Genomic DNA, 69,359 nt, shown 5'->3' with positions numbered 1-69,359 from the left:
CCTGTTCAGGCCACATCTGGAATATCGTGTTCTGTTCTGGGTATCACAATATAGGAAGGATGGTTATAAATGAGAGAGTGCCCTGAGAAGAGTAGCCAGGATGACTACAGATGGAGATCATGCCATATCAAGCTATCCTCAAGTATCGGAAGGGCTGTAACAACAAAGATAGCAAAAGATGAGCTAGTCTCTCTGTTTATAAAGACACCAGGGATCTATAGGCAAGGGAATAAGTCTCACTATCCATACAGGAAAAACTAAGTGGATGAAAAATGCCTATCATCCAGAATATGATGTGCGGCTGAATGGACAACCCGCAGAGCTTATCCTCATTATACATATCTTGGACAGACACTGTAAATAAATAATGAACTGAGCCAAGAATTGAAGTATTGGAGATCAGGCTAGATTGCCTTTAGAAAACTCTAAAGCTATTTAAATTACCCTAAACAAAGATCCATATTTTCCACATTGTAATAGTCTGGCTGCAAGTCATGAAGCACTTCAATCTCTGAAGAACTGAATTTAAGGATCTACCAAAGGGTAATGGAGAAGTGCAAGGTGGGCATGAGCAGGCTACAACACAATCCAAAAAGGAAATTGTGGAGAAGTCACACAACAAGTGTGTGGGGGGAATGACAAGAAATGGCCTGGTCATGTGATGAAACCAACATCAGCTAACTGATGGATGCCCAGATATTCCACTGGGATCTTTGCGAAGTCAAGAGGAATTGAGGAAGGCCGCCAACACAGGAGTGGACATCTTTGCAGGGAATTTAGTTAGATCATAGATGCATATGAGCATTATAGTATTTGAGCAAGGGAAAAGTCCTGGTCTGGTAACTCACTTGCTAGAAGTGTGAGCTCTTCAAAAAAATAGATTAATAAATAACAACCTTCTAAGCGCAGTGCAGACCAGGATAGGGGACCCCATGACTTCCCAGAATGCAATTTGGTTAGGGATTTGTGTAGGATTCTGTGTAATAGCAGTTTCTTTTTTCCCTTCCCCACCCCCAGCAGTGGCTGAAATGCAGTTGGCCCAAACTCAGCAAAGCTGTTCCACTCTTCCTAGTTGACTCTCCTGCATTGTAAAAGCCCCATTGTCAATCAGCTCCTTGACACATGACTCATATCAAAACATGCCTACAAGCCCAGATGACAGCCGCTCACGCACTCATTGGGAGCGAAGCCCCCAGTGTCGTTGAAGACAATGGTGCCAGAACCAAACATCATGTTCTGACTTTTACAAGTGGATTTTTTTTAAATCATTAAGCTTCGCTTGCTACTTTGCAATTAAAAAAGATTAGCAAATAGGAACAACCCTTTGTGGTTGTTGTACACCTGTACTTGAGGACTTCAAGGGTGTGTCCCTGTGACACTATCTCCACAAGCACAGGTCACAAGCCTTTTGTGGCTCTGCCACTTACTAGTTATGTGGCCTCTGGCAAGTGTCCTGACCTGTCTGGGTGTCAGTTTCCTCACACATCAAAGGAGATGGCTGGATTGGATGATCTCTATGGTCCTTTCCAGCTCAAAATCCAATGATCTGAGATGTTAAAACAGGTATAGAAAAAGCAGTGGGGAGTGTCTGGTGGGGAGCAGATGGGGGGCCAGGGTGGGGAGTCTGCAGACCACATAGTTTGGGATATTTAAGGTAAGGAAGACAGAAGGTCATGATTGCTCTCATCAGCTAGCCAAAAAGACTGTCATGTGGAAGGATGTAGATGTAAACATTCCAGGTGACACCAGAGGGCAGAGCTGAGTAGGAGTAATGCATGGAAGTTGGTTTCTGTCATTTAAAATTTTCTTTCAAGGCCCATTTATAAGCCACAAAAGGAAACCCATTTTGTTATTTTCCATTCACATCTTGATTTTGACTCAAAATAGGAGATGGTCTTTGAGAGTGCCCCTCCCATCAATATGGTGCTTTGCCCCTCTGCATTTACAGTAATGAGATGGACCCCACCCCATCAGTCATGAGGTCTGTACTGACACCAATCCAGCTTGGTAAGACACATCAGAGCTTGGGGTAACTTCCACATTGGGAGGAGTGCTTCTTACACTTTACCCCCTACCCAGGGACACACGTCTGCTTTCTGTTTCTCACACATGGCACTCTATCTCCCATCTGGGGGCTTTTGCACTGACTGTCCATGTCTGGAATGCCCTCTCTCTTCACTTTGGCCTCCTAGCTTCCCTGGATTCCTTCACCCAGTTCTAATCCCACCAGTTTATATTAATTTTATATTGATGTTGTATACATTTATATATGTATTTGTCTCCCCCATTAGGACGTTCATTGAGAGGGCCTGTTTCATTCTTTGTACATGTATTCTCAGAGCCTAGCAGAGTGCCTGGCACATAGTAGGCACTTAATAAAAACTTGATGAATTGAGGAACTTTTCCAAAATCCTCAGTGGCTTCCTGTTGCCTCTAGCATGAAATGGAAATTGCTCAGCCTGGCACAATCTGGCTGCCACCTAGTTTTCTGGAAATATTTCACATAATTTCCTTTTAAAGACTTTATTTTCCCACTACTTGCTGTTCCCTAAACTAGGTATTCAGCCTCTAGACTCACTCAGCCTTTGCCCAGGCTGTCCGCATAAGTCTGGAATGCACGCCTCTCTTCCCCCCAACCTCTTGGAATCGTTAACTTTCTACAAAGCTCCACTCAAGTAATATTTTTTCTCCAAAGTTCTCCCTGTTCTTTTTCTCTTCTCAAATTATCTTGTTTTTCATTATCTGTGTACATAGAGTATCTCCCAGGATGTAAGTTCCTTGAACTTAGGGGTTTTACCATTCTAGCCCTGGTACTCCCACAGTGCCCTCCATATACTGGGCACTAAACAGAATTGTAGGGTCATAGATATAAAGCTAGCAAAGACCTTTTCAGTCACGTCATCCAACTCTCCCATTTTACAGATGAGGAAACAGGTCTGAAGAGGGAAGGGAAGTTGCCCAAGGTCACAAAAGGAATAATAAGCAACAGAGCCAGGATCCAAACCCAGGTCCTCTGACTCCAAATCTATCCCCCTTTCTGTGGTACCATTCTCCCTTCAAAAAAATGCTTGTTGAACTGAAGTGACACCAAGGTTAGAAATGGTTCGTTAAGGTTAAGTCCCGTTGTCAGGGATATCATAGAAGAGATTGTTGTTGGGTCAAAAATCCTACTTTGGTAATCATGGGATTCAGACCTGAAAGAGGCCTTAGAAAGGATGTAGCCAGCCCTTCATTTTAGGGATAACATGACCTTGGCCCAGAGAAGGGAACTGATTTGCCCATGGTCACACAGCTAGTAAGAAGCAAAGACAAGATTCCAGTCTAAGTCCTCTAACTCCATTTGTCATACTCTTTCCACCACACTACTCTCCCTTTCTCCTGCCTGGTCTCTCTTGAAAATACTGCACGCTCATTTTGTGCCCTTTATCACCCTGGTCACCTCCCGAAGAGTACCAGGAGCAAATATGAGCAGAGACAAAACCCTCCAGAGAGGGGGTTCTCTGTGTATTTATTACTATGTGCCAGGAATTGTACGAGATACCAAGGACACAAGTACAAAGAATAAAACAATCCCTATTCTTTCTAATGGAGGAGACAACACACACATACAAAAATATATGCAACATAAATATTAAGTGAATACACATACAGAAATGTGTGCCTAGTATATGTATGTCTAGTAGCTAGCATGTGTGTGTGTGTGTGTGTGTGTGTGTGTGTGTGTGTGGTTTAGAAGGGAAGGAAGGCACTAGTAGTTGGGGGATCAGGAAAGGCTTCATGCAGAAGATACGTCTGAGTAGCCTCCAAAAGGAAGATGAGGCTGAGCTAAGCAAGGAATGCGCCCCAGGCCTGAGGGATAGCCAGTGCAAAGACAGACATGGGAGATGAATGTTGTGAGTGAAGAAGAGAAAAAGTCCGGTTTGGTGGGATTACAGAGTGAGAGAGGGAGACTAATGTCCCATGAGTCTGGAAGGGAAGGTTGGGGGCAAGTTGTAAAGAGCTTTAAAAGCTAAATGGAGATTAGATTTTATCCTACGGGCAATGTGAAGCCACTGGAGTTGAATGAATAAAGGAGTCATGTGGAAAGATCTGAATGGAAGGAAAATTCTGAGATGGACTGAAGTGGTGAGAGACTTGAGGGAGGAAAATCTATAAGGAAGCTCTTGTAATCCTCTAGGTGGGGAATGGTAGGACCTAAACTAAGGTGTGATCTATTCAGGTGGAACGAAAGGGTCTGATGCGAGTGATATTCTAAAGGTAGAAATGGCACGATTTGGCAACTGGAGGTGTGGATGAGAGAGACAGAGGAGTCAAAGATAATACCAAGATTACAGATCTTGGACAATGGAAAGATAGTGGTGCCTTTGACAGAAACAGAGAAGTTTGGAAGAGGGAAGAGTTTGGGGGGGGGGCGGAATAACGAGTCTAGATTTATGCAGGTTGACTTTAATGTATCTCCAGGACACACAGTTTGAATTATCCAATAGAGATTTGGTGATGTGAGACCAAAGCTTAGAGGGGAGAGTGGGGTTGGATGTGTAAATCTGGGAGTCATCCACATAAAGGTGATAGTTAAACCATGGGAGCCAAATAGAAGCTAATGTCTCCATGAAGCAACAAGAAATAATAAAATGAAGTCAAAAGGCTAAAAAAATTAGAAGAAAATGTAAGATATGTCATAACAAAAACAACTGACCTAGAAAACAGAACAAAGAGAGAAAACTTAAGAATCATTAGACTATCTAAACACCATGACTAAGAGTCTGGAATACCATATTTCAAGAAATATTAAAAGAAAACTGTCCAGATCTCTTAGAAACAGAGGACAAAGTGGAAATAGAAAGGATCTACTGGTTACCTCTTGGAAGAACCCCAAAATGAAAACTCCCAGGAACATCATAGCCAAAAATTCAGTTTCTAGATCAAAGAAAAATTACTGCAAGCAGTCAAAAAGAAAGCCAAAATTCATGTACTAAGGAGCCACAGTCAGGATCACACATGATTTAGCAGCCAACACTATAAAGAAGCAGAAAACTTAGAATATGGTTCTCTAGAAGGCAAAGGATATAGGCTTATAGCCAAGAATAACTTACCAAAAAAAATTGAATATATTGCAACAGCAGAAAATAACTGATCTTTAACAAAATAGATAACATCCAAATATTCCTGATGAAAAGACCAGAGCTGTAAGAGAACTCTGAAATTTAAACACAAGATTTAAGAGAAACATAAAATGGTAAACATGAATAAGCAACAACAATAATTGAGTAAACAAAGAAAAACATTCTAACGTAGGGAGATGATTCTTGTGTCACCTCAGGGCCCTATCGTCACCAGGAGTCACAGATGTAGTTTAATTAAATAAGGCTTGAGAATGGTTCTGTTATGTCTTGATGATCTTAAGAAAAGGATGGAGAGATGAAGAGGAATACACTAGGTCAGGGGGAGAGAAACATCAGGAAAAATTATCTCACATTGTTAGGGTGCACAAATAGACATCTGTACAAACAAGGAAGAGTGGGTGGGGGGAGCAGCTAACACTTCAACCTCACTTTCATCTGAACTAGTTAAAGGAATAATACACATATGCAGGGTTGAGTACACAAATACATTTCATTCAACAGGGAAATAGAAGGGAAAGGGATGAAGGGGAACCAGAGGAAGGGTAGAATGAGGGAGGTATTATTGCCAAGAGAAACAAACTCTAAGGATGTACAAATGTATTTATAGATCTTTTTGAGGTGGCAAAGAATGGGAATCTGAGGGAGTGCCCCTAAATTGGGGAACAATTGAACAAGTTATGGTATATAAATGTGATGAAATATTATTTAACTGTAAGAGATGATGGAAAGGGTTACAGAGAAACCTGGGAAAACTTGTATGAACTGATTTAGAGTGCAGTGAACAGAACCAGGAGAACAATTTATACAATGACAGCAAATAAGATAAAAGCAAACAACTTTGAAAAAATTAGGAATTCTCATCAGTGTAATGACCAACCATGACTCAAGAGGACTAAGGATGAAACACGCTACTCCCCTCCTAATAAAAAAAGGAAACAATTTTTTTTGGACTTGGCCAATGTAGAAATTTGTTTCAATCAATTATATATGTTCATAATGGAGTTTGTATTTCTTTAGTTCTCAACAGGGTGTGGATGAGGAGAAGGCAGATTTTTTTCTGATTGAAAAAACTTTTTTAAATATTTTTAAAAGAAAGCAATAGAGAAAATGTTAATATGGAGATTAAACTTTTTTTAAAAAAAGACGACTTTGAAAATTTTAGAAAACTGGTCAATGTAAGGATAAACCACAAGTCGAAAAGAATGAACACGAAACGTAACATTCACCTCCTGACAGAGAAGTAATGAACTTACAATTCAGAAAGAAATGCATTTTTGAACATAGCTAATGTGAAGATTTATTTCACCAGACTATGTAGATATGTATTGAAAGATCTGTTTTTTAATTTTTTTCATTTTCTCAATTGAAAGGGGAGAGAGAGGAGAGAGGCCAGTGCAAAGGACAGATTAATTTTTTTAATTTGTTATTTGAAAAATAAACATAAACTTTTTTATTTTAAACAGAGAGAAAAGAGAATCCTCCTTTTCCAGAAGGACAGGGAAGTCAACAGTGTCAAATGCAACAGATAGGTCGAGGAAGGTTTTGGACTTGGAACTGGAACTCTAAGAGAATGCAGCTAAACTATGAACTTCATCCCTGCCCCTCCCCAGAGCCTGAGGTGGTGCAAGGAAGGGCCTGTCACTAACTGCAGATAGATTTGTATGTTTGTGATTATATCTTGAAGTAAATACTTCTGTGTAAAAGCTAGTAATGACAACAATCGCGATAATAATAAAGAATACAAGGAAATAAGAATGAAAAAGAAAATCAAATAGAAGTGATAATGGAGGCCTGAAACATCATAGACTAAACCTCTGCCTACAACTGAATCGTGTTTTTTGTGAGACTAAACTGCAGAATGGTAGGGCCCATCAAAGGGGAGAGGGGAAAAAATATAGAGAAGAATACATGATATAGTACCCTAATCAAGTTGAAAGTTAACAATGAGAGGGGCGGAGCCAAGATGGCAGCTGGAAAGCAGGGACTTGCATGAGCTCCCGGCCAAGTCCCTCCAAAAACCTATAAAAAATGGCTCTGAACAAATTCTAGAACTGCAGAACTCACTAAGTAGCAGAGCGAAGCAGGGCTCCAGCCCAGGACAGCCTGGATGGTCGCTGGGTAAGGTCTATCATGCACAGACCTGGGAATGGAGGGGAGCGGAGCCCAGCGTGGGCGGCGGCAGGACCAACCAGACCAGGAGCCAGGCAGAACAGACCCTAGCCACCTGAATCAGTGAGCTGTGGCAGTTACCAGACTTCTCAACCCACAAACACCAAAGACTACAGAGAAGGTTAGTGGGAAAAGCTGCAGGGAGTGAAAGGAGTTCGAGGTTCAGCCATAGCCCTGGGGGCAGCAGAGGTGGTGCAGCTACAGAACTACAGCTGCAGTTGCTTCCAGCCCCAGGCCCACCTGGTGGGAGGAATTAAGTGGCAGATCAGAGCAGGAGTGCAGAGCCAGCTTAAGATCTGAGTCCCGTCTGGGTTGGCGGTTCTTGGGGAAGGAGGAGTGCTGGTGTGGCAGAGCTGGCTGTATAGAAATAGCTCTGAAAATAACAGCACATCCCATCAAGCTTGGAACAAAGTACTCTTTACTCTACAAGCACTCATACCCCAACAAAAAACTCAAGGGTCAAGTAAGTTGGCTGGGAACATGAACAGGCCGCGAAAATGGACTCAGATTCAGTCTCAGACGTTGGAATCTTTCTCTGGTGACAAAGAAGACCAAAATATACAGCCAGAAGAAGTCAACAAAGTCAAAGAGCCTACAACAAAAGCCTCCAAGAAAAACATGAACTGGTCTCAGGCCATGGAAGAGCTCAAAAGGGATTTGGAAAAGCAAGTTAGAGAAGTAGAGGAAAAATTGGGAAGAGAAATGAGAAGGATGTGAGAAAACCATGAAAAGCAAGTCAATGACTTGCTAAAGGAGAACCAAAAAAAATACTGAAAAATACACTGAAGAAAACAACACCTTAAAAAATAGACTAACTCAAATGGCAAAAGAGCTCCAAAAAGCCAATGAGGAGAAGAATGCCTTGAAAGGCAGCATTAGCCAAATGGAAAAGGAGGTCCAAAAGACCACCGAAGAAAATACTACCTTAAAAATTATATTGGAGCAAGTGGAAGCTAGTAACTTTATGAGAAATCAAGATATTATCAAACAGAACCAAAGGAATGAAAAAAAATGGAAGACAATGTGAAATATCTCATTGGAAAAACCACTGACCTGGAGAATAGGTCCAGGAGAGATAATTTAAAAATTATTGGACTACCTGAAAGCCGTGATCAAAAAAAAGAGCCTAGATATCATCTTTCAAGAAATTATCAAGGAGAACTGCCCTGATATTCTAGAACTAGAGGGTAAAATAGAAATTGAAAGAATCCACCAATCACTTCTTGAAAAGATCCCAAAAAGAAAACTCCTAGGAATATTGTTGCCAAATTCCAGAGCTCCCGGGTCAAGGAGAAAATACTGCAAGCAGCCAGAAAGAAACAATTTGAGTATTGTGGATACACAATCAGAATAACACAAGATCTAGCAGCTTCTACATTAAGGGATGGAAGGGCTTGGAATATGATATTCCGGAGGTCAAAGGAGCTAGGACTAAAACCAAGAATCACCTACCCAGCAAAACTGAGTATCATGCTCCAAGGCAAAATACGGATTTTCAATAAAACAGAGGACTTTCAAGCTTTCTCAGTGAAAAGACCAGAGCTGAATAGAAAATTTGACTTTCAAACACAAGAATCAAGAGAAGCATGAAAAGGTAAAGAAGAAAAAGAAATCACAAGGGACTTACTAAAGTTGAACTGTTTTGTTTACATTTCTACATGGAAAGATGATGTATATGATTCATGAGACCTCAGTATTAGAGTAGCTGAAGGGAGTATGCATATATATGTATGTGTATATATATATGTGTGTGTGTGTGTGTGTGTGTGTGTGTGTGTATGTATGTATATATGTATGTGTGTATATATATTATATATAGACAGAGGGCACAGGGTGAGTTGAATATGAAGGGATATCTGAAAAAATAAAATCAAATTAAGGGATGAGAGAGGAATATATTTAGAGAGGGAGAAAGGGAGAGATAGAATGGGGTAAATTATCTTGCATAAAAGTGGCAAGAAAAAGCAGTTCTGTCGGAAGGGAAGAGGGGGCAGGTGAGGGGGAATGAGTGAATCTTGCTCTCATCAGACTTGACCTGAGGAGGGAATACCATACACATTCAATTGGGTATCTTACCCCACAGGAAAGAAGGAGGAAGAAGATAAAAAGGGGGGATGATAGAAGGGAGGGCAGATAGGGGGAGGAGGTAACCAAAAACAAACACTTTTGAAAAGGGACAGGGTCAAGGGAGAAAATTCAATAAAGGGGGATAGGTTAGGAAGGAGCAAAATATAGTTACTCTTTCACAACGTGACTATTGTAGAAGGGTTTTACATAACGATACGCATGTGGCCTATGTTGAATTGCTTGCCTTTTTAGGGAGGGTGGGTGGGGAGGGAAGAGGGGAGAGAATTTGGAAATCAAAGTTTTAAAAACAGATGTTCAAAAACAAAAAAAAAGTTTTTGCATGCAACTAGGAAATAAGATACACAGGCAATGGGGCATAGAAATTTATCTTGCCCTAAAAGAAAGGAAGGGAAAAGGAGATGGGAGGGGAGTGGGGTGACAGAAGGGAGGGCTAACTGGGGAATGGGGCAACCAGAATATACTCCATCTTGGAGTGGGCAGGAGGGTAGAAATGGGGAGAAAATTCATAATTCAAACTCTTGTGAAAATCAATGATGAAAACTAAATATATTAAATAAATTAAATAAATAAATTTAAAAAAAGAAAGAGTTAACAATGAAGGGAAAATAACTCCTATAATCTTTGGAAAAGGAGAATGGGAGAGGTGGCAAAAGGAAGGATGGAAATGGGGAAAGAAAAGGAGAATTCTTAATTCATTGGTGGGAGAGAGTCCCTCTGAAGAATGCTCTTATGCGGGGAGAAAGATTCTATAATGAGAGATGAAGACCTTACAGTGGGTCTAATCTGCAATAGCAAGACTACTGTCTCTGAGAAAGTTCTGCCTCCATGGACATCCGGTCTCAGGAGAAGGGGAATCAGAGTTCCTAGGAACAAGTGATACCCAGAAGAATGGAAGAACATGGACCCAGAGAGGACATTTCATGACAAATGGGAGGAAAATGATTATGGGGAGGACAAAAGGTAGTAATGAACTTCATAATCAAGACATTGGAAAATTCATACCATGTGCAGTACTTCTATCTCCTGAAGGAATTGGCATTTCTAAGATTGAGGCATGACAGAAAAAAAGAGGAAGGAGGCTCCGAGATCTAAAAGACAATAACACTGAAACCATTTAGAAGAGGAAATTCAAAATAGGGGCCTTAGAAGTTTTGATTCCATGAGAAAGACAGAAACTAAAGAAGGAATAAAAAAGCATAAGGGCCATGAATTAAGTAATAAAATTCTACAAGATACAGAAAGGGAAGAGAAATAAAGAAGACAATGAGGGAAAGAAATCCTTTTTGGAAAAAGGCACAGAAAGTGAAATTTAAAACTATCAAACAAAACCAATTGAAGGGGAGAGGAAGGGGGATTTTACTTTAATAATAATAATAGCTAATATTTATTTAGCTCTTTCTATGTGCCACTTACACTGTGCCAAGCATTTTATAATTATTATTTCATTTGATCCTTACAACATCCCTGGGAGGTAGGTGTTATCATTATCCCCATTTTACAGTTGAGGAAACTGAGGCAAACAGAGGTTTAGTAACTCACCCAGGGTCACACAGCTAATAAGCATCTGAAACCACACTTGAACTCAAGTCTTCCTGACTCCAGGCCCAGCTCTGTATTCACTGTGCCACTTTACTAAGGTGAGGAGAAAAAAGAGGGGAAAAATCAGGTAACCAGATAAAAGGAATTAATAAATAAATTTAGCAAAACTCTAAAACTAGGGCAAGCGATAACAAAAGGTGGAGAGGAGAAGAAAACCAATGGAAATAGAGTTGCCTTAAAGTAGATTAAACAAAAATAACTTAAGAGACAAAGATAGTAATCTTTAAAGAGGGAGAGGGCAAAAAAATCCTAATTTGAAAAAAAATATACTATTAAAAGACAAATGCAGGAACATGTAAGCCTAACTCTCATAACTTTGAATATGAATGGATTAAACAATCCAATAAAATGAAAAAGAATGACAGATTGAAAAAGAAAATAAAATCCCTACAATACATTGTTTACAAGAAACACACCTAAAAATAAATGAAAAAGAATGACAGATTGAAAAAGAAAATAAAATCCCTACAATACATTGTTTACAAGAAACACACCTAAAAATAAATATACACAGAATGAAAATGAGGGGTAGAAAAAATTTACCATACATCAGATGAATCTTAAAAATCAGAAGTTGCAACCATGCTATAAAACAAAGTAAAAACAAAAATTCACAGTATAAAAAGAGATAAACAAGGAAACTACATTATGCTAAAAGAATCCTTAAACCCCTATCAATATTAAACTTACAGAGGGAGCCAAGATGGGAGAGCACAGGCTGGGACCCAGAATTCCTCTCCAAACAACTTTTTTTTAAAATGCCTCATATCAAATTTTGGAGCAGTAGAGCCAACAAAAAAGGTCAGAGAGAGAACTGATGAATTCTGAATGCAAATTGTAGTATAATTTTCTCATATTTTTGCTTTTTTTGAAATATGGAAATATGTTTTATATGCTTTCACATGTATAACTGATATCATATCGTTTGCCTTCTCACTGGGTGGGGGAGGGGTGGAAGGGGGGCAGAGAATCTGGAACTCAAATTTTTTGTTGTTGTTTTTAGAGGGGGGAAGGCAGGGCAATTGGGGTTAAGTGATCTGCCCAAGGTCACACAGCTAGTAAGTGTGCCAAGTGTCTGGCATTGGATTTGAACTCAGGTCCTTCTGACTCCAGGGTCAGTGCTCTACTCACTGCACCACCTAGCTGCCCTGAAATTCAAAATTTTAAAAGAGAATGTTATAAATAAATAGATTTTTGAAAAAGAAAAAATATTAAACTTACATACTCCAAATACTTTAGCATCTGAATTCATAAAGAGATCACTGGTAATTTTGGAAAGAGCAGTTTAGGTTAAGTGATTAGGTCAAAAGCCAGATTAAAAAGAGTTGAGGAGAGATGAGAGCAAAAGAAGGAGAGGCAGCAAGTGTAGGCAACTTTTTGAAGGAGTCTGAGAAGGGGAGGACAGATATAAGATGATAGCTTGAGGGCATGGTAGGGTCTAGTGAAGGTTTTTTAAGGATGGGGAGAATCAGCATGTTTGAAAGCAGTAGGGAGAGACTGAAGACTCAAGAGAGAGAGAGGATGATTGAAAATACTATCTGCTGGAGAAGTTGGGAGAATCAAGGGCACACATAGTGGGGTTGGCCTTCACAAAGAAAAAGGTGCGTCATTATCAGAGACTGACGGAAAGGAGGAGAGACTGGGAAATGATGTGCTAGTTCGGTTCCAAGTCACCACCACAATAAAGCTAATTAGCAATAAAGTGAGTCACACGAATTTTGTTTCCCAGTGCATGAAAAACTTATATTTACACTATACTGTAGTCTATTAAGTATACAATAGTATTATGTCTAAAAGATGCGTATACCTAAATTTAAAAATATTTTATAGCTAAAAAATGTTAACCATCATCTGAGCCTTTTTAGCAAGTCGTAATCTTTTTGCTGGTGGAGGGTCTTGCCTCTAGGCTGATGGCTGCTGAAGGTTGGGTGACTGTGGCAGTTTCTTAAAATAAGATGATAATGAAGTTTGGGGCGTTGATTTACTCTTTCTTTCGCTTGAACACTTAGAGGCCACTTTAGGGTTATTTATTGGCCTAATTTCAATATTGTTTGGTCTTGGGGAATAGGGAGGCCCAGTGAAAGGGAAAGGTGGGTCGGTGGAACAGTCAGAACACACACAACATTTATTGATTCGGTTTGCTGGCTCATATGGGCATGGTCTGTGGCACCCCAAAACAACTGCAATAGCAGCACCCAAGATCACTGATCGCAGAGCACCCTAACAGATATAATCATAAAGAAAAAGTGTGGAACATTGTGAGAATTACCAAAATGTGACACAGAGACAACATGAGCACACGCGTTGGAAAAATGACGCCAAGAGACTGGCTCAACACTGAGTGGCAGCAAACCTTCAATTTGTTTAAAAAAATGGTAATGCCTACAAAGTGCAATAAAACAAAGCAGCATAAAACGAGGTATGCCTGTAAAGGAGTTTTGAGATACAGCAAGTGGGAGAAGGACTTCAGGCCAAATGGCCTCAATTTTTTCAGTAGAGTAAAAGGCATGTTCCTCAGCTAAGAGGGGGTCCAAAAGGGAAAAGGAGGGAAAAGAAGGGTTGAATCACTTCTGCAGAAAGTGAGATAGAGAATCGAGCTGTTGTCACTGAGTTATGTCCAACATTTGGGGTTTTCTTAGCAAAGATACTGGACTGGTTTGCCATTTCCTTGTCCAGCTCATTTTACAGATGAGGAAACTGAGGCAAACAAGGCAAAGTGACTTGCCCAGTGTTGCACATGAGGCCAGATTTGAACCCAGGTTTTTCTGACTCCAGGCCCAGAGCTCTATCCACTGCACCACCTAACTGCCCTAGAGAATCAAATAGGGAAGAACAGAAAGACTATCTTACTGCATTGAGGATCCATTTGGGGTTGGATAATACGAGCTTGTAATGTCCCCAGTCAGCACAATTGTGGAATTTCCTTCCCCTAATGGCTTGGCATAGAGGAGGTATTCAAGCAGTGACTGCTCAGTTACTGCCTTTCCCTGTAAAAGAATAATTTTTAATTTGGGGAAATGTCTTTAAATGAGCAAGCTCCAGCCCAAATAGTTTGTGTATTAGGTCTGAGCCAAGGAAATGTATTTGGGTTTATGTAAGGTGCTCACCTACTCAGGCTTCCCCCTCCTCCCCATCATTCCAAGGCAGATGCTTATTTTCTCTGCTATTTTGGGGCAGGAAGGATGTGTGTTTTCCCAAATCTTTGAGGAAGGGTCCCCACTCCAGATGTTTGCCTCACCTCCCTCTGCCAGGAAATGTGCTTACAAGACACTGGTGCCCATCCTCCACTGGCCCCTTTAAAGAGCAGAAGAGAGGTCTATAGCTCCCCCCTGATCTGCTGATACCACTTATATTCAACTGTAAGGCCAAAGATGCTCTTTGGAGTGTTGGTAGCTATGGAAATCTCTGTGTTTCCCTAGCAACACCTCAGGTTCAGCATTGTTGCTAGGGAACTCAAGAATCTGCTCGGACAGCTCAACATAGCAGCTATGGTTCTATGCTCTATAGCCACAGTATGCAGACAGGAACATTGGGTTAGGAGTTAGGGTCTCCATTTGGATGAAATAAGTCCAGAATTGAAATCCCAGATAATTTCCACATTAGAAACAGTGTGATATGAGGGAAGTAACCCTGACCTGAGAACTCAGGAGGTCTGGGTTTGTCTTATCTGTGCCACTAACTTGTCATTGCAATCTGGGCAAAGTGACATCCCTTCCCTGATCCTCAATATCCTCATCTGTACAGTGAGTAGGGTGCATTCAGTGGTCTCCAAAGGTCCACTCCAAATCCCAAATGCTGCATGTGCGGTCTACAGTCAGTTGGGGTTCGTAAGAAATGTGCAAGGATGTTCCCAGCCCACCAATGCAGCTTTCTCCTTTCCCACTTTCTATAAGAGGGATTGTATTGTTCCTCACCTCCATAGCTTTTAGCTGTGCAGCAATTTCTCTAAAAATCGCTTTGTCTCCTTAGGACCTTGACGCCCACTTCAGTTTGTAAGCCCTATCCTAAGGCCCTCTCTCTGGAGCCAATACTCCTGCTGATATACCAGGGAGTCACTGGCATAAGGATCTTGGCCCACTCTACCATTCACTATATCCATTTGGGAGGAAGGAGGGGTCGGCTGTACTGTTGCAGGGCTCTGTTGGAGGAAATCTGGCTGTATGTAGCCAAATCAATTAGAAGATAAGGGGTGAGCCCAGCTTGATTCAATCTGAAATTCGATTGGCACATATAACTCCCTTAATCCTCCACACATTGACTGTCGGGCTGAAGGGGAAAAAACCTGGGATGTTATTTGTTATCCCCAAACCTAGCCAGTGGGCTGACATTTGAACTGCTAAGCCACATGCTAATATTCTCCCTGCCCTAGGGTCCTTCGTGATCTCAAATCACACACTGCCTATTAACTGTGACCTGAGGGGTCCTGGCCCTCCAAACAGAAGACGCAATGCTTCTGGAAATTGTTTATCCTCAGAGGCTCAAGGGTTTCTTAGTCTTGGGAACATAGATTTTTCTCCTTTGCTTTTCTTCTTTAAAATTGTGAACTTAGCCAACACCAAATAAAATGGGCATTTCCATATATAAAGTAGAACAGAAAAGGAAGATGGTATGTGAAACCATAAATCTCCATTAATACACCTTGCTTTTCATGCTCTTTTTCACTCTTTCATTTTTTTCTTTTATTCGAGTCTTCTTGTCCAAAATGACTAATATGGAAATGTTTTACATGATTGTGCCTGTATAACCTATATGTGATTGCTTACCATCTCAGGGAAGGGGGTGGGATAGAATTTGGAACTCAAAACTTAAAAAAACCAAATGTTAAAAATGTGTTTTAACATGTTATTTGGGGGAAAAATAAAATATATAAAAATAATTTTAAAATACACTTTGCTTTTCTTTTTAAGCATATATGACCATGTCCCAATTAGTACCATCCAGGAATCCCTGGAAGTGGTCACCCTATTAATTTAAATTTGTATTATTAGAAGTTATAATCATAGAAAAGATGGTCATGGAATTCTAACAATGGGACCACTTCAGAGGATTCTTTATTCACGCTAATCAGTACCTCACTGTTATAAATTCAATATGCAACTTTCAACATCATCCTCCTTGTTTATGTTTCTTTCTGGCTATCTTTCTGTTCTCTTCTGGGCATTTCAAAAACTATTTCAATGACCTACTTTTCTTCTTTTGGGGGCAATCCCATTGCTCTTCCCCTTCTGGCCCCTTTGTTTTGCCTTGGTGCCCTCGGCCAAGGGAGGACTTTAGCATCAGCAGCCTCCTCTTCGTGCTGCTGAGAAGCAGACACAACCTTTCCACCTGGGAAGAATGTCATAGAGATGGGCTTTCCCAGAGAGTGGAAAGAGACTGGCTTTGGAGTGCAAGGCCTCGAGTTCACATCCTACTTCTAACACTGCCTGTGTTCCTTGCCCTTTCAAATCTAGCCTCTGATGCTTATTGCCCATGTGACCTTAGTCAGATACCTTTTCCTCTCTGGGCCTCAGTTTCCTCTTCTAGAAAAATGAGGAGGGGCTGGACTCAGTGGCCTCCGAGCACCCTTCCAGCCCTTAATCTATGATCCTATGTGTGACCTTGAGCAAGTCACTCCCCCTCCTTGGGCTTCAGTTTCCTTCTGCGTTGTTCTAGATGGCCTCTGAGTAGGTCTTCGTTTTGATCCTTTTCAGCTCTAAATCTCTGATCCTATGAGCCATGGTTAGAGGTACAGTCTGGTTCCTCAATTCCATTTGATAGGATTTCATAACAATAAGGCTATGAGTAGTAGGACTTCCCTTCCTCCTTAGCCAATGAGATGAAATGGACAGAACATAAGACTTCTGGGAATAAGAGATCTGGCTTTGAAGCTAATGTATGATACTCTCTGGCCCTGTGGCCACACAGAAGTAATTTCATCTCTCGGAGAGCCTTGGTAGCCTCAGTTTTCTCACCTGTGTGTCATGAGTAATGAACCCATTGGGTGATGGGAAGGCTCAAGCTGTAGGGCTGAAATGGTAGCCATGACCATGGCCCTCAGAGCAAGAGAAACTTTTCCTCTCAGTTCTCTTGGTAACCAAGGAAGGAAACAATAGGGTGAAGTGGACAGAATGGTAGACTTGGAACCAGGAACACTTGTGTTCCAATACTACCTCTGATACTGTCACTTTGATCCTGGACAGGTTATGTCCCCTACCTGGGCCTCAATTTCCTCATCTATAAAATGATGCATGATGAAACAAGGATCTTACTGACCAGTTTCTCCAGGTCTTATCCTGGATTCCATGATAGGCTGCATATCCAGAGCACTCGTGTGTAGCCCACCACCCAGCTGCTCCCTGATAGTTAAGCCTTTCTTATCTTAGGGGCCTACAACTTCCATCAACTCCAGCAGTTTCCTCCTCCCCAATGTGCTTGCCTTCTCTGCCTCTACCTACCTGCCTTGCCACAGTCCCAGGTTCTGGAGCAGCAGCCTTTTCTTTTTTCCTCTTGGATCCTATCCCAGTGCCTCCTCAGTTTCTCAATTCCATGATCCTACCCAGGAACCTCTCTTCTCCATGAGGGCAAAGAGACTTGTCCCTCTCTACTTCAAACTTTCTCAGATCCCTCAATATTGGAAGGCAGCATTCACCCCCATCAGAACCCCCCAACTATGCTGGTGGGAAAGCCTGATTTTCCATATTTTTTTTACTTTGGAGTATCATCAAGTGGTGCCCTGAGTTGTTACCAACAAGGGAAAGAGCTGAGTCAAAGCTCCATACAAGAGAGTTCTCACTAACCCAGACAGACCCTCTCACACAGTGGAATGGATCTGGCAGGGAAATCTTCTAAAATTGTTTTGTTTTGTTTTGTTTTGAAAATAACCCTACTACTAATGTTACCAGATGACAGAAGGCCAGTTTTAAAGAAGCCTGATGCATCACAGACTAGCTCTTTTGACTGGCTTCCAACAAAGAAAGCTCACACTGAGGAGTGTGATTCTCTCCTCTCTGCCTTTTATCTCTTCCAGGCCCTGTCTTTTCATTCCAAAGTCATTGAGTAGAACATAAAAAGGACGACTAAAGCTGCCTCTTCCCAGGGAAGCAGAAGGGGAGAAAGTTGGGGACTGTGCAGCTGGAGGAGAACACTGACTGGCAGCCATAACCCTGTCGGTGACTGGAAATATAAACAGGACAAGCTAAGACAACCTTGCCCTCCAGACTTCCTCCTTAATTCTCTCAAGGGGGCCTCTGGGTATTGCAGTGACCTTTTCCAAACCAAAAATCATGACGCAGGCCTTGACAAAGAATTTCCTATCGAGGACCTCCTCCACCATCTGTGAATGGTACAATATTTGACTATAGAGAACTAGAGCTGGGAAGGACCTCAGAAACCATCTAGTCCAACTACAGGTGAGAAAACGGAGGCCAAAGAAGGTTAAATGACCATGTTCCCCCATAGAAGCACAGACATAGAGTTGGAAGGGACCTCAAAGACCATCCAACTCCTTCATTTTACAGAGGAGGAAACTGACACTGAGAGATCGAGTGACTTGTTTGAGGTTCCAAACAGGATCATAGAGCTAGAGTTGGAACATCTAATCTAACTCCCTCATTTTCCAGAGAAAGAAACTGAGGCCCAGAGAAGCTGAAGGAACAGGGAGACAGGGGGTAAGGAAAAAGAAAACAGGGAGGGTAGACTGGAGAAAAGGGTGCCAGGGTGCAGGCCAGGCTCCCTGGCAACTTAGATTATAATAGGAAGTCGAGCCATGAGGAAGAGGAGGAAGAGTCAGGTACCTGTGTCCTTCAGCTGCAGGGGCAGCATTTGGAAGGTAGAACCTGGTGCCAGTGTGGAGTCTGAAGACCTGCACTTGAAGCCCGGCTCTCCCACATTGTGACCTTGGGCATGCTGCCTAATCTCCAGGGGCCTCCAAATCCTCCTGTGCAAAAGAAAACATTGGAATAAGACTTATCTCTAGGGTCAGCTCAAAATTCTACCATTCTTTGGCAGACATAGACAACAAAGTAAAATACTCCTTCCGCACTCTCAGCCAGCCAGCCCCCACCCCACCTTAGTGAACAGCGAGCCTCCTGCTCCCCCACAAAGAAGGTACTGCAAGACTAGACAAAACTCTTGGGCACCCTGTGGGGGTTAGGACAAAGACCATCATCAGGCTTTGTCAAGAAGGGTAGCAAGGAACTGGTCCAGGAGGGCCCGGAGAAGGACATTAGCAAAGTGCTAGTATGGGAGCGCTTTCCAGAGGCCTTGAAGCATTCCTAGATACTCAAAGGGACTATACTAGGCATGGTCACAACCCTTGGAGTCCCACCAGATGATGAACCAGACAGGCCCAATTTGATGAACAGCCAATGAGTCCCCTGCCATTGCTGAAATAGCTTTAGAATCAGCTTCCCTATGACATGGTTAGTGCCTGAGAGTCAGGGCACCCTCCCCAGACATCTTAGTGCATTTTCTGCTTGGATGGCTTCCTCTACGGCTCATTTTGGCTTCATTTAAATCCTTCCACAAAACACTTGCAAAAGCATTTTGTTCACAAATGTCCTCATCTCTAAGTATGTGACCAAACACTCCAGCCACTGGTAGTAGTGGAATTCTGCCATTTGTTCAGAGAAAAGAATGGAAGCCTTTGGTCTCGTGCCCAGGAGTCTTCCACAAATGGTAAAAGCCCGGAGCCTTTTTCAGTAACACATTCTGGCCTGTTAGTTAATTGTGGCGCTGCTTTGTCTCACCTACCAGACTCAGTGGCTTGAATGGAGGTTCCTGTCTTATTCAGTTCCTTGCATGTTTGAGAACTGTCGTGATGAGTGAGCCAGATGTTCCTCTTGGAGTAACTGGCATGCCATTTCAAGTATTCTCCTTACTGAGATGGTGGCACCCTGTTAAACTGCACACCCAAGACTCTGACAGTTCCATCTGAGTTCTTATCAGACTTGGTAAATACTTCACTCTTAGCAACCTTGTTCAGTTGGTAAATCCAAGAATTTCCTACCATTGGTCCCAATTCCTGGATCATCACTTGACCCTGGCTCCAGCACAATAGGTACCAACATTCTGGAAGCAAAGTTTAGAATCTGTTCACTTTTACCTTTTCCACTGGCTGGTTTGGTCTAGCGGAATAATGTGTGAACGGTTGTGTGTATATGTTTGTGTGTATGTGCCTGTGTAACAATGTGTCTGTATCTCTGTGTGTGTGTGTGTGTGTGTGTGTGTGTGTGTGTGTGTCCATCTCCTGGTTGTTTTAGCCTTTACTGTACCTTCACTTGTGCCACGTGCCATTTTCACTTACACTGATCTGTGCTTTTTTATAAATAGCATTTTATTTTTCCCAGTTATGCATAAAGATAGTTTTCAACATTCATTTTTATAAGATTTTGAGTTTCAGATTTTTTCTCCCTCCTTTTCATCTCCCCTCCCCAAGACGGCAAGCAATCTGATATAGGTTATACATGTACAATCATGGAAACATTTCCACATCAGCCATGTTGTAAAAGAAGAAATAGAATGAAAGGGGAAAACCACAAAAAAGTGAAAAGACTGTGTTTCGATCTGCATTCAGACTCCATGGTTCTTTGTCTGGATGTGGATGGCATTTTCCGTCATAATTCTTTTGGAATCGTCTCAGATCATTGTATTGCTAAGAGCTAGGTCAAGCATAGTCGATCATGGAGCAATATTGCTGTTACTATGCATGGTGTTCTCCTGGTTCTGCTCACTTCACTCAGTTCACGTAAGTCTTTTCAGGTTTTTTCTGAAATCTGCCTGCTCATCATTTCTTTTAACACAATAGTATTCCATTACATTCATATACTACAACTTGTTCAGCCTTTCCCCAATTGATGGGCATCTCCTCAATTTCCATTTCTTTGCCACCACAAAAAGAGCTGCTAGAAATATTTTTATACACTTATGTCCTTTGCATTTTCTTTGATCTCTTTGGCCCAATTTGATTGCCTTTTGGGCAGTTCCAAATTGCTCTCTAGAATGGCTGGATCACTTCAAAACTCCACGAACAGTATGTTAGTGGCCCAATTTTCCCACATCTCCAACATTTATCATGTTCCTTTTCTGTCATTATTAGCCAATCTGATAGGTGTGGGGTGGTACCTCAGAGTTGTTTTAATTTGCATTTCTCTAATCAATAGTGATTTAGAGCATTTTTTCAGATGACCATAGATGGCTTTAATTCCTTCATCTGAAAACTGCCTGTTTTTATCCTTTGGCCATTTATCTGATCTGTTCTTACAAAGAATCCAAATAAAAATCTTTTTTGCTATATTCCCAGTGAATTCAATGTCCTTGAGCAACACAGCCTGCTAATTTGTGGGGGGGAGGGGTTCTGGTGGGGGACAGTATAGTGGTGACCCAGATTTGCAATTTGCCTGGTGACTTACTGGGGTCATCTGTCAGTCAGGACTTGACCACCAATCTGTACCCACCATGCTATGCTCCTCCCTTTTAAAAGTGGCTGCTGGGTAAGGAGAGCCATGTTAGTTCCTTTGTATCTTTCCTCCGTCTGCTGCTTGTCCAGGTTTGGTCTTTGTTCATTACAAAGGTTAGTTCTGCTTCACCATTTTTCCTCCTCTCCTAAAAAACTATTATAAGAGCTAGTTCTCTCTGGTGTGAAAGTGGAAAACATAGGTGAAGTAGAAGCACGTTATCAATAAAATTTTGTTTTTAAAAAATTCTGTCCAAGGTTCTAATGGTTGATTGGTGGCTTTACGGCAGCAACCTTTGCCTGAGCTTCCCCTAAGAGATGGCCAGCCACAGCCAAGGACTGTATAGGAAGATTCCTGCAGTAGATACTAAGTAAGTGGAATCAGAGGAACTCTAAGGTTCCTTCAATGCCAAGATTCAATATGGTGTGCATTCCATTCAGTTAGTGTAATGTCTACTCTGTGCAAGGCCCTGTGCTGGAGCTACAGAGACTGGAGGGACCAGCACAGTCCATGCTGCTCACTTTGTCATGGGACAGCCTAAACCCAGAGGTGTACTTTCTACCCTAATAGGGACTGAGTGCCTTAAAATCAGCTAAGATTCCTCTAGGAAATCCTCTAGGATTCCCCTTCTCTTGTTTTAGGGGAATGACCCATCCCAGAATGTGGTCCCCTTGTCCTACAAAAGTCACTTGCCCCAGGAAAGTAATAAGGCCCACCCTAGCTAATATTATATCCTGTTCCGTAAAGCCACCTTCAACATAATTGGTCAAATATAAATCTCAAGTCCAAGTAACTCATACTCAAAGACCAGAACTTTTAAAACAAGAAAGACTTTATTCACAACAGAGAAAATAAATAGCATCAACACAGAACAGACCACTGGGAGTTACAAAGTAGTGTGTCAAACTACCCATGTGGGACACTCGGTGGTCAGTGTCCATACATCAGAGGAGAAAGTCATGGACTAATAAGAACCAAAGGTTCTTAGAGCTAACCAGTAAAGAGGAACTTGTGACAAAATCAGTAGAAAATGGCCACGGTTACATTAGATTTCTAATGAAGACAACAATAGCCAGTTCCCTTCCTTCCAAGCAGGGAAAAGGGAAAACGGCTTTGCTAAATACTTGAAACACGACCCGCCCCACCCACCCCAATTTTCAAAGCAACTAAGCCCTTAAAGCTTATGAACTAAGGAAATGCTTATTTGTGTGGTTTTTTAACATTAGTATTAAGCCAACCTATGCTATTTACGATTTTCTTAGGCTAACATTACATTTAGCTTCTTTTCATTTGGTGGCCTGGCCTGGGAAAAGGAAAGAGCATTTGCCAGGATGACACACAAAGTGGATGAGCTAGATGCAGCTACCCCAGCACTGACTGGAGAGGATGATGCCATGGAACATTCCAAGCCCTCCACAAGACAATAAGTATGTCGGTGTGTTTCAGACACAACAAAGAAGTTGGTAAGCTAGTTTCTTCTTAAAAGAGCTAAGTCAATGAAAATCAAAGGGGTGAATGGAAGAGGGAGGGAAAAAATGGCCTGGAATGGTGGCCTACAAGCCAATCACATGGTCCTGCTGTATCATACACCTGAGCATGGCAGGGGGAAGAGATGATGGAAGCAAGGTGATAAGGGAACCAGCACCTTAAAGGAGATATTCTTTGTTCCCACTTTGGTGGCCATAACACTTGAATTTTGCTCTGGGGTTTGGTGTAATATTCATGAATGAAAGAAGAGATGCCAGGCAAAAGGGTGGGGGAGGAGGGGAGTTTTAGGCCCCCATCCTTAAGCCTAGCGGGATCTGAATTGGAGACTCCATTGACAAGGTGTATTATCTAGAACTACTTTTTTAGAATTCTTTAGAAAACATACAGTTCAATCAGGTATTTGCCAATATAATTATCTAGATAAATTAGTGGAAGGGGAAAATCAGCCTCTATGTACTATAGTGATGCCTCAAAAAATGAAAACAAGGAACCTTCATAACCAGTAAATCTATTTGTATGTGCCTGCAAAAGGGGAAGAGACATTGACCTCAATAGAGGCTGGTCTTTTTCATGATCCGCAGGAACTCCTGTTCGTTGACTTCTCCGTCACCATCTCGATCAGCTTCATCAATCATTTCCTGTAAGGATTCAGGTGGTAGATTAGACTGAACCATTAAAGATCTAAGGGAGGTCACACAAAAGGATTTCAATAAAAAACAAAGTAGCACTGAGTGTATGATGGGAAGAGAGGGGAAGCATTGGGCCAACCAAGTGGGTGACCTTTGGGGAAACAAAAGTCATACCAGTTTCATCTACAAAATGAGGATAATATTGGATATGTGATGATGGGTATTAAAGGCTGAGATATAGAAGGTATCTTCGAGGTTATCTAGTCCAACGCCCTCACTCTACATTTGAGAACTCAAAATCCCAGAGACTAAGTGATTCACACACAGCAGCACAGATTGAAGAATGGCGAAACCCTGGTCCTCCGGATAAGCTATCTCTTCCCACTGCACCATGATTCCTCTCAATTAATGTAAAATTTACATCCTCTAAATACAAAATACTGAAACCTAGGGAAAGGCAATGGTTTTAGGCTAACCCTAAACTTAAATTGAAATGCATATCTAAAGTTGCTATCTACATTCCAAATTAAGGACTGGCATTAATTTACAAATATTTTCACTTAATTGGGCAGTAATTTTTTTCTTAACTACTGAAAAAAGCTGCCTTTTCCTAAATTTTCCTCAATCAAGGGCTTTATTTAAACCGCCACTGATATTTAATGTCCGAGAGGGCGGGGGCTATTTTGGTTTTGTCTTTCTATCTCTAGCACTAAGCACATAAAAAGTACTTAATAAATCCTTATTGAATGGAATGTTTGGCTCCCAAGTGTTTAAAAATACATTTTTCTTTAAAAACCCCCATGAGCTGGTTTGAATTGTACAGTGAACTAAATGAAACTGAGCTATGGGAGACAGCGAGGCGGAAAAGCCAGACTGGACCTCAGAAGACATGCGGCTGAGCCATTTGCTCCGAGGCCTTGGACAAGTACCTCTCCTCTGGACTTCAGTTTCCCTTTCTATAAAAGGAAGGGGTCAAGCTTGGATCTCACTCCAAGGCACCTGCTAGCTCAGCCATTCTCTACTTCACCAAAACAGGGTCTAATAGCCAGTAGTTTGAGACCCTGCAACCCCACCCCATTGAATTCTCAGCAGATCTTCTCTTGGCAGCTGACCTCAGTCACCATTTGGGAACTCGAGTTTTGCCTTTACTTTTTTTTGTTCCCCTTTTCTTTGTGAATGTTCATGTACTTCCCTACATTCCCTCTCTCCATCAGGTCCCCTACAAAGGTGATGGCTTCACAATGACCTAGCCTCTCGTTTTCTCTTTATGACCCAAAGCTCATGTTTGTGAGGTGACTAGATAGGTTTATGGGTGGAACGTGGCCAGGAAACTTGGCAAAGCCTACCGCTTTGCATGGAGCACAAACTCTTGATCCCACAGCCTCATCGTATTCTGACCCCCAGCCAGAGAAGAGCAGCCTCAAAGGGAGGGGGGTGGATTTCTTAAAAGTGGTTTCCATTATATTAATTTTTGAAAGGTCTTAGTATCAAATGTAAAAGCTCTAAAGCTTTTTTTGTTGTAATTTATAAATGTTGTCTGTCGTAAAGGAGACTAAGTAGATGCATTTTGGATCCCCATTCAAACACCAAATGGACCATGTAAGATAATCTCACCTGTATCGTACAGTGAATCCACTGCACCTGATGGGTCCTGAGACTTAGTGTACAAGCCCAACAACCGTACATTCCTGTCTTATTTAACTGAGTCTCAAAAAGAAACCCTAACTTTTCTGGGGGAAGAGGAAGAATAGAGAAGAGGAAGAAGAGGGTACAATGTACAGTCAAGATTTTTCAGTCATAGGCCAAGTTTTAAATTGTGTTCAAAGTATAAATGAAAGGTGACAAATATAGGCCCCGGGACTGCTGTCATCTCCCCAACCCACCTTCAGTGCCATGTTTCTATTGGTCAGAGGAAAAGGGAAGATTTACTCAAGTAGTCAATAAGCATTTGTTTGGGAGGCAGATGAGAACAAGAGTATTTCTTCCAATTGAGGGAGCTAACTTTAACAACCTTTTAGTAACACCACACAAGGCATCATGGTAGGTGCTAGGAATACAAAGGTGACTACCTCAGCCTAATGAGAAGGTGTTAATATTACATTAATTCTCCAATAATCTGTAAAATAGTTCACATCAGCATGCACACAGTTCACTGACACACATGAGCACAGAAATGTATTCAGAAAATATATGAAGAAATAGGCAAGATAGAATTGAGAAAGATAGTAAAGGTGGGTAGAAAATGGGGACCTTACCAATCAGGGTGAGGTATGTGAAAGAAGGCAAAGGCTGGATGGGAGCTAGCCATACTTACCCACTGGTAGGTAAGGGAACAGCTGGACAAAAAGCGTTAGGTGGTCAGCAAAGACCAACAGTACAGGACTGAAGCTCTCACAAATAAAACCTACCACAAGGTCAGAAGCCAAGAATTTGGAATTCCAGACTCATCTACTACAAACCTGCAGTTCCTCATCAGTGAGGTTTTCCCCTAGCTCTCTGGCTACACGTTTTAAGTTCTTGAAGGAGATTTTTCCGGTTTCATCATCATCGAAGAGTCTGAAAGCCTTCAGAATTTCTTCTTTGGTATCCTTTTCAGCCTTAAAAATTAAACCACACACAAGTAAGGAAGTATCTTAGTCCTAGCAACCTGTAGTCACCCCAAAGTCCTCTTCTATAGTCTTACAGAAACATTGAGAAAAATGCAATAGAAAGCACTGTTGTAAAATGATAAATTGTGTCAAAATATTCTCTTCTCCTACCTTTTCCCGTGCTTTTATCCTAATCTATTTCTCACCAATCAAACTATAGCCCCTATTAATCTTCCAACCTGTTTGTGAAATTGACTGGCTAAGTACTGCCCATTTCATTCAAAGGGCATGACCACATAGAACAGTACTCACACCCCACAAAAATGCCAAGTTCTGGCCTTTATCTTAAGGGGTCTTTCCAGGCTTCTCGATTCTGAGGGTTGACAGCAAGGCTGTTTGGGAGGTCCCCTGGGAGGTGCTTGGGTACCACCCTCCAGTACCCTAGCTTATTTCCCTTTCTTTCCTTTGCCTCCAGCTACAGAAATACATTTTTCAGGTTTGAGGAAATCTGACATTACTAAAATTCTCCCTATGAGTTTTCCTAAAGCAATTGTAATCTTATATGTTAAAAGTAAGATACAAGAGCGTATAAGCTCTCAATTCCCAAAATTCAGATTTAGCTGCCATTAAAGTATGAAATGCTACCATGACAATAACTAAATATAAAAGTGGTAGTGGCAAATATTCCTTCCCTTACTTTAGATGACAAAACTGACTTCTCCAAGTCACAGGAGAATAGGAGTAGAATGCAAGTCCCCTTCTCTTCAGTCAGAAGCACTATCTATTCCATTTGCAAAATGATGGGGTTGGACTAGGTGGCCTCTAAGGTTCCTTTCCAGCTCTAAATCTATGGTGCCATGACTCAGGCTCCCCTGTCTTAGTTAGCTCCACTTTAAGGGAGTGATATCCACATCTAGATGTCCCATGCTGCACAGAGGTTATGTTGACTGTGTTGGCTAACTTACCATTTTTTGAGTCATCACAGCCAAGAAGTCATTGAAACTGATTTTCCCCGTCCCCTCCTTGTCAATGTCAGATACCATTTTTTTGATCTCTTCTTTCTTGGGTTCGAAGCCCAGAGCTCTCATGGCCACCTACATCAAAAATAGGCTAAATAATTATTTCAACAAAAGACAGGAGTCCCAAAGATACTTAGGGGCAAAAGTGGCACTATGAATTGGAGCTTCTAATAGTAAGCAAATCACACTTTCAATTAACCTTACTTAACAGGGTTTGGGGGGCGCACAGAAAAATGGAACGGTACCAATGATACCTGTGACCGACACTTTGGGCAGAAAAGAGAATGTAGTACACCAAGTAGCAAAAAAGAAGGGGGTAAAGCAAGGCAAGAAAGACAACTCCAGAGTACTCTGTATCAGTTCAGAAATGGAAAGGGAGAATTAAAATGGAAAGAATCCCCCTTTATTCTTTACCACCCCCAAGTAGAGATATTTAAGCATAATTACTCAGTGAAAACACAGACACTGATGGGGTTTTTTTTATTTAGTGTAATAAATTATTTCTCTCGGACTCTATGTGCTTTTCCCAGGTTAGCTCTTACAGCTGGTACTTTAATGAACCTGCCTTGAGCTCCTTAACATCTATTGTCCCGGTTCCATCTGTATCAAAGAGATCAAATGCCTCTCTAATTTCTTGTTTCTGGTCCTCTGTGAGTTCGGGTTTGGGTCCCATCTTCTTTCTTGGGGGGGCGGAGCCCAGGTTTGGCTTCTTGATGGTACTGGCCTTTAAAACAATAATAAAAGAACAAGTGATCTTAAATTGCATTGTAGGGACACAGGATTGCAATTTTTTTCAAAAGTCATTTTCATAATTTTACCTAGTGTCAAAGAAACCTTCATATTGATCATCTCTTTTGAATTTTAGCCTTGTCACCCTGACAAACCTTCACATGGAATTTTGTGTTTCATTTTCCCAGAATCTTAAGAGCTTCTCCTTCCTGTGGTCTATAGTCTCTGCCAAGACCCACGACAGGATTCAAACTCATATATGTTACTAGAAAATTTATTGGGGAGCACCTGTACCTACTGCACTATGACAATGATGGTGATAGATCTCTGAACTGAACCATTTTCTTTTTTTGCTTGTGATTGTGGTGAGGGTGGGTGGCAATTCCACCCACTGAAACTATGTTTCAGTATATCTCTGCACACATCCCCACTCACACCAAAATCGATACTATTTTATCCCTTTCACTCTGCTGGGGTTATTAAGTTCTGTGATGCCTGGCTCCCTTGCAATTTATTTACTGCATTTCTGCCTAACAGTTTACTCACATGCAAGGACACTTATCTGGCACCCATCTTTTAGCGTGCTCTGGTGGAAAGTTCCAGAGCTACCTGTTCACACTGAAATAAGGATTGCTGGGCTTTCTTTGCTCCCGCTTAGATTTGGCAGCCATTTCTAAATCTAAGGAAAACCATGATGCTGCCCACATCAAACGCCAAATAGCAGAGCTTATCAGAGGGTTAAAACAGGTGTACCCTGCCTTTCTGCTGGAGGCTCAAAGCCCACTATTATCAGGAGCTTGTTCAAAATCAAATAAAAAAATACATCTCTCCTCCCAAGTTAAATTCAAATCAATACAATCATTACACAGAGGAAGCTCCCTTTCACATCAGAAACCATTCAGAACCAAAAGATAAAGCAGTTTGGATCATTCCATTTGGGCGACATTAGCCCAGGGAAAATTTCTGGGGAAATTAAGGCAGCCAGTAGCCCCCGCGCCCCCCTCCCCTCACCACAGCAATCGATAACGTCCTCCCGTGCCCCGCCCCCGCCTCCCACACCCAGTTCCCCGGAGGCTCCGAAGCTGCAGCGCCCCCCTCCCACCGTCTCCCCCCAACACACACAACCCCGCCCTCCCCAGGGCCCACCCCAAGCTGAGCACCCAAGGGATCTGCAAAGGCAAGGAAAGGATTGAGGGGGAAAAAGGAGCGGCAAGAGAAGCGGGAGCCGAGAAGGAGGCGGCAGGGGAAGGGAGGGGGGCGGAGGCGGGGAGCGGGGGAGATTGGGGAATCGGGGAGGAGGGACCGCGGGGGATCGGGGAGCAAGGGAAAAAGCGCGACCGCTCGACACCTACCTGGCCTGGGGTGGGGGAAAGTAGGCCGACCAGATCCCGTCAGGGGGGAGGGAGGGAGCAGCGGGTCGGGAGGAGGCGGGCCGGGCGATGGGCCGGGCTGGGGGCCGGGTGGCCACTGGGCGGCCAGCAGGCCGGGCTGGGAAGGGCCCGGCCACAGACCAGGGGGTTGACCAAGCAACGGGGTCCCCGCGCTCGGGGGGCCAAGCCACAGTGGGGACGCCGAGGCTCCGGGCCGGGCGCAGGGGGAGCAGGCCCCACCGGGGCTGAGGCGGCGGCGGCGGCAGCGGTGGTGGTGGAGGTGGTGGCGGTGGGGGCACCGGGGGCAGGAAAGGGAAGGGAGGCCAGAAGAGAGTTCCCCACCAGGGCCAAGGAAAAGACAAGACCACGGCCCGGCCGGGCCACGGAGTGGGATCCAGAGGGAATTGGGGGGCAGGAGGGGGAGTAGCCGCACTCACCATGCCTCCGCTCCCGACGGCTAACGCGCAGACACTGAGTCTCGAAGCCCCTCAGGCGGCAACTAAACCCCTGTCGCTCCGCCCCCTCTCTTGCCTTGGCTCCGCCCCGCCCGCGCCTTTCCGCTCAGGCTCCGCCCCCTGCTCTCAGACACACACACACACACACACACACACACACACACACACACACAAAAAAAAAACCACACACACATACACACACACACACACACATACACACACCCCTCCTGCGGCTGCTCCCACCGCCCCTGGAGCTCAAGATCAGGTCCTCACTGGAGCGGAGGGAATCGACATCATCCTACAGAAGCCAGAGGTCTGGTTTCCCATTGGCTCCTTCTCGTGTCTCTTTAGTGTTTCCTATGGGCTGAAAGGTGAACGTCCATTAAGGCGGTTCTTGCTCGCGATAGGCTAGGGGGTTCGGACGCACCCGGGGGATAGACCTGTGACATCCGGCGTGAGGCGGGCTTAGTCCGCGATTGGTTATACCTGTGGGGAGCCGGGCCAATTGGCGGGCCGGGAAAGCCTCGGCCGATTCTCTGCCTATTTGGCTGGAGGCCGGTGGATACCCGAGGGAAGCGTAGGAAGTTAGAATTCACGGTATAACCCCAGCCAGGGAGCGAGCCTTTGCCGGAGCCGGAGCCAGAACCCCCCCCCGGACGATCGGGCCGGAGCGGAGCTGCCAGACCCCTTACAGTGACGAGTAAGAGTCGTTGCTGGAGGCCGTCTGGCCGGTGTCAGGGACGAGGGGCGGGGCGAGATGGGCAGGGGGAGCGGGAGGGGGACCTGGGCCCGGCAGGGAGGGGGACTTGGGCCCAACGGGGAGCCGGAGGGAGCCTTTTGGTAGTGGGCGAGGCCAGGCTTCCTGGAGGTCAGCTTTTGCGAGCATCCTAACACCACGGTGGCGCTGGATAATTTGGGGTGTCCCAAGCATTAAGGTTGTTGGGGGCTCCTTAAGGACTTAGTGCTGAATCTGGGAGCCAGCCTTCCTTCCCTGCCTGGTTGGCCGCCCCTCCTCTCCCTGCCTGGCTTATTTTACGCGATTCCCTCTCCCAAATTTAAATTTCAAACTGCTCTAATTAATCTAGCCTGTGTGCGAATTCTGGCTCTGCCACTTCCTGCCTGTGTGACCTTGGGCAAGTCATTGAACCCCTCTGGGCCTCAGTTTCCTCCCCTGTCAAACGTAGGAAGGGCCTAGAGAACCAAGGTCTCTTTCAGCTCTGACGTTCTCTGATCTCCACAATCCTAATTCTTACCGAGACTCTCACTCATTGTCTAAGCCCTAATGATCAACTAAGGAACCAAGGGACATTAGAAGCAAAAAAGGCGGCTGTCTGGGCTGGGCTGTCACTGGACTGGGCTCTGACTTCACCAAACAATAGAAAAAGGGCTCTTTGGTTGCCATGCCAACGAGGCTAGGACAGGGAAGAAAATGAACCCGACTTGTTTACCAAAAAAAAAAAATTGCTTTTAGCTTTGAATTGAGGTTGTCGGCATAGTCACTAGATGGATCTCTAAAGGCCCTTCGAGCTTTTTGATTTTGATTTTAGGGTGTACTTCAGTGCCCTGGGGGAAGGGAGGAAATAGACATTGAACTTGAGGACTGAGGTAGAAAGAAGGAAATGGAGGTAGGGGAAGGGAATGGGATGACTACCAGGACAAGCATTAAGGATTGGCTAAATGTGTTGGTTAGCAAAGCCTTTTGTGTTAGACCAAGGCAACTGAGGATGTTTGGAGGAAATTGGGGGACCCTGCTAAGTGTATACACTACAAAGTCATGCCTTCTAACTTCACTGCAACCTTTGATTTTCTATCATACTCTCCAGGACCACTCAAACCCCCAAGTTACCCTGCTTTCACATTTTCAATCCCTCCCTCTCTACTGGATCCATCACCCCGAAAGACAGGCTCTGGTCTCTGTCATTCCCTTTCCCCCCAATCCATCCCATAATCTTGCCATCCCCTCAAACTTCTGTCCTGCTTCTCTACCCCTTCCTGCAGAGCTTCTCCATGGATTGGCCACTGTTCTATCCAAAGGCTCCGGTGCCCTCTTATGTGCCAGATCCTACTTGACCTTTCTGCAGCATTGGCTACTGCTTGCCACACCCTTTCACTTTCTCCCCTTGCCTTCTGTACCTGACTACTCTTCAGTCACCCTTCCAGGCTAATTTCATAACCATTTCCCTTCTCTTCTCCCCAAGTCCAGTCGGTCTGAATCACTAGTCATTTGCTGTCCCTAAGTCTGCTTCCTCTACCTCTTCAGCTCTTGAAATCCTCCCATTCTTTCAAGTTCCAGCTCAAATCCCACCTCCTCCATGACCCCCCACCCTCTTCCCCCCATGTCAAGCAATCCATTATTCATTTTTTCATTACTCTTGAATCTCTCCTGTGTAATGGTAACATCCTAATTTGTATTCAAGTTATTTGTATATATGGCTTATGTCTTCCTAGGGGATTGGATTGTAAGCTCCTTGAGAGTAAGACATTGGATTGTTTTCATTGTTTTTATCCCCAGCATCTGGGGTCTTGCGCGTATTTTTTTCTGGCTGTGGTAGCTCTGTTTCTCTTAACTGATTTTCTTTTTTCTTACAGCTTACTTCTGCTGCTTAAGTAAGTAGGAAAACTCCATTAATTTGGTAGAGGCATAATTCAAAATTGGTGATACACTCCATAGGAACTAACTAGGTACAGGGTACCATGGCAGGCATTGTGGGCACAGAGATGTCCTGTGTTGCATTGAGATCAGCACAGCAGACCACACATTTTAAGTTTTACAAAAACTCATCTGACATTTCTGTTCTTTAGCTATTTGGCACCAAAAGGTTGAAGTAGAAGGCAGAAAAAATGGAACTAATGGTGTTTTATCATCCCCTGACACCATTACCCCCCAAAAAACCCACAAACACATACACACATGCATGTGAGCATGAACACTTGCACATTCACCTCATGGGCCAGCTGATCACCACATCTGTTTAAGAAACCTGAAGCTCAGTGGACAGCCTGGGGGCCCCACGAATATCTTCATGATATCAGGCCTCTAGGACAGAGGGTGGGCCACCTGTTAAGGATCTCACAGGATAGGAATAAGGTAGGGTAGCTTACCTTCTGCACCGGTGGAGGGAACATCCAGACAGATGAGACTGCAATTCCATTTCAGTATGGGAAGACTTAGATGAAGTGGTTCTGGGTAAAGAAAACCAAATCAAAAAATCAGGAGCCACATTAAGTGCAAAATGAAGCAATTCCAAGACTCCCCTCAATGGGAGCAAAATCCGAATGAAACATGTAGTATAACTTTGTTACTGCCTCGTTAAAGACAACACAGATAATTTTTGTGTCTTTTGCCATTTAGTAAATAAAAGAAGTGTGGGATTAAAAAGGAATGAAAGAAAAAAAGAAAAACCTGAAACTCCTGTAAGCTCTCAGCTTTCTATGGAGCAAAGCAGCTCCTTCTGTCCCTCTCCCTGAATTCTCTGACTTTTTCCCACTTCAGAAAGGGGAAAAGGCTGCTCAGAATATTTATTTTATAACCTGCTTTCTTGTCTGTAAAGGGGAAGGGGTGTGCACGATGTAATTGTCATTTTCTGCCAGGATTCAGGGACAGCAGGGAGTAGGGGCAATAGCTCCCATTTCTTCTTCTTTTTCCATCCCTTTGGGTCTTTCTTACCAACTCAGCTCAGGTCTCACTGTGGGAGCTGCAGAAGAGAAAGGAGGGAAAAAAGAAAGGAAGCCAGCAAGTGGGATGGCACTCAAAGAGATGTTTCTGACTCCCAGCTCCCACTTCTCCCCCCCCCACCACTCCCAGATAGCATTAGCCTTTGGGAGGAGCAGGCCTGCCAAGGCCTCCTGGATGGAGCATTCCTGCCCCCTCCCCCATCATCTTCCTGCAAAGGGAAGGGCATTTGGTTTACTTTGTCTCGCTTGCCTAGAAATGGCCAGCTTTGGCTGGAAGGTGATATCTGATGGGCTTCCTTTGTAGTTGGGGGTGGGGTACAGCATGTCATCTCACCTCCCTTATCACAGTGCCCTGCTGGCCTCTGGGACAAAAATGAAAGATGGTCACTCTGTACAGGGCCTTGGCCCATTTAGTAAAAATGCCATTTTTTTTTCCTCCTTTACTTTTTTTTGACATACCTCTGGGCTGCCAAATTATTGTAATTGTTTACCCTTATGCCTTGGGGGGCTAGAATGGCCTTTGAAAACACCTTTTCTTTCCTGCCTTCATAGATGTTTCTCTTATTGGTCCTACCAGAGTTCCCCATTTCTCTCTCTCTCTCTCTCTCTCTCTCTCTCTCTCTCTCTCTCTCTCTCTCTTTCTCTCTCTCTGTCTTTCTCTCTCTCTGTCTTTCTCTCTCTCTCTCTCTCAAAAAGTTTCAAATGAAAATTAGTAGCCCAAAGTCAGGCAGGTACAGTGGATTTTGAAGTTAGAGGAACTGGATTCAAATCTCACTTCCCTCCCTTCCCCTCGTCAGGCCTCAGTTTCCTCATCTGTAAAATGAGGTTGAACTAAGGCTCATTCCAGCTCCTAGTGTTTGATCTTTTTTCCCTCCTTTGGTTTACCTCTAAGGAACTTAGAGACTTTGTTAATTTGGCTAAGGAGTAATCCTGAACTGGTGATGAGACCCACTACTCGGTAGAAGTTTACCCCTGTGCTCCCCTTAAAGAAAGGGGCCTTTCTTAAAATTCTAAAGCAGTTGGAATGTGAACCCAGAGACTGCAGGGGACTGAGTGTTCTCCAGGCTCTTTAGCTGTGACATTTGCATATCCACAATGTGCTAATTAGTTATTTGTTTATTAAAGGTCTGGGGTTTGCTGGCCTGCTCCATCTCTCTGTGTGGCACAGCCCGTGCCCTCAGATGGTTTGAGGAAGGGGGAGCCTCCCAGAACGGGGAGGACATGGGGATTTTATGCTTTGATCCTGTTTTTGTGGCTCGTCTTTTTCTTTATCTCTCCTGGTCTGGGTTCTTTCTCTTGTCCTTCAGCTGCCAGTGGGGGTGAGGTGCAAAGTTTGAACCCAAGGGGTCAGCACAGCCTGTTCTGCCCTGTCCCATAGGATGGCCTGGGCCTTTTGCTTGCCAATGATCATCACTCAGAAAAGGCTTTACAGTTATTTTTCCGTCATTTATCAAAGCCACCACACGCAATGCCATTCAATTTGTTGTAAAGGATTGTTCAAATGACTAGATTGCAAAGCCCTTTACAGAGGTTATCTCATCTGGGCCTCTGGGAGCTAAATGCTATAGGGATTGTTCTCGTTGATCTGTGAGTTATCCCAATGGGGGCAAGATGAAGGGGTGTGAGGGCCTCCTTGAAATCAGGCTCTGCCATTATCTGTGTGTTCCCTAGGGGCCCCAAACTTTCACATAATTAATATCTAGGCCTGGATTCCCAAGCTTGGATCCCATTGAGTAGAAATTGTGGTCTCTGTCCTCTGAGACCTGTGGGCGATCAGATTTAGAGGAGGGAGGAATCTTGCCAAGCCCCTGGTTTTTTCACTTGGGCCTAGAGGTGTTAAGCAACATGTGGAAAGTCACCCAGCTGCCAAGTGGCTGGAGTTTGAACCCAGGCCCCTTGACCCTAAGTCCAGCAGAGCTGGGGGAAAGGGGAGGCATACAGTCCATCCGAGGATGGCCCTGTCACCCACGATTGCTGTCCGTATTTGTGGGTGCAGCCCCTGCTTCTTTGCAGGCTCCCCGTACATCAGTGAACATGTGCCCTTTGGTTGGTGGCTCCAGACTGCCCCTTTTGTTGGGGACCCACAGTGAAGGTCTGGCTGGGAGCCAGCTCCCTTCTGACTGTTGAGTTGGGTTTGTTTCCCAGCAGGCCAGGGCTAGGTCTTCCCATCATATGTGGCTGTGCTCCAAGGCTTCCATCCTTACCCACCACCCTAGACCCCTCAAGACAAATGGCACTTTGAAGTGCTAGACTTGGAGTCTCAAAGACGTGGCTTCAGTGCTAGTCTCGGCCATTTATTTGTAGGGTTGTCATGGCTAGGTCACCTTCCTTACTTTCTTTTATAGGGAAGGGACCTGAGGCCCAGAGAGGTAAGGGGACTTATCCAAGGTCACACAGCTAGTAAATAAATGGCAGAGCTGTGAGTTGAACCCCTATCTGCTGACTCCAAATCCAGCATTCCTTCCACTGGCAGATCACTCTGCTTTTTGCAGTGCCTCAGTTTTCCTCATCTCTAAAAGGAGGACCATCCATCCCATCAGTGGCCACTAATCCTTCCATAAGGATCCCTGAGGGCCACATATTGACTTTGTTTTAAAATGTAATGTTATCTATGTTTTATTGTATCGTTTATTTCATTAAATATTTCCCAATGACATTTTAATGTGGTTCAGGCTGCACTGGGGAGTGCTGTAAGCTGGTTTGGCACCCTCTGGGATTAGATGATGTTAGGAATTGGTCTGTTCTTTGTACTTGTATCTCTAGTACCTGGCACATAGTAGGCACTGATAAATACTTGTAGATTGATTGACCCCCCCCCAAATCCTCCCTCTGTAACTTCAGTAAGGCCTCAGTAACCTCTCTGGGCCTCAGTTTCCTCACCCATAAAATAAACAGATTGTGCTAGACCCCCAACACTCCTCCTAGCTCAATGTCCAGGGTCCTCTGGCCCTCTAATAGCAATTTATAAAGTAATGTCTTCAGTGCATAGAATTGTGACAATCATATGGGTGATTAATGGATGTGAATGGTAGGTCTTAATAACTAAAGGGGCCCCCAAAACAACCCCAGCTATGACAAGATCTTGTCCATAAAAACCGGGGGACCTAAGAGAGCTGGAAGGGGACATCTAGTAAATGTGGGGGGGCCTGGGGGAAATCTGGGACTAGACTATTGCCATGGGCCCTACCAGTTCTGTGGATTCAGTCCCCTTCAAGCGGAGACCAGGCAGAGCCATAGATTCTATTGGGAAAGAAGGCCTTTGGAACCCCACAGGGCCTCCGAAAACGCCAAGGTTTTTCTGGTTCCCATAGTAACCAGAGTAGACACTTCAGGGGGAGGGGAGCGGGACAGAGTAGAGGCAGCGAGTAAGGCTCTTGTTCTATGTGGGTCATTTGTAAATGGGATTGATAAATCAGGGGCTGTACAGCCTTGGAACACTTTGCTTTCACAAGATCTGAACTGGATTATATGCTATGATTTCTGTCACCTTGCTCGCACGCTAGCTGTGACCTTCAGCAGGCCCTCCTCCCCCTCTCCGGGCCTCATTTTCTTCCTCTGTCAAATGAGGGGGTGGGGATTTGTCGACCTCTAAGCCTAGATCTCCCATCCTCTGATCTCCAAGGTCCCTCATCTGGAAACCTTGAACTAATTTGTAATCTTCCCAAAGAAAGGGTTTTCTATTTCCTTTTTATGCCTTCCTCTGTCTCCTCCCTCTCTTCTCCCTGCCAAGTTCCTATTCTAATGCTACAGATTATCCTTAATATTTCATGCTATCTTCTCTCGAGACATATATTAGTTTTATGATGAATTGCTGACAGGTTCAATGATATGACCTTCAATAAATACCGTTCTGCCAAAAAAAAATGGAAGGTCTAGGACCAAATCTTGGAAGATGGCTTCACAGGAAATCCTTGCAGTCACTCATGTCGGCTGATACCCTCGTACCTTCTTCATTCTGACTTGTATTTATCGATGGATGTACCTTCCTCCCGTCCCCCCCGCCCAGATCACTGAATTAGAAGCTCCTAGAGAACAGGGACACGTGCATCTTTCATTTTTGTGACCCTAGACCTAGCATTGCGCCTTACATAGAAAGTAAAGCTTAATAAATGATGATTGGGTTGAATTTAAATCCTCAGTGGGGAGGGAAGGGGGAGAAATAGAAGAGAAACACACGCAGATGACAAAAGGACATTTAGAAAAATAGAAAAATCTATTCCAAAGCAAACATAACAAACCCAAGCAAACACGGTGCCTGTGGGTTTGCTTTAAGAAGCTGTGGCAAAGACACAAAGAGAACATCCATCTGCCGTCCGGAGCTCTAGGTGCTTACAGGTGAGTGATATTAGGTGAGTAATAACCATAACTCACATTTCTATGTTGACTTCTGTTTTCTCACACCAGCTCTGAGGTAAGTGAATGTCAGCCCTATTATCCCCATTTTAAGGATGAGGAAACTTTGACCCAGAGAGGGGAAGTCATTTGCCCAGGGTCACACAGCTGGGAAGAGCTACTATGCCTATCTCAATGGAGCAACCAGAATGAAAGTCAGGTTGCTTGGGGGGTGGGGGGTGAGGGAGGAAAGGGGGGGCAGGGAGAAGAAAGCAAAGAAATGCTGGAAGAAATGGACCAAACAAACCAGAGGCAAGGTCAGGTTATCAGCCCATGAGAGAAGGAAAACAGGGTGGTAGCTGGAAGTGGCCTGTCTCCTGACACCCTGTTGTGGGGCTGCCTCATAAGGGGGGACTCTGGGTACCTCACTCATTAGACTGGCCCAGCTGGGGGGCCTGGGTTTGAATCCCAGCTCTTGTCACTTGCTGCCTCCGTGACCTGGGCCCCATCACTTTCCCTGTTTGGACTACAGTTTCCTCATCTGGAAGATTAAATGGTTGGAGTAGAGTGGGGCTTCTTCACCCCATTTGTGACATGGACCCCTGTGGCAGTCTGGCGAAGTCTATGGACGGTTCTCATGCTCGGGTTTTTGAATGCCAAAAAGAAAATCCATAGTATCGATCATAAAAGGAAGCATTTTGTTGAAATGCAGTTAATAAAATATTTCAAAAGCAGGTAGTATCCCCCCAAGTTCAGAAGCACAGGATTAGAGGATCTCCAAGGTCCCTTCCATCTTGAAATCTCTGTGCCTTTGAAAGCAAACAGCGTTTTGGCTAGGTTTGTGTTTTCTGTAGTAGATTGTTTGGGGAAGGGAGTAAGGTGATCCTTATAATGGTCAGAGCCCTGGCTTGGCAGTCAGGAGAGATCTGGGTTGCAATGCCAGCCCTGTCACTGACCAGCTCTGTGCCCTGCATCAAATCACTCCGACCCTCTACACCTCAATTTCCTCGGCTAGTCATGCTTCCCTTCTGCTTTCTCCTATGCTGTTCTAATGTAAATCTTGAGTTTCTTGAAGATGTCTTTATTTTAATACACCCTTGGAACCGTCTGTATAGTGTCCCCCATTTTAATTTCCGAGAAACAAGCTCCCCCGGGAGCCATGTTGAAAATATTCCATTTTGCTGATTTCTGTATAAAAAATGGCATGTTTTCGTATTGGCTCAAGCTGACGCACGTGAGAATGGGGACCAGCTCAAGCCGGGTTTCTTAGGTAACAGTGGAGAGGCAGCTTTGCAAAAAAGCAAACGCCTCGTTATTTGCATCATTAATACTAATTGGGGAAGTTTTTCTGTTACGTGTTCTGCATTTGAATTTGGAGAGAAAGGCCTTCATTTTGTTTTTCCCAGGACTCCTGCTTTGCAGCAGATCCTCAAAGAAAAGTACCAACTATGCCAATTAGTATGTGCACAGAAAAAAGCTGCTCTTCTCTCTCTCCCTGCCTCTCTCCAGCTGCATCCCCCCTTAAGAGGCCTTTCAGAGGAGCTATGTGGGGCCACTGGGCATGGGCTTTTCAAAGAACTAAGTGGTGAGGGGAGTTACTGTCTGGGACATTCTGGTTCCCCACTCCAAGGTGCAAGGAAGGGTCTCGGGAGCTTTTTTCCACCCTGTATAGGAAAACACTCCAGAAGGATTTTGATTTTTTTTTCTTTGCTTCTCTCACAAAAGGCTTCTTCTGTCTGTATTTTGCACAGGGTGGATGAGGGGAACTTTCCCGAATTGAAAAAGAGAAGTCTTTTATTTGGGGGGGGGGGGTCAGTCACCTCATTTGAGGTACATCTTGACCAGGTAAATATGCCTGCTTGTTGCCTTCAGGCTGGTGGCCTGTTTCTGTTGGCAGACAAACTAGTATTCATGAACCTTGGGAATCTAGGTCTCAGTTTCCCAGGTAGAATTGTAGTGAGAGGAGGGTATCCTGCCCTCTCCTTTTAAATTGACCACCTGCTATTCTCAAGACACAGAACCATAGCAAAAAATAAATAAATAAAACTAGAAGACGAAAGGCCCTCCCCTCCTCTCCTGCTGAGCAGAGATGGTGGTCAGCAAATGGAATGGGCAGGAAGGTGTGAGCCCCCTTTCCAATTCTTAAACTGATGAAAACCTCCCTTCTTTCCCTTCTCCCACCCCCTTGGCCAGAGCCTTTTGGAAATGTTCAGTTTGAGCCTGTTACCAGCTTGCTACAAATTGGGGTGAAGGTAGCAGGGAGTTCCAGTGCGATTTTTCCCAGCCTTGGGAGGTGGGGGGTGCGCCAAGAACTACGCCGTTTACAGATAACATTCTTTAACTTCATAATCTTTTCCTAGCTCAGCGGGACTCAGTAACTTTCAAAAATATGCCATAATGTTTGGCATTGGAAAAAGAATACTTTGTTTTCTTATCCAGTGCACTGGTTTTTGTTCATCAGAATGTACAGGGTGGAACTAGCCGTTTTCCGGTGGTGACTACCTTTGTAACTAACCTTAGGAAACTGCTTGTTGCTTGGGACCCCTTGACTTGCAACATCAGTAGCTGGCCGTCAAGGTTGAAAATATTGCTGCTGCCCAAAGTCAGGGGAGGAATGGTTCCAGAAAACCGGTTCCTGTCTCTGGGGCCTTAGGATATCCATTGGCAAAATAGGGCAGCTGACCAGTGTGGGCTATTTGCAAGAAAGAACCAAACTTGGCTATTTCTGTTGTTTCCTCAGCTTCCTTTTTTTCTTCCTGGTTCATCATGAAAAGTAGGGCCTAGTGGTCTAGGGGTCAAATGTTCAGCTGGGCTCAACAGCAGCTTCTGACCGACCATGGGTATCTTTGTTCAAGCTAACCCCAGTCTGGGCCTTAGTTGACTGATAGTGACTGGCCTACCTTGTGGAACTTCATGCTAAGGTTTGAGGAATCTCATTTCCTTTTTTCTCACAAATATTCCAAGTCCTCATTTAGGGGGTATTGTGACTGAAGTGGGGAGAGAGTTTGAATAAATCTAATCTTTCCCCCTAAAATTATTTTCATTAAGGAAAAAAGTGATTTAAAATGTTTAAATCTTTAGCTTCAGTAGGCCTTAGAAGAGTGGGGGGGAAACAAGTTTTTCTCTACTCCAGACTCTTGTGTTGCTGGTATTCCCTCACCTCACTCCCTATCACACTAATATCCTTTAGGCTGTGTATACCACAGCCAGTTTCTGGAGACTAAGAAGCCCCCAGAAAATGGCATTTCAAGAAAACCCAGGTCTTCTACATAATATTCATAGATGGGGCCCAAAATCACAGGGACTTAGATTTCAAGCTCGAAGAGACTTGAGAGGCCAGTGGGTCCAATCCCTCCCCTCCCCTCCCCATTTTTACAAATGAAGAAACTGAGGCCCAGAAAGATTAAGTGATTTACCAAAGGTCACACAGGCAGTAAGTGGTAGAGTCCAGATTTGAACCCAGGCCTTCTGGCTCCAAATCTAGTGCTACTGAGCCTTATAGGCCCACTTAGAGAAACATCAAATGATCACTAGCATTTATATAGCACTTTGGAGCAGCCAGGTGGTTCAGTGGATAGAGCAGAGTTCAGAACTGGCCTCAGACCTTTCCTAGCTGTGTGACTAACCCTGGGCAAGTTTCCTCGTGTGTAAAATGAGCAGGAGAAGGAAATGGCAAACCATTCCAGTATCTTTCCCTAGAAAACCCCAAATGGGTCATGAAGAGTCAGCCACTACTGGAAAGACACAACAACAGCAGCAGCATAGTGCTTGAAGGTCTGCATGTATTATTTGATCCTTACACAACCTTGTGAGGCACTGTTGTTACAGTGTAACAGCTATCTGTTGATACCTTTTACAGATGAGAAATTGAGGCAGACAGAGGTTAAGTGCCTTGCCCAGGATCACACAGCTAGGAAGTGTCTGAGGTCAGATTTGAACTCGAGTCTTCCTGACCGCAGATCTAACACTACCTAGCTGTCCTATGTGAATGAATGCACACTGGTCTAAATGGAACAGGCTTCGGCTTTGTCAGCTTAAGAGATAGCATCAAAAAGAAGACTGGAGATCCGGTGCTGGTCAGTGGGTCTTAGTAGGGCCTGGTAATGGCAGTTTCTTTTTAAATAGGGAGTTTCTAGTTAGAATAAAGAATTGAGAGGCAGCTTAAGAGTTGGGCAGACGTGCCACCTCTGATCTGTGCTAGCTGTGTGACCCTCTGTGCCAGGCTAACTTACACGGGAGTGCCAGTCAGGAAGCAGAGAGGGAGTTACTCTACCAATGAAGTCAGAAATCTTAAGGCTAATAACAGTAAAGTGATGGTGATAATAACAATATTAAAGAATGAGCAGCTTGATTGAAATCTGCTTGACCTAATCCAAAGAGGGTAGGCTCGCCTTCCTTTGCTGTTTTTACAAAAATGTCATCCTTGAATGTGAGCCTCCGCTGAATGGGTTCTCTGCTTCAGGAGTGCTGTGCCATGTGCTATCTCCTGTGTCTCCTCCTCCTCCTATACCTTCTTATAGTCCTAGGTTCTCGAAGGCCACGTCAGCAGGAGTTGGGGGGCTTGGAGATAAGGTCTGGCAGATGTTGCCCAGCTGCCGAGGCTTTGAGGGGGCCTGGCATTGTGGTATGTGTGTGTACGCCGGATATATTGTGTCTCTGTGTGCTTGTAGTATACTCTTGGCGTGCCTGAGGATTCAAGCCCTAGTACTACCCTCCCCAGGTTCAGAGGCTCGGCACCAGGTCAGCCACAGGGCAATGAAGTCTTCAGCTACAGCGACTCTGAGAGAGCAGCCTAGTAAGCATGGAAGAGGTGCCTAGACCAGGGGTGGGGAACCCTCAGCCTCGAGGCCACATGGGGCCCTCTAGGTCCTCAAGTGTAGCCCTTTGACTGAATCCAAACTTCACAGATTCAGTCAAAGGGCTGCATTTGAGGACCTAGAGGGCCCCATGTGGCCTTGAGGCCATGGGTTCCCCAGCCCTGGCCTAGACCCTTGAAATACTCAGGTGAAACATGTTGTATTTAGAGATACAGCATGGTACAGTGAATAGAGGGCCAACCTTAGAGTTAGGAAGCCCTTGGGTACATCCTGGTTGCTGTTATTCAAACTCAGGGCAGTTTACTTACTTCTCAGCACTCTGGGCATCTCTTTAAGACCATAATTTGCAAGTGATATTTGCTTGCCAGTCTGCATCAAGGGAAGAAGTTTCCACATTGGAAAATCCCTACAGACTGATAAAAATCACAGGTCTGGACCCCAAACAGTTCCCAGAAGTCTCAATACTGTCTCCATGTTTGTGTGGGCAAGGTTGTCAATAGAATGATGTCCTGTGTTGTTCTGACCCTGAGACCTTTATTTATAAATGAGGGGATTACATCATGTGGGTGGAAGGCCATTGGTCTTTCCTAGTCCCAAAGCCAGCTACAGTCTTTTGGACTTGGGGGAGCCAGTGGGGGGGGGGCAGGCTGATTCCAGGAAGTGGTTAAGATGGGCAGATTTGCCTGTTCCACTTCAGGTAGGTCATTTCATTGGGAGATGTTGGCTCTTGGGGCTATCACTAGCAGGGCTGGACTGTCTGGATTGTGTTTAGACACACTGGTTAAGTAACTGCCCGGTCAGTGCCTTCCCCTCTGGGCCATGTGCAAGCCAGGGGTAGTAGGGGCACTTGGTGGGATGTGTTGTGGTTTCTTGGGCAAATAAGTAGCAGTTCTTAGAGTGGATAGCTCAAGCCAGATATTCTGAGGTGGGGAGTGAAGGGGGGGAGGGGAGGGGATAGCAATGCACACTCAGTAGTACTTTGAACAACATGCTGACCTGATGTTACACAATAGACCCACTTCGAAAATGTGTATAAAGTACATCTATTCATTCCATTTTCCTATTGGCATCAATTAGAATTTCAGCACTGTGCTCTCCCACACAGAGGGGATCTCAGGGTTTGTGTCTGTTACATTAAAGAACCCCAGCCTTGGCTAAAAGAAACACTCTTTCTTTGTTAGTGGATGAAAAAGTCCCACGGTGGACTTTTCCAAGTATACACAATCTGTCCATGCCGTGTTGGCTCTAAGAGCCACAACCAAGTTGGGGCAGCTTAATCTTCGCCCCAGGGTGCCACATTTTTAGATCACTTCAGCAACATAGAAATAACAGATGGCAAAGAATAGTTAAACTAGGAAGCTGCCAGGTAGTAGACTGGGCTGATCTACCTGGCCTTCCCTGCTCCCCAGGAGCGTCACCCTGCCATGCCCCAACTGAGGGCTTTCTTTGTCCTGTGTATAGTGCTTGTGTGCAAAAACTTCCTAGTTCTGGCTCTGGGCACCTAGGCAGATTGCAGCTGAGCCATGCCTTCCCATCCTTTGAGATTCTTGTTCCTGTCTTCCCATAAGTGCCCTAGGAAGAGGATCTTTTCAATGCGCCAAAGACCTTCTTCTCAGTCTCTTCGTATTTCATTTCATGGCTGCCAGTGCCATACTTAGGCTCTCTTTCTGTTAGCCCTTATGCATGATGGATAAAAACCACAAGTATTAAAGTTCTCTGGTGGGATTGTCACACTCTAGATTTTTGAGATTCTAGCATGGTCTACTACATATGTCTGTACCCCAATATTTCATATTTTGAAGGTTTTGCGATCATTATAATAAATGAACAAAAATACCTATTAAACTAAATTCTACAAAATAACATTAAATCTATCATACAAGAATTTTACTCTTCTATTTCAAATCAGTTCCTTAAGAATAAATGAGATAGGTATTGGGATTGGCCCTTTTATTGATATAGGGAACTCCCAGGTGGGGGAACTCCATCTACTAATGCAGGTTAGCATCTTGGCAATTTAGAGCCATAACTCAAACCCAAAGAGATATGGGGCCACTGAACCATACAGAAGGATCCCTGTAGGCCACAGAACTTGGCCAATTTGACACCTCTGGCCTAGAGGGTTCAGAGGAGAAGTCATTTGCCCAGGGTCACACAGCCAGTATGTGTTAGGGGCAGAACTTGAACCTTGATCTTCCTGGCACACAGTTGGTACTTAACAAATGCTTGTTGACTGTTTGACTGACTCATTGGCTCCAAGGCTTTCTCCTTCTCTGTCTACTACGACAGGGCTGCCTTTAAAAGAAGATCTCTTCGTTTTGAAAGAGGGCAGCTATGTGGCACATGGATAGAGCAGGGGCCCTGGAATCAGAAGGACCTGAGTTCAAATTCAGCCTCAGACACTTACTAGCAATGTGACCCTGGGCAAGTCACTTAACCCCTATTGCCTTCTCGCCCCCCCAACAACAAAAAAATTTTATTTCTGGTGGCCACAGTTTTTCATTGACCAAAGGAAGGTTTTTACTATCTGGAGATATTGAAAAGAATCTGGTCTAGCCATGGGGTTTAGGGGAGGGTAAAATAAAACTAGGGGGAGCAGCAAATTGGGGGGCATGACATCTAATGTGTGTAGGGAGAGCAAGGGCAGAAAGGAAGGAGCCCAAGCTTAGAGAACCCAGAGCTGGAAGGGGCCTGAGAAACCCTCTAGGGAAGGGCTTCTTCACTTTTGTTGTGCATCCTGGACCCCTCGGGCAGTCAATCTGAGGGAGTCTATGGACCCCTTTCTCAGATTCATGTTTTTAAATGCACAAAATAAAACACGTAGATTTACAAAGGAAACCAATTATGTTGAAATACAGTTATCCTAATCTTTTTTTTTAAAAGAAACAAGTTCAGAGATACGATAAAACCGAGGCCCAGAGAGTAGAAGGCACTTGCCAAAGGTCATTTGGGCAGTAAGGACCAGAGCTGGAATTCGAACGCAGGTCCTTCCTACTCGAAATCTGGTGCTTTTTCATGACACACACCACCTAGCCCTCCCCAGAAGGCAGTCAGATTGTAGAGCGACTATTTGTTTCCAATCTTGGCCATTTCATTAAATCTGCTAAGCTAGCATTTGTTCCTTTGACAGAGACAGCATAGCATAGTGAGAGGAGAGCCAACCTAAAGCCAGGAAGACCTGGAATCAAGCCCTGCCTTTAACACCCCCTGGCTGTGTGACCCTGAGTAAGTTACCCTTCTTTCTCAGTGTGCCCGGGCAATTTAGGAGGTACAAAGAAGATACCAGCCTGCACTGGCTGCATTGGAGGGAGTTTCCTCACCCAGAGTTCTCAGTACCAATGAAATCAAAGGTGAGGTCAGGCCCCAAAACTTGTCAAAACTTCTTATATATAAAGCCCTGTGCGAGGCTCTGGAGGATCTGCAAAAAAGGGAGGGCAGCCCCTTTGCCCTTTGAGAGCTTAGCCAGAAGAGTCACATAGTGGGGAGGTGTAGTAGACTGGCTTTGGAGGCCAACTGTCTTCAAATCCTGCTTCTGACATGTAACCTCTGTAACTTTGGGCATATCATCTGTAAAATAAGAGGGGCAAGGGGGTGGCACAGATGGCCTCTGAGGACCCTCCCAGCTCTAGATGTGGGAGCTTTGCAGATTGTATAAGTAGTTGTGAGTGTCAGTGTAGTTAAATGGGCAGGGGACCCACCTTGCAGGCAGAAAGGATAGACATCCTGGCCTAGAGTCCTGCTTCTCATACATACTGACTGTGGGACCCTGGCAACTTCTCTTAAGGCTGGAAGTCAGAGTAGCCAGGTGGAAAGAGTTGCCTTCTCAGGAGTTCCCTACTAATAAAATTCTGATTTAAATGAAGCATATTGTTTTGTTTGGGGGGGGGGGGTAGGGCAGGGATGTTACAGTTAGCTAGTCTTGCTATCAGTCCTGAAGGTTGGTGACAAAGGACTTCTTAATGTAGAAAAAGCCACATCTCTTGGCCTTTAGGTGACTTTAGTCAAACTAAGGTCATTCTATGCCTCTGTTTACCCAGGGTGATGGTCCTCCTTCCCAAAACTTTCCGGGGAAGTTTTGGGGATCACAATTTCTTTTTTTCTCCCAAATGTTAAAATTCTCAATTTTTAGCTGAAAGGAGTAATTCAATGGACTCCTTAGTTTTGCTGAAATTTTCTTTAGTTAATGGCTAGACCTTAGAAGAGTTGAGGGAGAGAAACCTGGAGAAACCAGTTCACTTGCCAGGCCTTGCCCCCACTACTATTTCTACTATTACTACTACCACCACTAGCACCACCACTGTGCATATAAATGTCCCTTTATTTTGTGTGCTTCAGGGATACTCCAGACTTTCACTTAGAATTGGTTGTAGGAGTATAGCTTTAGAGCTGGAAGAGACATCAGAGGTCATCTAGTAAAAGCCCAGTGAAGAAGCTGAGGCTCCAAAAGTGGGAATGACTTGCCCAAAGTCACAGACAATAGCTATATGGCTGAATCCTCTAACTCTGTAGTGTGTCTCCTGAACCAGTAGGGGGAAAGAGATGTTCCTCCATCCTCATACCAAGGCAGTGGATTTGACTTGAGAGAGACCTCCAGTGGACAGATGGGTTCCCTCTTATTTGTATGGGATGCTAAGACTGAATTATAGATTTTCCTGTACAATGATCTGGGCTAGCATATGGAAGCCATCTGGGCCATTATGAATGGGTTATCTGCTTGGACCCATAGCCTACTTGAGTAAACTTCGGGCCACTTTCAAAGGAGTCTTTTGATCAAGGCAGATCTTACTTCCCTTAGCCAATGACTTTCTGATTGCCTAGGGCGAGATGGCGACCAAGTGTGGTTTCAGCGTTTCTCCTGGCTTACGCGTAGCCCTTGCGCTCTCTGTAAAAGAGCTATTGTATAGATGGCAGTAGATGGCAGGTTGTGATTGTCTGGCAAGGTTCCTCATTTGGCATGAGATGGCGTGTTCTCACAGGTCCAGTTAGGGATATGCAGTGTCTGTAAGGGCAGCCAGGACCATGTCTGTCTGTTTGTCTGTGTGTGTATGTCGGGGGCGGAGGGAACGCGTAGCATGCCGGCCATCCTCTCAGAGGACCTGAGAGAGATACCAGGCCCTCTCCCAAGGCCTGTCTGAGGAACCTCAAGGGAGCTGGTGCTTGAAGGCCTCGGGGTTGTCACCGTTTCAATGTCTGTCTCTACATCTGTCTGTCTTTAGGAAGAGAAAAGTTGGTCATCAGACTGGACCCAATATTTGAACAGAAAATGGAGAGCACAATTGGTGAGCATATGGTGCCCAAGCCTGAAGAAAAACAAGTGGCAGAAAACATTAGTGACCAGCAGCAGGTAAGGGGATGGGGGGTACCTCAGCAGGCCATTGACCCACACACCCTGGGACGGTAAAGCACTTAATCAGCTCCCAGGCACGTAGGTGAAAAGACTGCTCAAAGGAAACCATACTGTGAATAACTGGTCCTGGAGATCAGATAATGACATAGACCACCCTCTTCTTCTTCTTCTTCTTCTTGGCAGAGTGGTGGGGGTCTACTAGGGCAGAATGGTGAGGTCACTGTAAGAGTCATTTTGACAGGCCATGATGTTCTTTAAGTTTTGTACCCGCCTACTTCCAAGAGGATTTGTAGTAGCTGCCAAGTTAGAGCACAGTGCCGGAGAGGCCATTTCAGGGTTAAATGAGAGTTCCGATTTTAAAAACCCTTTCCTCATAGCAAGCCTGTGAGGAGAGGTTGGCGCAAGCAGCCCAGCCCAGACAAAGATGGTTCGGGAAGATAACTGAAAATGAGCTTGGTGCCAGTTGATACTGTTCCGAGAGTCAATAAAAGAAGAAAGAGCCGTTCAGGAAATTACCGTTGCCTGAGTCTGAAGTCAAATGCTCAGGGTACTGATAAGAAGAATTGAGAGAAATGGGGAAAATGTAATAATGATCACATCTGGCAGACAGAATTGACTAAGAGTCGGGGCCCGCCTGAGCGAGGCGGCATTCGGCCATGTTGCCTTGGAACTAAAGGCCACTGAGGCACTAGAGGAAGGGGCCATAAAAGCTGTCTCCAGGAGAGGATGCAAATGATGGCCCTGGAAATACTGTTCGCTACCTAGTTGGATTTGGTTGTGATGGTGTCACTGAGCAGTGGATCCCATAAGCGTCTGGCCCATTTGGAGAGGCGTGTGTCATTCGTTCATCATGGCAGCCAATTAGACAAGGTCAGCCTTGGTATTGGTGGAAGCAATGGGGAAGAGACACCTCACGTGTACATAGCAGTCTTGATTAGCATAATGAGAACTGCCATTTAGGTGGGCTTTGCAGGTTGGCAAAGCTCTTTCTGTACAGTGTCTCATTTGATCTTGGGAGGTGCATGCTGTGGTTATCCTCATTTTATAGAAAAAGAAACTGAGGCTCAGAGATGTGAAATGACTTGGCCAAGGGGACACAGCTGTGTGAGTGTCAGATCCTAGATTCGACCCCAGGTCCTTGCGACTCCAAGTCCATTGGTCTTTTTCACTACAGTCTCACTGCCTCTCGGATCCCATGAGGCCAGAAAAATAATACAAAGAAATCGGGGAAGCTAATGAATGTGGGCAGAAATAACCTCCCCCAAGGAGGGGGTTTCAAAGGAATTCATCTGAAATAATAACTGATAATAATACAGGATGGCATTTCAATCGTGTTTTTGTATTTGCAAAGTACTTTATGTATGTGATGACCAAAGCTTAGTCATGTTGGACAGTCTAGGCAGAACTGAGCTAGCATTAGGAGCAAAAGAACATGACTGTCGTGCTGAGATGTTCCGAATCAGAGCCTCTGGGATGTGAAGGCATGTCCAGAGACTGCTGAGTCCATTCTCTCCTCTCAAGGCCTGCATGGCCATCAAAGAAGCCATAGAGATGGGTGTCTCAGAAAATCCTCAGATACATAGAATTCATGGCTTCTTGGAGAAGTCCGTTTGTGACCCTCACATTCTTTGTTTTCAATCTGGGAGCGTTTTTCTCATTTCTAACCCCACTGCTTCTTCCTGTCATCTAAGCCTACTACCCCTGTTCCATCCTTCATAGCCTTGGCAAATAGTGGTGCTCTGTATCCATTATAGCCACTTGTTAGATGCATAGTTGAAAGCGTTATCCTTACTTTGAAGACAGTAGCCCTCTTCTCTCCAGATCAGATCCCATTACCGTGAGAATCTCTCTGTAGAACATACAGATTTCCAAACCACAGCCAGTACCCCTGTTTGTTTCAGTAATATCCAACACAGCATACTATTATAACAAGAGAATTTGGACTGTTACCAGAAATCTCTTGTAATGGGCATGAGGTCTTAGTCTCTGTAATGATTGTGAAACATCCCATCATAATGTAGCATGGCAAGAGGGCTCATATAATATCCTGAGATGGCACCTGATATGTCAGGAGAGGTGATTTCGCTTTGAAGAAGTGAGAGAGCCCCATAACTAGTGAAGAACATAGACTAGTTGATCTGAAATTGACTTACACAGGGCTTTGGAATATTACCAAAGCCCAACTCTCGCTGCCCCCCACCCTCACCCCTCCCCACGGCCCTTTTTTCAGCTCAGTCCTGTTGATAACCTGAGACTTGCTCTGGTGCTGGAGAGGGCTGGGGTACCTGTCAATAATTCTTGTGTAGAGGCATTGGGTGCGGTTCAGAGATAAGCGACAAAATAGGGTTGAGAATCAAAGCATTACTCAAAGTGACTGGGAGCTGGCGTTTCTTGAGTGGGGAGCGGAGTTTATCTCAAGTCTGTGAGTCTCCCTCCCCCAACCTCTACCAATCCTTGACTTTGCTGGCTGGCTGTGAGATCAAGAAATGAGGGATTGAACGTGATAAAGAAGTGAAACATAGATATGGTCTCGAAAGCGGCTTTGGAGAAATGCCCCTGGGAAGCAACTGGGGGTGGGGGAGTGGGGTATGCTTTATTCTCTGCAGTTTCTTCCCAGAGTCAGAATCTTTGCTCTCTGTATGCATTTCCTCTCTCATACACAGCCGCCGGTGACAACAATCTCAGAGTTGGACTTTAGCTGACAAATGGTTGATGTTGCCCAAGCCAAATGGAATCAATAGAGCGCTTTGCTAATACGATAAGCTTAGCTCTTCAGTGTTCAGAGGAGAAGGGAAAAAAGTAAAGCCCCTGACCTGAATAGATAGCAGAGCACCAAACAACTGTTAACTCATTAATCCATACTCACCCCAACCCTAAAATCTCGGGAGATAAAGTTAATACTCTTCCATTTGAAGATGAGTAAACTGAGGCACAGAGAGCCCAAGTGGCTTGTTCAAAGTTGCCCAACCACTTAGGAGAAAGCCCACTCTACCCCTGCCTGCCCCCTGCTATGAGGACCACTGAGACCATGCTTTCTACTTTATTCCTTTTGGAAGAGCATACTCTGGTTGGAGTGCCTGCTTCCTTTGGCATAAAGGTGCACAGGAAGAGAGAACGGGGGAGGCATTAGAAATCAGGAATGAGAATGTCTTCCTCCTTCTGTTGGCGTTGGCACTGTCATCGTCAGAGCTAATTCACCTGCTTTCAGAGTAACTGCCTGCTGTCTCCCATGGGTATGCATTCTGCCAGGGAAACATGGCATATCTCTTGTTCATCAGAGCCAACCAGAGCTGAATTCAGTGAATCATCAGATCTGTAATCCCTACCGATGCAGATCCTGTCTGTACCTCTAGTGAGAGGGAAAATTGAGTCTCCCTACATTGGCACTAGGGTCACTAACCCAAGTCACATCTGAGAGGTCAGTGGTTCTGAATGTCACAACTGCTGCCCACTGTCCTCCCTGTCTGCCTCTCTCCATGATCTTTTTTGTTTCCACAGGCCAAGAAATGTACTGTGATCGGGGGCTCTGGGTTTTTGGGCCAACATTTGGTTGAACAGCTGCTGGCCAGAGGCTACGCGGTCAATGTCTTCGACATCCGGCAAGGATTTGAGAACCCCAAGGTGAAGTTTTTCCTGGGAGACCTCTGCAATAAAAAGGTACTGTGCCAACGAGACCCCGCTAGCTCACCCTAGATCCTCAGGAACCAGGGGGACATTTTTGACTGATCTTTTTAGATACTAGCAGTTAGTTTTCTTAGACCTCTTCCATTCAGATCCCCAGAGGTGGATGGTACTAAGTCCTTTAGTTGAAGTAAGTGGCTAACCTTTAGGAGAGACTGTTATGCAAGCAACACCATTGCTATGTCAAAGGATCAGTACCACATTGGAACTGATGACCTCTGAGGTCCCTTTCATTCTCAGGAGGTCTGAAAGTCATTGGAGTTTTTCCCAGCCCTGGCACTGAAGCTGCTCACCTCCAGGGTGCACCACCAGCTTCTTGGTTTTGACTCAGTCTAGGCAACCTTTGCGCTTTGGCCTCAGGCCTGTCACCACCCTTTAAAGCATACCTGATTGCTATACCCCAACCTGAGGCCTGAAGCTCACTGGACCCTAGGTTCAGGGAGCTGCCCTGCACCATCCCTAATGAATTGCCTAATTAAGCTCCCCTCTCCTGCTGCTACTGCTCCCGCAGTTTCTTGGAGCTTTCTTCTGGTACCTCCTTTCATTTCTTCGCCTTCTTTCCATAGCCACTAGACATTTCATACCCCAAGGGAGTGCGTATCCTAAGAGTTCTTGACAAGGAAATTGAAAGTGTATTAATTCTGAAATTGTACACCAGGTATGGATGACAGGTACGAATAAAAGAAATCTAGCTCAGCCTGGATTAGGAGGCCCTGACATGTTCTAATCTCTTCTGCCTAGCTACTGTTAGTAACCCAGACTTAGCATGACCCCATCACTGGTCTCCCCAGAGTGTCAGAAGGCCCTGGAGGCCTGGCAGGAGTATCTGTGGGCTTTAAGTGATACTAGACCCACTCTGAGCCTGAAGATTGATTGCTCTGTGGGACTGGTACTCTTCCCACATTCCAACTTAGTCATCAGCATCCTAATAGCTCACATTTTTCGAGCTCTTTAAGCTTTTCAAGGCACTTTACATATATTATCTCAATTGATGCCCACAACAACACTGTGAAGTAGGTGCTGTTATTATCATCCCTGTTGTAGAGATGAGGAAACTAAGTCACACAGCTAGTAAGTGTCTGAGGTGAAATTTGAACCCAGGCCTTCCTGAAGCGACTTTAAGTCAAGCTCCCTCTCCGCTCTTCTACATTCCTTTTCTATAGTCTATAGGCTGTGGAACTGGAAGGGACCTTAGAGGTCACCTAGTACCACCCCCCCCATTTCATACAGAAGATTACTGAGGCCCAGAGAGAGAAGGTGACTTGTCCAGGGTCACACAGGCAGTAACTAAGTACCATAGCAAGGATTGGGACTCAACTTGGATGACTTCAAGTCCAGAGCATTTCCCACCGTGGCAGTGTTAACTAACTCAGTGAACTGTTCTTGAGTTAACTCATTCTCAGGCCTATCTTTCATACAACCCCCCGCCCCCCCCCCCCCCCCGTTACCTCCCATATATCCAGCCATCTCTTTGTAGAAGCCCCCAAAGGCCGGGCTTTTCAGCACCGTCTAGGGAGCATAAGCAGTCATGAATGCCATAGGCTAGACATGGGCCCAGCCCAGCCAAGGAGGGTGTTGGCAGCGAGATCTAGGTCTGCCTTCTGGAAGGGAAGTGGCTGTGATGTTATAGTCTTTTTTTTTTATTGGGCATTGGAACAATTGTATGACGTGAGCATTGATTCGTAAGAGCCCTAAACTGAAGTAGAAAACCATACTGAAAAGATGGGCTTTCACTGTGAATAACCCCAATGTGGACAGACCCAACTAGTGAGATGTCAGCTCCATATCCCTCTCATGGTCATGGACTCTAGCAAAGCCCTCTCTCAGGGGATGGACTCGATGTGCTGAATGAGGCATACATTTTTGGACATAGCCAGTGTGGAACTTTGTTTTGCTTGACTATACCTATCTGTTCTAAGGGTTTTGGTTTGTTTTTTCAATATGGAGAGAGGAGGGGAGGAAGAACGGGCTATCAATAGGATTGCCAGAAAGAAAAAGGAAAGAGGATCACTGAAGCATTTTTTAAATTTTTATTTTGTTTTTAATTTATAGACTAAAACAAGCATTTTCATAACACAGTATAATAAAAAAAGATGATTGTATATGAAACTGCAAATCTATTATGTATAACTTGATGTTCCTTTTAAATAGATAATAAAGTTTTCATGTAAATTTCTTTTTTTTTCTTCCCAACCCATCTCCTACCCTAGAGATGGCTACCATTAGACACAAATATGCCAATATTGGTGAAATCATTCTGTACATACTTCTGTTTATCAGTTCTTTCTCTGGATGCAGATAGCTTTTTCCTTCATCAGCCCTTTGGAGTTCCTTTGGGTATTTATAATAGAATGACTTGGTTGCTCAAAGTTGTTTTAAAAACAGTACTGCTGGTACTGTATACAGAGTTCTCTTGGTTCTGCTCATTTTGCTGTTCGTTATTTCATGCAAGTCTATCCATGTTTTTCTAAGATCATCAAGCTCATCATTTCTTATAGCACAATAGTAGTCCATCACAATCATATACCACAACTTGTTTAGCCAGTCCCCAATTGATGGGCATCCCCACAATTTCCAGTTCTTTGCCACCACAAAGAGAGCTGCTCCAAATATTTTAGAACATATAGGTTCTTTTCCTTTTTCCCTGAACATCTTTGGAAATAGGCCTAATAGTGGTATTGCTGGGTCAAAGGGTATCCATGGGTGGGGAACCTGTGCTGTCGAGACCTGCTAGGTCCTTGGGTGTGTTCTTTTGACTGAGTCCAAGTTTTACAGAACAAATCCTTTTATTAAGGGGATTTGTTCTGTGAAGTTTGGATTCAGTCAAATGACCACACTTGAGGACCTAGAGGGCCACATGTGGCCTCGAGGCCACAGCTTCCCCACCCCTGGGCAGTTTAATAACTAGAACAGAAGGAAGGCCAGAAAGAAACACAGACAAGCAGGATAACTTTGAAAGTTACACATTGAATTTATTATCCACGTAAAAGGAAAAGCAAGCTGTATGTAAGAGAGATTTACAGTTCTATGTGCAATCTTCTTTTTCTGCTCTCTTTTGGATATGGAAATGTTCTGTTTCTTTGGCGCTTTGGCAAGTTCGGAAGAACAAAGAAAGGAAGATAAGTAAGCCCTCTTTCCTCTCCCTGAGACCAAGGCTCTATGCCAATGAACCTTTGAGGGTGACATCAGAGATGTGAGCTAGGAGGCAGAGAAGGCGAATGGGCTTTCTAGCCAAGGCTACAGCTTGACTTCCTTTTTCCCTTTCTTCTGCTTGCCCATCCAGGATCTGTACCCTGCCCTGAGGGGGGTGAAGACGGTTTTCCACTGTGCATCACCAGCACCATCTTCTGATAATAAGAAGCTCTTTTATAGAGTGAACTACACTGGCACCAAGACAGTCATCGAAGCATGCAAAGAGGTTGGAGTTCAGGTACAGAGCACCAGCCTAGAGGACTGATGGTTTCAAAGTGGCGAGCACCCTGGCAATGACAATGACAATGACAGATCTTGGCCCTGAGATTTTGAGTTGGACTTGGCCTCTAGTCCCCCTCTCTCATTTCACAGAGAAGGAAGCAGAGGCCCACAGTAGGGAAAGCTCTTGCCCAAGGTTATATATAAGATTATAAATACAAAGGGGGAATGGAATCTAAGCATCTTGTTTTACAGAGAAGGAAACTGAGGCCCAGAGAGGGAGAGAAGCTTGCTCAAGATCACAAAGGTAGTAAGTGGCAGCACTGGAGTTTGAAATTGACCTTCCTGACTCCCAATCCAGTGTCCTTTGCAGTGTTGCATGCTGGGCCATCTTTTTCCTTGAACTCTGTCTGGCTGCCTCCTCTGAGTTTTTTGTTTTGGTATTGGGGTGGGGGGGACCTGAAAAATTGTTTTCTGTAAGTCATTGCTTATCTAGATGGGCAACTTTTCTGGAGGAACAGAGTGAGAAGGACAGTTGTATTTGATGTAGCCAGAGATAACTCTGGCAGTTGAAGGGTAGCTAATGGGTTCTTTTTGATATTCCATGATCATCTGATTATCTTGGTCTCAGATGAAAGAACCGTAACAAGTGGGTGCTGTCTGCCTTTTATGAAACCATGAGTTTGCTTTTGACCTGCTGACGTGGGGCTTAGAGGCCACGTGAGCTGAATGATCTGTGTAACGGGGGGGGGGGGGCTTGCTATATGCAGCAGCCCCCAATGCCACAAGCTGTGGGAAGCCCCCTGGGGGAGCTTAGCCAGAGCTACTACTTCCTCAACTCTCCCTGGGTCATCTTGTACAAATTAGAGCAAGAAAGGACCTTTGAGTTCATCTTGTCCAGCTAGGCCCAGAGAAAACTGACTGGCCTAAGTTCACATAAGTAATAATGGGGAGACAGAGTGTAGTTGAGCCAGGATCTCACTCCAAACAAGATAAATGAATTACTCAGCCCATTTTAATTATCCCAAGTTGCCCCACTGAGACCCTAAAGAGCTGTGGCATTTCTCTCCTGAAAAGTTTCTGGTTGCCACTAGCTTAGACCTCTTAGAAGGGCAAAGACAATTAGCACAGTCCTCTGAAGCTTGGATGGGGAAATCACCTGACCTCTCCTAGCATAGAAAATAGAGGCCTGGAGTAAGGAAGACTTGAATTCCAATCCTATTGGAGACACTCACTAACTGTATGACCCTGGGCAAGTTCCTTGAGCTCCCTGAGCCTCAGTTCCCTCATCTGTAAAATGGAAATAACAGCATCTGTCTCATTGACTGATTGCCCCAGACTTCAAAGCTTTCTACTAATTCAAGCAGTTATTACTGTTTTCCTTTATTAGTTGTGGCCCGTGGGTGGAGAGTTCATCTTTTGCCCCATGGCTAAGTGAACCTGAGGAATGTCAGGCCCTAAAGAGAGAGGTACTAAGTGTTTCTGTATGCCCCTTAGAGTTTACTGCTTTGTGGTTTTTACATAATGACCAGATCCAGGTTCCCACCCTGTAGGTCAAATTCCAGCCTAGAGCTGGGGATGGGAGGGGGGGTGGCAGCCACAGAATTATTGCCAGCGCCATGAGAATCCCCCTTTTGTGTCCCAAATATTGTCATGTGTTTTCTTGATACTACCAAAGGGTGCAGGGGTGAAGGAGGGGGTGGCCCGAAATTATGGGAGGTTTAGAAAGGGGCCCATAGGGGCAGCTAGGTGGTGCAGTGAGTAGAGCACCAGCCCTGGAGTCAGGAGGACCCGAGTTCAAATCCAGCCTCAGACACGTGACACATTTACTAGCTGTGTGACTTTGGGCAAGTCACTTAACCCCTGGCCTGCCTTCCCCCATCCAAAAAAAAAAAAAGTTAAAAAAAAGAAAGGGGCCCTTACAGTTGAGAAGGTTGGGACCCACTGCTTCATCGCTCAATGCAGTTACCAAACTCCACATGAACCTCCTCCCCACCCCCAAATTACTACCTTCCCCTCTGACCTCACTGAGATACAATTTGTATCTCTTTTTGACTTATTAGCAAGTATTATTTTATGGAATAGGTGTGTGTGTGTGTGTGTGTGTGTGTGTGTGTGTGTGTGTGTGTGTGTGTAATCAGTCTGTGAGCTCCAAAAGAGAAGGACTATGTCTGATCTCAACCTTGTGTGGCCCCCAATACCTTAACACAAGAACATACTGTAGTGGTGTACTCTAGCACTTAACCTAGTGCCTGGCACATAGTAGGTCCTTAATAAAAGCTTGTCAAGACACAGTAGGAGTTTTTTAAATGGTTATTGAATTGTTTGTAGGATCGTAGATTTAGACCTGGAAGGAACCTCAGAGGCCCTCTGGTCCAACCCTCTCCTTTTACAAGGAAGGAAATTGAGGCACAGAAAGGGGAAGTGGCCTGCCCAAGGTCATACAGGTAGTTAATAGTAAAGCCAGAATTCAGGCCCTCACCACCTTCTGCCTAGACTAGTATAATATCCTCTTGACTTGTCTGTCTACCACTAGATTCACTCCTTCCGTCCTTCACACATATGGGTCAGTCATTGCACATTTATTAAGTACCCGTACTATGTGGCAGGCACTGTGCTAAGATGACTGTGTAATCCTACCAATACACAGGAATGTTTACCTGCCTGATAAAAAAAAATTTCTATGCTTGTCCCTTCCCACCCAAATAAAGGACAGACTCCTTTGCCTGGAGGCTCCAAGGCTCTCTGTGGCTTCAAAGACCCTTTCTAGCCTCACTTCACACTACTGTCTTTCCCATACTCTTAGGTTCCTACCAAAGTCTGCCATTTCCCAGTCTTGTCCTACTGCGCATTTCCACATGCTCCTATGCCTCCCTCCATACCCCATAAACCCCCTCTCTCAATCCAGTGCCTTGAGCTAAGCTGGTCAGTTTCACTTCCTGTTCTTACCAGCTAAACACGATGGCATTCACCCCAATGACTGCAAATAGATCAAACAGATACATACTGAGCATCTACAGTGTGCCAGGCCCTATTCTAGGTACTGGGGATACAGGTAAGAAGGTAAGAAGAATGAAATAGTCCCTGCTCATAAGGACCAAGTCCCCATAGCCACCCCCCAGCATCCCTTGGTGAATGGCCTCATGGAAAGGGAGTTTGCTTCCGATCGGCCCCTTTGGGTGTTTATACTCTGCAAAGGTCCAGCCACTCTGTTTAACTGGAAAACCATTGAGTACCCCAATGAAGACGGGAGAATGATAGAGCCCTAGAAATCTTGACCATCTTTGAGTTTAAAAAGAGACTAAAAAGTGCTCGATTTGGAGCCAGAAGGCCCAGGTATGCCATTTCCTGTGTGACTTTGGGTCACATCACCCCTCTGGGCCTCAGTTTTCCCCTTTATAAAATCAGAAAGGCAAAGCATATGGCCTTCCAGCTTTAAATCTATGGACTCCGGACGGCCATCCCTCTTCATGGACTTAAAGCAAAAAAAATAAATAAATAAAAAGGATTGGAGCCAGCAAGGAGCGTGGGCGGGGGATTTGCAGTTCTACCTTTAATGGCAGCTTGTGTATCCATTAACCAGCCCACAAGTGTTTATTAAGTGCCCACTCCGGGCCCCTGCTCTGTACTCAGAGCAGGAGGGGAGGGGGAGCTGCGGGGGAGGGGGCGCAGCAGTGACAGGAGAGCGAGAAAGACAGAGAGGGAGAGAGAGAGAGAGAGAGAGAGAGAGAGAGAGAGAGAGAGAGAGAGAGAGAGAGGGAGAGAGGGAAGGCTTGGCTCTTAAGAGCAGGGACATTATAGTCTGCTTGAGAAGGCAAAGCTCAGGCATATGAAACAATTAGAGAACAGGACAGGACGACCTCTAATGAAATGCTAAATTGTGTGGGTGCAGACTGTGCTGACCTCTGGGAGACTGGAATTGACAGAAGGCTAGAAGGTGGGGAAATCAGGCAGAGTGTCTTCTTTGAGATGGGGGCCTGGAATCCACAGATCTGCTAAATGTGGTTAGAGGTGAACGAGTTCCCTTTCAGCTGCCCATTTGGTTTCCTTCCTTTGTGTGTGGGTGGGGGACACAGTGAAAAGAGAAGCCAGAGCCTCCAGGGCAAGCATTGGGGCCCTGTAGGAGCAAGCAGTGAGGAAATGGGAATTTTCCAGTAGGAATCACTCCTGGTTCATTCAGTCAAAGAGCATCTTCTCTGTCTTGGCAGAAATTCATTTTAACCAGCAGCGCCAGTGTCGTCTATGAGGGCGTCGACATCAAGAATGGGACTGAGGACCTCCCGTATGCCATGAAACCCATCGACTACTACACTGAGACCAAGATCTTGCAGGAGAGAGTATGTACTCGCTATTAAGCCTTTGGCTGGGGACCAACCAGAAAGGGCCCCTTAAAGCAGCTCAAGCCCCAGCTGGGGTCTTCAGGTTTAATCTGGTTGAGAAATCTCTCCAACTGTGTCGGGCTAGAGCTCTCTGGATTTCAGGGTAAAACTTCTCACCCCACCCCCCCCCCCCCCCCCCCCCCCCCCCCCCGCCAGTGCTGCCACCTCCCTCTAAGAAATGTAAAATCAGTTGTATGTGTAACACGTGTGACTTGTTTACTTGGTTACTAAGGGGAAATCAGAGGCACCCACCTCTCAGTAGAGAGAGGGGTAATGGGCTAGTGGGACCCATGTGGAGGCAAGCCCTGTTAGACTCGTCCTTTGCTTGCTTGGGTGATTTGTTTTGCTTACTTGTTGGTCTTTGTTACAAGTGAGGAGGATTTAGTTGCGGGGGAGGGTTGGGAGGGAACAAGTCATTGAGAAGTCACAAGGAGGTAGAGAAAGAGTATCGATAAAACATTTCCCCAGAAGCAGGAGCTGGCAGCTGGCGATGGTGAAGTCACCATGAGCAGTCGCTTTGGAGCTTAATTACCTTTCCTATTTCCTACCTTTTACTATTTTTCAAAGCAGGTTCTTGCTCTATTCTTTAATTTTTTAAAGCCACTTGCAAGCTTGACAGGCCAGCCTCCCCAAGGACAAAATAAGAGTTGAGCCCGGCTGGGCAGGCTGGAGGAGTCAGGCACCGAGGCTACCCCTTGAGGTGCCCCAGGACCCCTCCTGGCTGCAGATCGGGGGTAGGTCCCTTGGAGAGGGGCCCCTGAGAGCACGCTTGAGCACACATTACCCCTTTAGCTGAGTTGCTCCGCCCCATCTGTCGACAAGACTCAGAAACCTGTTGAAAAATGAGGGTAGTGCCTAGGAAATAAGGCCAAAGGATTGGAAATTTAGTAGGGCCCCATTTTTCCATGGGGTTGAAAGAGGGGCCCCTGTTTGTTTCTGTATGTTGCTCAATGCTGCTGAGTAGAAATCATGCCCGACTCTCAGGATCTCCCAGGGCTTCCCTTTGGCAGAACATGTTTGAGAAACCCCCATCAAATCTGCCATTCGCAGCCATGGTGGAGGGGGTGGGGGGCAGACCCTCTGTAAGAATGGTGACAGGAAACTTTCTGACTTGGAGAGCTGGTGATTTTTCAAGAGCAGTGTCCACAGGAGCATAGATTTGAGCTAGAAGCAGGTCAGAGGTTGGCATCTGGTCCGATCCCCTCATTCCTCCAAAGAGGTCCAGAGAGGTCAAGCAAGCGGTCCAGAGTCACACAGCTAGTACAGTGATGGTGGTGGAGCCAGGATTCTCTCTCTATTTAGGACTGTCTGAAAGCTGAGATACATTTGTTCCTGGCCCTCCCTTTAGAGCAGGCCTTCTTAACTTGGAGCTTTGGGGTTTTGTTTTAATAACTGTATTTCAATATGATTGCTTCCTCTGTAAGTCTGTGTGTTTTATTTGATGAATGTCAAAGCATTACTCTAGGAAGGGGTCAAGGGGCTTCACCAGACAGCTGGAAGGGTCCGAGACATACGCAAAAACAGTTAAAGCCTGCTTTGAATGAATATATGTATGAGTGAGGTAATGTGTGGGCTGAGAACCACAGGTTGTATTATGGTGTGGACTGTTGGATTTCTTTTAGGACCAGTACCTGGGCCCTTGTTGCCTTACTTTCTTTGGTGCCTAGCTAGCCCATAAGTGAACACTGAAGTACAAAGTAGCCCACGTCTTGCTGCCTGGAATCTCTAATGATATTAATGGGATTGTAGATTTAGAGCTGGATGGGACCTTCAAGCTTATTTATCCAGCTGCCTAATTTTACAGAGGAGGAAACTTGAGGCCCAGAGGTGTTTCACTTGGGCATAAGTGGCAGAGGCAGGATTTGAACCCAGGTCCTCAGGCATTACATCTGCCACACTCTCTGATGCACTATACTGTTCCAGGAGCAGTATTCCCTCCTCCAGCTAGGGAAGACTTCAATATCTGTGCAGTCCAAGCAAATTCCAGCTGTGAGTCAGCTTTATAGTTTTGTAAATGTCCTGGGGAGGGGTGAGGGTAGGGAGGGCAAGGTCTCCAGGGCCTCCCTGGTTTTTCCCTTCAGATTGTCCAGGGTTCTCTGACACCCCTTTCAAACTCTAACCTGGGCCTGGATGCCTTACCTATGCTAGTCCCAAAGTCCCCGTATTTGGCAGCCATGCCTCATTGTTGACTCATGGAGCCAGTGACCACCTGAAGCCCAGGTCTTCTTTCTTCTGTCTTTAGACCCCAAAGCGCCCAACTTAGCGCTTCCATAGTTGGTTTCTACCCAGTGTGCTCCTGTATGCCCTGACTTGGGACGTGCAGGGGACTCACAGTGCTGCTTCAGCAGTTCTGCCTGCTGGCCTTCTGCCTACTCCTCCTTCCATGGTGGCTAGATGCTGATGGCTTCTCACATCTGCAGACAGAGCCTAAGCTTCCTCAATGCCTTCTGATGTTTTCTTTTGCTTTCCCAGGAGGTGCTGAATGCCAATGAACCCAGCAGTAATTTCTTAACCACAGCAATCCGCCCTCATGGCATCTTTGGCCCAAGAGACCAGCATCTGGTCCCCATCCTTGTTGAGGCAGCCAGGAGTGGCAGAATGAAGTTTATGATTGGGTAAGCTTAGCGGCTGCTCCTTCCGCCATATTTCCACATCACTGCTCTTTCTACTTGCTGCCCTCCCTACCGCTTTTCTGCCCTTACAGAACACTTTGCAATTTTTAGTGCATTCTCACAGAACTATTGTATTTAATCCTCATCAAAGCCCTGTGAGATAACTAGGGCACAGTCAAGTATGTCCATTTTACAGATGGGTAAACTTAGAAAACTTAAATAACAAGCTCAAAGTCCTGCAGCTCCTAAGGAAAGGAGCCCAGAGTAGAATCTATTACCTGTACCAGAACCCAGGATAGTAAAAGTTGACATTTAAAAGAAATAACAATAAATAAATAATAAAATTGATGCAAAGTTTGCATTGCATAAGGACCTCTCATCGGATCCCTCTCTCAACCCTGTGAGGTTGGTACTTCATTATCTCCCTCTCACCAATGAGGCTAAGGCAAGTCTCTGAGAGGTAACGTGACTCGCCTGGAATCACGCAGTTAGGAAGTGTCTGATGCAGGATTGCAAGCCAAGCCTTCCTGACTCCAAGGCCAGTGCTCAACTTGCTCTGGTAACAACACTGCCTCTCCTAGGAGGCATAAGTAATGTGGAAAAAGAAGCGAGCAAGGGGCCCATTGATTTGATCATCCAAAGCATCCCCTTTGCATGTGATGCACTATGGAAGGCCTGCTATAAAGGTATAGCTACTAAATGCTTACTAATTTAAAAGAAAAATAAAATAGTTGTTTGGTTTGGGGGGGAGGGGCAGTGATTTGGGTTCTTGCTGTGGTTTTTCTTTAAATTGTTATTTGTTTTTAAGAGAAAGTCTGTCTATTCCTTTCTCATGTTTTAAGACCTCTTGGTACTTTTCTAAATTGTTCTAAAGATTTTAGAGTTTGATGGATCAGAAGTTGTGATATCTTTTTAGTTAACTTTTTTTCATTGTTGCTAAAAGTTTTTTGCTAATCATATGTGATCTTCTCCGGTCTCTAGGAATCTTACCCTCTTGGAAATATTTTGAAAATAGAACCTTGAGGGCTTTTAAAATTGTCTTGTTTCCAGGAGAGATTTCTTTTGTGTGTATTGCTACTTCTTCATATAGCACCCTAGGTACTGACTGAGCGGGTAGTATCCAAACGTGATCATGGTGCTGTTGTCACTGATGAAAATAAATCACCCCTGGACCCCCCCAAAAAAAACACCCCAAGAACCTGGCTCAAGAGACGCACAGTCCTTAGAATCAGAGGATGTCAGAACAGGAGAGTGGCTTTGACATCACCCACCCCAGCCTTGCCTCTGCCTACCATGTTTGGTAAACTTCCACAGAGGACAGACCCATGTGTGTGGATGGATAGTCACAGCTTCCAAAAGTCCGTAAACTACAGATCTTTGAAATTCCCCACCCTCCTTTCTCTTCTTGGCTCTGGCTGTCTTTTTCTTAGGCTTTTTTGAATGCTGTATTAAAAACTTCACATTGAACATAGGGTCATAGCTTTAGATCTGATAGGGACATATTGGAGGTCATATAGTTGGACCCTTCCATTTTTCAGATGAAGAAACTGAGGCCCAACTGTAATGCAAACGGCTGAACTGGAGCTGTTTCCATTTCAATGAATTCCTGTCCCTTCTTCCCAGTCCCCTTCGGGATCCTTTGTCCGTTCATTCTCATTCACTCTTTCTCCCTTGGCCCAGTTCGAGTTGACTCCTTTCTTCTGCCTTTTTTTTTGCTGGGTATTATTTCATAAAGGTCTCTCGGCACTTCTTTGTATTCCACACACTTGTCTGACTTAATTCCTTTATTGTGCCCCCTTGCATGGATGTATGACCATGTCTTTAACCACTCCCCTATTGTTACATGGTTTAGCGGTTTCCAGTTTGGGGGGTTTGCTTTCCCTCGCAGTTACATCTGATGCTGTGAGGTCAGCCTTTGACTTCTGTTGAATTCTTTCCTCCCTAGCCTTCTGTCTTCTCCCTACACTTCCTCCTCCTCTTTTCATTAGTTTAGATTGCTATCCCTCTCTAGTGCTCCATCTATTGCTTTGAGGAGCAAGAAAAGAAGGAAACAAGCAGGTCTTAAGTGCTTGCTACATGCCAGGCACTGTGCTAAGGGCTTTGACAATATTATCACATTTGAGCCTCATGACAGCCCTGGGAGGTAGGTGCTATGATCATCCCCATTTTACAGATGAGGAAACTGAGGCAGAAAGCCATGAACTGACTTGCCCAAGGTCACATAGCTAGGAAGTGTCTGAGGCTGGATTTGAACTCAGGTCTTCCTCTATGTTGTGCTACACCCTGTTTCTATGCAGGGTCAGGAAGAGTTGATGAGGAGTGGGGGAGGAGGGGAGGTCTAAGAAAGAGCAAAATATCTCTTCTGCTTCACTCCCAGGGTCTGGGAAGGGATATGTCAGAGAGGGGCTTTCCCTTCAAAGAGAGTACAAGGAAAATTAAGCACAGTAGGCCCACAAGGACAGCTGGGTGGGCAGGCTCTGGAAATGCCCAGCTGCCTTGTTTGAGTGCCTCTGGAGACCCTTAGCTTTGGCATACCTCAGGCTGCTGGAAAGACAGCAGCATCTCCAGGAGCCCCAAAAGGCAGCCACACTTTGATAGGCCCTCACCTCCGAGTTACCTTGAGCCCTGAATGCTAGTTCCCTGTTCCAGACACAAAGTCAAGCTTCTCCTTTTATCCCTACAGGAATGGGAAGAATTTAGTGGATTTCACCTTTGTGGAAAACGTGGTCCATGGCCACATCTTGGCTGCAGAACACCTTTCCTCAGACTCCGGCTTATGTGGACAGGTAGGTACTCTCGTTCCCAAAGGTTCATGTGACAGCCTTGGGCTTACAGAGACCCCCTCTGTCAAGCAAGTTGCCTGCATTGGGGTATGGAGGATTTGGGAATGGGTAGCCATTCAGAGAGGATCCTCAAATTGCTTAAGACATTGTTTTGTCATCTAAAGCAGAAGCAGTATTGGGTGAACCTGGAATCCGTTAGAATTGTTGGTCCTGGCTGCCATCTGTATTGCTTTCTCTTACTCTCTCTCTCTCTCTCTCTCTCTCTCTCTCTCTTTCCCCCTCTCCTCCTGTCTTTCTCTCTTTTTCTCTTCCTCTCCAGGCTATTCACATCACCAATGACGAGCCGATCCCTTTCTGGGCCTTCCTGTCCCGTATTCTAACAGGCCTGAACTACGAGGCTCCAAAATACCATATCCCCTACTGGTTGGCTTACTACCTGGCCTTCTTCTTGTCTCTGGTGATCATGGTAATCAGTCCTCTCATCAAGGTCAAGGCTACCTTCACACCCATGCGAGTGGCACTGGCTGGCACGTACCACTACTACAGCTGTGAGAGAGCCAAGAAGCTGTTGGGCTACCAGCCACTGGTCACCTTGGACCATGCTGTAGAGCGCACCGTGAAGAGCTTCTACCATCTTCGCAAGGCCAACTAAAGTGCACCCACCCCCAGCAAATAACTCCCTGGGGAAGCGATAGCTCACTCTTGATTTCCAGCCTGCACCTTGGGCCTCTGCTACTAAAAACAGGTTTCTCTTGGACCGGGGCCTCCTCTCTTTGGCAAAAGGGTAGAACTTCTGATGCCTTATTCTGAATGGTACTGCTTGGGGGGAGGGAAGGGACAGTATTGACCTTTGTAAGAACCAGCCCCCTTTGTATTTCCTTCAGATAAGGCAGCTGCCAATTCCACCTCCCCCTTGCCCTGACCACGGTTTTCTGTTCTCCTTTTGCCCTTTCCCTCCATTTTGCTGTTGTTTGAGCCCACCCTTGACGTTATTTGCACTCTGACCATCCCATCACCCGTTCACATCCTTATTACCATTCTGTGACCTCCCCCACCACCATCCTGGATTCACTAGCCTCCCCCATTACTGTCATTTTGGGCTCTTTGGCCTCCGCTGACCCCCCCATTTTGTGCTATTTGACACCCATCCCTGCTTCAATTTTGTGTTCTGACCACCCGCACCACCTCCATTTCGTACTCTCTGACTTCCTGTACCATCCCTATTCTGTGCTCTCTGACATGCCCCACCACCCTCATTCTGTGCTCTCTGACCTCCCCCGCCACCCCCATTCCGTGTTCTCAGACTACCACACCCATTCTGTGCTCTCTGACCTCCCCCGCCACCCCCATTCCGTGTTCTCAGACTACCACCCCCATTCTGTGCTCTCTGACCTCTCCCTCCACTCTCATTCAGTGTTCGCAGACTACCACCCCCCTACCGGGCTCTCTGAGCTTCCCCGTCACCCCGATTCGGTGTTCTCAGACTACCACCCCCCTACCGGGCTTTCTGAGCTGCCCCGTCACCCCGATTCGGTATTCTCGGACTACCACCCCCCTACTGGGCTTTCGGGGCTCCCACGCCACCCCGATTCGGTATTCTCGGACTACCAGCCCCCATCTGGGCTCTCGGAGCTGCCCCGTCACCCCGATTCGGTGTTCTCGGACTACCAGCCCCCATCTGGGCTCTCGGAGCTCCCGCGCCACCCCGATTCGGTGTTCTCGGACTACCAGCCCCCGTCTGGGCTCTCGGAGCTCCCGCGCCACCCCGATTCGGTATTCTCGGACTACCAGCCCCCGTCTGGGCTCTCGGAGCTCCCGCGCCACCCTGATTCGGTGTTCTCGGACTACCAGCCCCCGTCTGGGCTCTCGGAGCTCCCGCGCCACCCCGATTCGGTGTTCTCGGATTACCAGCCCCCGTCTGGGCTCTCGGAGCTCCCACGCCACCCCGATTCGGTGTTCTCAGACTACCAGCCCCCGTCTGGGCTTTCGGAGCTCCCGCGCCACCCTGATTCGGTGTTCTCAGACTACTACCCCCAGTCTGTGTTCTCTGACTACCACTCCCATTCTGTGCTCTCCGACCTCTCCCACCACCCCCATTCTTTGTTCTCCGATGTCTCTGATTATTCCCATTTTGTACTCTCTGACCACCCCCATGACCCCCATTCTGTGCTCTCTGACCTTTCTAATTACCCCCATTTTGTGCTCGCTGACCACCCTCACTACCCCTATTCTGTGCTCTCTGACCTCTCCCACTACCCCCATTCTGTGCTCTCTGACCTCTCCCACTACTCCAGTTCTGCGTTCTCTGACCTCCCCCAGCCTCATTTTGTGATCCCTGCCTTCCTGTACCACCCCCATTTCGTGTTCTCGGACACCCACCCCCACTGCCAATTTGTGCTCTCTGACATCTATCCCTACTGCTATTTTGTGCTCTGATCACCCTACTTCAATTTTGTGTTCTCTGACTGCCCACGCAGCTCCTGTTTTGTGCTCTCTTGACCATTCATGCCACCCCAATTTTATGCTTCAGTGAAAACCCCCACCTCCATTTTGTGCTCCCTTGCCCCGCCCCCTACTTTGTGTTCACCTGGCACCTAGTTGTGTGATCTTGAGCAAATTACTTCCCTTCTATGAACCTCAGTTTCTACATCTATAAAATGGGGATGATCCCATTCGCCCTATCTCCTTCACGGGGTTTGTTGTGAGGTTCATATCAGCTGACATGTGACGGTACTTTGTAAAGTGCAATCCGCGTGTAAATTATTTCTGTTACCTAGTGAGGGGAAGAGCTCCATTCTGTGTTCTGCAAGGAGTAACCCTCTTCCCGTCTACCAGTGCAGATTGAAGCCTTTTTATGCCTTAGGATATGGTTTCCGTGAGTTGCTGTGGCCAAGAAAGAATGCATTCCCTGGTGGCTTACCTTATGGAGCTAAGCCCCTCAGAGAACAGATGCCCGGTCTATCACTGGGCCCAGACTCTGAGCCTTTCCAGCCTGCTAAGCCTGCTTGAGCTCAGGCTCTGCCCACCGGCCACAGCCTTTGAGACCCTAGGGTCAAACGCGCCCCTATGCCCCATGAGGCATTGGTGGAGGAGGGAGCCATTACATGACATCACTCATCCTTTTCTACTCATTGGTGGGATACTTGGAACAACGCGCTTTTGAGTGAAATTTTCTGCTGTGGTTTTGCTTCTAAATAAAGTTCATAGTACTGTACCTGCTGCCTGGTGTGTTTCCATTCATTCTACAAACCTCAATTATTCTCAGTGGGGCAGGGCCCTTTGCTGCATGCCACAGGGAAGAGAGCCAAAGGGTGGGGGTGGAAGGGAAGGACAGAGATGAGTGAGGCCCAGCCCCTGACCTCAAAGACATTATCCAATCAGGAAAAGAATAGAGACAGTAGTAGTAGTAGTAGTACATCAATCCCAGTAGTGGACATCTGGGAAGATCAGAGAAGACTTCAGGGCCAAGATAGCATTGAAGCTGGGTCACCAAAACTAAGGTGGGGCTGGGGACATTCCAAGCAGGCAGAACTGTCTCAACAAAGGTATCAAGGCAACTGAAGCCTGCACATGATGACTAGGAAGTCATTTGCATGTTGGAGCGGAATAATACAAAGCTGGGAAGGTAGGTAGCCCTACATAAAGCAGCATATTTCTTAGTAAAAGGATAGATGGGGGAGCAAGTTCTCCTGTAAAGGCTATTTTGTTGCTCGTTCATTTCAGTCATGTCCAACTCTTCATGACCCATTTGGGGTTCTCTTGGCAAAGATACTGGAGTGGGGCTCTTCCTTCTCTAAACCTGTAGGGAAGGCTAAGGAGAAAGATACTGAGACAGAAGGAGTCTTATGTTGTTGTTCAGTTGTTCAGCCATGTCTGACTCTTCTTGACTCCACAGATCACAGCACACCAGGCCCTTCTGACCTCCACCATCTCCCAAAGTCTTATTCAGGGTGGTTTATCTGAGCTAGAAGCCTGAGTTGAAATCCTAACTTTGACACCCCCTAGCTGTTTGACTGGGCTCATTACCTCTATGGGACTCAGTTTTCTCATCTGTAAAATGGTATTCAAGAATTGGTAGCTATCATTGCCCTAGTCTTTGCAACTCCTTTGATGAGGTATTTCATGCTGTGTTGGACAAGATGGAGAGATGTGGGCTAGATGATGGAACAGCTCAAATACTCAGGTTCAAAGAATAGTTACATATTAATATTAATCATTTCATGTCAAGTTGGAAGAAGGTCTTCAGTGGGAGGCCCCAGGAATCTGTACTTGGACTTTTACTGTTTAACATTTTTATCTATGACTGGCAAAAGACATAAAGGCCATGCTTATCATATTTGCCGATGACACAAAGCTGGGAGGCCTCCAAAAATTCTAAGATGAAATTTAATAGGGCAAAACTAGGAGAATGGGTAGAGTAACAGAGAGGCTAATTAATGCTTAATGTCAGGAAAGGCTCCCTGGCACTTAGAGCTGTCCATTGGTATTCTTCAAGCAGGGGCTGGATGACTACTGTTGAGATATGTTGTGGTAGGATTTCTTTTGGAGTGTGAGTTGAACTCGATAGCTACTGAGATCCCTTATAAGTCTTAACAAAGTCTAGGATCCCATGACAGGCCTTCTCATTATATT

General features: G+C 45.2%; 2 protein-coding genes across 5 annotated transcripts; one reads left to right on the top strand and one right to left on the bottom strand.

Moving 5' to 3' along the window:
- Window positions 1–22,226: 22,226 nt before the first annotated feature.
- On the bottom strand, window positions 22,227–30,054 carry CETN2 (centrin 2). 2 transcript variants are annotated; one of them, XM_036739901.1, is made up of 5 exons: window positions 29,218–30,054; window positions 27,702–27,860; window positions 27,083–27,211; window positions 25,989–26,126; window positions 22,227–23,538 (listed from the first exon to the last, which is right to left on the bottom strand). In XM_036739901.1, the coding sequence occupies exons 2-5, from the start codon at window positions 27,807–27,809 to the stop codon at window positions 23,449–23,451; spliced, it is 465 nt and encodes a 154-aa protein (XP_036595796.1). In that variant the 5' UTR covers window positions 27,810–27,860; window positions 29,218–30,054; the 3' UTR covers window positions 22,227–23,448. The 2 variants fall into 2 exon arrangements, with proteins under 2 accessions (XP_036595796.1, XP_036595795.1); XM_036739900.1 differs by having other exon boundaries at window positions 29,673–29,777.
- NSDHL (NAD(P) dependent steroid dehydrogenase-like) lies at window positions 29,985–67,941 on the top strand. 3 transcript variants are annotated; one of them, XM_036739896.1, is made up of 9 exons: window positions 30,245–30,390; window positions 45,645–45,739; window positions 47,731–47,858; window positions 51,360–51,518; window positions 54,826–54,972; window positions 59,162–59,290; window positions 61,805–61,947; window positions 64,628–64,730; window positions 65,047–67,941. In XM_036739896.1, the coding sequence occupies exons 3-9, from the start codon at window positions 47,778–47,780 to the stop codon at window positions 65,377–65,379; spliced, it is 1,095 nt and encodes a 364-aa protein (XP_036595791.1). In that variant the 5' UTR covers window positions 30,245–30,390; window positions 45,645–45,739; window positions 47,731–47,777; the 3' UTR covers window positions 65,380–67,941. The 3 variants fall into 3 exon arrangements, with proteins under 3 accessions (XP_036595794.1, XP_036595792.1, XP_036595791.1); XM_036739899.1 differs by lacking the exons at window positions 30,245–30,390; window positions 45,645–45,739 and adding an exon at window positions 29,985–30,003 and having other exon boundaries at window positions 65,047–65,399; XM_036739897.1 differs by lacking the exon at window positions 45,645–45,739 and having other exon boundaries at window positions 30,194–30,390.
- Window positions 67,942–69,359: the final 1,418 nt, after the last annotated feature.

The sequence above is a fragment of the Trichosurus vulpecula genome, chromosome X (genome assembly GCF_011100635.1).
Source record: "Trichosurus vulpecula isolate mTriVul1 chromosome X, mTriVul1.pri, whole genome shotgun sequence".
Lineage (NCBI taxonomy): Eukaryota > Metazoa > Chordata > Mammalia > Diprotodontia > Phalangeridae > Trichosurus > Trichosurus vulpecula.
The sequence above is the reverse complement of the archived record's forward strand: the minus strand, read 5'-3'. Positions and strand labels throughout refer to the sequence as shown.

Excerpts from the sequence above, each read along its gene's own strand:
- CETN2 (XM_036739900.1), bottom strand. Across the intron at positions 27,212-27,701 it reads TAGATGTTAAGGAGCTCAAG|GTGGCCATGAGAGCTCTGGG; the intron begins GCAGGTTCATTA and ends TTTTTGATGTAG. Across the intron at positions 26,127-27,082 it reads CTGTGATGACTCAAAAAATG|GCTGAAAAGGATACCAAAGA; the intron begins GTAAGTTAGCCA and ends TTAATTTTTAAG.
- NSDHL (XM_036739897.1), top strand. The coding sequence starts at position 47,778 with ATGGAGAGCACAATTGGTGAGCATATGGTGCCCAAGCCTGAAGAAAAA. Across the intron at positions 59,291-61,804 it reads CCAAGATCTTGCAGGAGAGA|GAGGTGCTGAATGCCAATGA; the intron begins GTATGTACTCGC and ends TTGCTTTCCCAG. Across the intron at positions 64,731-65,046 it reads ACTCCGGCTTATGTGGACAG|GCTATTCACATCACCAATGA; the intron begins GTAGGTACTCTC and ends CTTCCTCTCCAG.